This window comes from Doryrhamphus excisus, linkage group LG19 (genome assembly GCF_037039965.1).
Source record: "Doryrhamphus excisus strain RoL-2023G ecotype Guam linkage group LG19, RoL_Dexc_Guam_v1.1, whole genome shotgun sequence".
Classification (NCBI taxonomy): Eukaryota; Metazoa; Chordata; class Actinopteri; order Syngnathiformes; family Syngnathidae; genus Doryrhamphus; species Doryrhamphus excisus.
In genome coordinates, this window is record NC_136375.1 from 940,368 (window position 1) to 1,012,456 (window position 72,089).

At 39.6% G+C, this 72,089-nt stretch overlaps 4 protein-coding genes across 6 annotated transcripts; 3 read left to right on the forward strand and 1 right to left on the reverse strand.

The window, feature by feature from the left end:
- Window positions 1-1,416: 1,416 nt before the first annotated feature.
- slc2a2 (solute carrier family 2 member 2) lies at window positions 1,417-7,336 on the forward strand. Of its 2 annotated transcripts, XM_058056568.2 has the most exons (11): window positions 1,417-1,579; window positions 1,692-1,787; window positions 2,490-2,710; window positions 2,842-2,966; window positions 3,168-3,283; window positions 3,408-3,570; window positions 5,240-5,346; window positions 5,446-5,526; window positions 5,600-5,704; window positions 5,776-6,081; window positions 6,255-7,336. In XM_058056568.2, the coding sequence occupies exons 1-11, from the start codon at window positions 1,565-1,567 to the stop codon at window positions 6,459-6,461; spliced, it is 1,542 nt and encodes a 513-aa protein (XP_057912551.2). In that variant the 5' UTR covers window positions 1,417-1,564; the 3' UTR covers window positions 6,462-7,336. The 2 variants fall into 2 exon arrangements, with proteins under 2 accessions (XP_057912551.2, XP_057912553.2); XM_058056570.2 differs by lacking the exons at window positions 1,417-1,579; window positions 1,692-1,787 and adding an exon at window positions 2,319-2,355.
- Window positions 7,337-7,466: 130 nt separating this feature from the next.
- LOC131106974 (eukaryotic translation initiation factor 5A-1) lies at window positions 7,467-12,308 on the forward strand. 2 transcript variants are annotated; one of them, XM_058056572.2, is made up of 5 exons: window positions 7,467-7,611; window positions 8,767-8,944; window positions 9,018-9,122; window positions 9,400-9,531; window positions 10,134-12,308. In XM_058056572.2, exons 1-5 carry the CDS (start codon window positions 7,565-7,567, stop codon window positions 10,191-10,193), a joined length of 522 nt encoding a protein of 173 aa, XP_057912555.2. In that variant the 5' UTR covers window positions 7,467-7,564; the 3' UTR covers window positions 10,194-12,308. The 2 variants fall into 2 exon arrangements, with proteins under 2 accessions (XP_057912555.2, XP_057912556.2); XM_058056573.2 differs by having other exon boundaries at window positions 7,490-7,611; window positions 8,770-8,944.
- An 8,663-nt stretch (window positions 12,309-20,971) lies between these two features.
- slc7a14a (solute carrier family 7 member 14a) lies at window positions 20,972-36,842 on the forward strand. The gene is made up of 10 exons (XM_058056565.2): window positions 20,972-21,527; window positions 28,532-28,980; window positions 29,091-29,327; window positions 30,559-30,776; window positions 31,666-31,812; window positions 31,921-32,129; window positions 32,194-32,341; window positions 34,454-34,949; window positions 35,032-35,268; window positions 35,495-36,842. Exons 2-10 carry the CDS (start codon window positions 28,674-28,676, stop codon window positions 35,782-35,784), a joined length of 2,289 nt encoding a protein of 762 aa, XP_057912548.2. The 5' UTR covers window positions 20,972-21,527; window positions 28,532-28,673; the 3' UTR covers window positions 35,785-36,842.
- Window positions 36,843-43,655: 6,813 nt separating this feature from the next.
- cldn11a (claudin 11a) lies at window positions 43,656-45,792 on the reverse strand. The gene is made up of 3 exons (XM_058056571.2): window positions 45,470-45,792; window positions 44,183-44,347; window positions 43,656-43,934 (listed from the first exon to the last, which is right to left on the reverse strand). Exons 1-3 carry the CDS (start codon window positions 45,693-45,695, stop codon window positions 43,660-43,662), a joined length of 666 nt encoding a protein of 221 aa, XP_057912554.2. The 5' UTR covers window positions 45,696-45,792; the 3' UTR covers window positions 43,656-43,659.
- Between the last annotated feature and the right edge of the window lie 26,297 nt (window positions 45,793-72,089).

The following is a 72,089-nucleotide window of genomic DNA, read 5'->3' on the forward strand; positions in this document are numbered from 1 at the left end:
CAGCTAACTCCTGATGACAAACAAATGCCCCCCCCCCACCCCGCCACCCCCAACGAGTTAGTGTTTCCCATTTTTGTTCTGTCAGATTTTTCTTTGCTTCACATCAAATGTGACTATTTTAGCAAGCGAGTGCAGCTACGGCCTCAAAGCTCACAATGTAGTACCACACTTTGGTCACCAGATGGCAGCAAATGGTTTGTTCTAATACAAGCAAACGTTTGCAATTGGAAAAAATCCTGTGTGTGCACATTTTTAATAATCAGGATTTATTTGTCGGCGTATTGAAGAAAAAAAAATTGATTTTTTTCATAATCCTGCTAGATCTCTTTAACAAATGAATTTGCCAACTAGTTAATTTCTGCTGGTGGGATACTATGATGGAGTATTAGGGCCACATTGAAAAACAATCATCTGAGATTTTGAGAATAAGGTCATAAAGACATAAATTAAAAAGTTTACATTTATGACTTTTTTCTTGTAAGTTTACAACTTTTTTCATGTATTAATGACTTTAATCTCCTACATTCACAACTTTTTCTTGTGAATTTACGAAATTTTTGTAAATTTCAGTAAAAAGTCGTACATTTCTGGGGGATTTTTTTCTGGTGAATTTATGACTTTCTAGAAAAAGGTTGTAAATTTCAGAATTTTTTGTTGTGAATTTACGCCTTTCTCGAAATCTCAGTAAATGTACTACTTTTTTTCTCATGGATTTATGGTTTTATTCCGGTACATTTTTGACTTTATTGTGAATTGTCAACTTTTTCTCAAAAAATGTATGACTCTAGCACCGTCAATTTAAAACTTCCTGATTTTTTTCTTTTCAACGTGGCCCTAATACTCCGTTTCGGGTACATGAGACCTTTATTTTTAACAGGATGCTAACACACGTATTTATTGTTGTGGAAGATGACGTAATAAAACCTCACAAAGTCGTGTACTGTACTAAAATGGGTAAAACCACTGTAGATGTGCCGGGTGTTTGGTTAGCGCATGGGCAAACAGGCTAACGTTTTAGCAATAAATAGCCTAGCGGTCTTCCTTGGTTGTGTGTGTGTGTGTGTGTGTGTGCGTGCGATGAAAGCGAGCCGTATTTGTCCATCGCGCTCCGGACTCTGAAAGACAAAACCACTGTAATCTGTTATTATTTTATTTCTTCTTCCTGCTTTATTTTGAAAGAGCGTTACTAATCATCCTGTTTGGGGGATTTCTTTTGTTTTGTAAAAGAGACCGAAATAAACGAAGAGCAGAGTCTTGGTGCCTGGTGTTTTTTTCGACTTTGAGTTTGGGTCGAGTGTATGATTAACCGCCAGTGATGTGTTTATTCTGTGTGGGACGTTCCTTTTTACATCATTTGAACTCATCATTCTTCATGTCACCACAAATGCATCATCACATTATTCCTGCACATCTTGTATGTTGTTATTCCTCCTTATTTATGTATTTATTGCACGGTTTGCACCATTGTGTGTGTGTGTGTGTGTGTGTGCGTGGCCGATCACGCCGTAGTCATTGATCATTAGCTATCTTCCTGGATCGGGTTGACCCTCTTGGACTGTCGACTATGGAGTCCGGGAAGGTAAGACCAAGCTTCTTTGCGTCTTTTACTTGCACGTCCCGTTTACAGGATAACCACATGTGATGCGTTCAAATGCGTTCCGGCGTAATGGTTGACGTTCCTCCCGCCGCAGGAGCTGACGGGCACGTTGGCGTTGGCCGTGTTTGCCGCCGCTTTGGGCTCGCTGCAGTATGGCTACAGCATGGGGGTCATCAACGCACCGCAGCGGGTGAGCTTTGTTTTTATTATAAATAATATTATTATAATAATATCATTCATGAATAATAATTGACTAATAATGAGTAATTGCTAATCATCAAATTCATTTATCACGGACGATTCGGCAACCAATTAACTGCAATAAATGAGGGATTAGTGTAATATATTTTAACTATATGAAATATAGTATATGTAATAATGAAAATGATCACAATTATTATTATTTATTATTTGAAATGCTAATTATTAGTGATAATTCATGACATTTTTTAATGAATAAAATAATATAAAAAATATAATAATAATCTAAAAATTAAAAAAAACTGGAGCCAAAATGGAGGCTTCTTCTCCAGGATCTGTGAAACATCCAAACAGGCCGAGACACTACCACCGCCATATTTGACCGGCGCTGCTTCAACGCCAGATGGAATTGGACACACTCCTTCCAAAAAGTCCAGCTTTTGTCCGGTCAGACCACAGAGTATTTCCCAAAAGGTCTTGGGGATCATCAAGATGTTCTCCAGCCAAATGGAGACCAGCCTTCATGTTCTTCTTGTTCTTCTTCTTCTTCTGAAACAGTAAAAGACCAGGAAGGGGATGGACACTTCCTAAAGCTAAATGCTAATTAGCATTAAAGCTGCAATACTGTGGTGTCTGATGTCAATAATAACTAATATTTCCTTCTCACCAAACGAGCGTGTCCATGTTCTAGATCATCGAGAGGCACTATGGACGGGCGTTGGCCGTGTCGTCCTCGGAGGCTGGCGTCCTGACCCCGAACGGCACCGCAGACACGTATGGGAGGAGTCAGGGGGAGGAGTCAGGACCGCACCCGTCCGTGGTCATGTACTGGTCTCTCTCTGTGGCCATCTTCTCCATCGGGGGCATGGTCTCCTCCTTCCTGGTGGGATTTGTGGGGGACCGGCGAGGCCGGTGAGAGAGGTTTTGGGTCTGGTTTCTCCAAGCGACGTTCTTGTCGTTCTTCTCGTTCTTCTCGTTCTTCTCGTTCTTCTCGTTCTTCTCGTTCTTCTCGTTCTTCTCGTTCTTGACATCTGGTCTCCCAGGGTGAAGGGCATGCTGATGGTCAACGTTTTGGCTGTGGCGGCTGGACTCCTGATGGGGCTGTGCAAGATGTGGAAGCCTCACGTCATGGTCATCACGGGCCGCGCCATCATGGGCTTTTACTGCGGTACGCCACACGTGCTGGGAAAGGAGGAAGTCGGGTGTCATCCAGGGTTTTAGTGAAGGCCAGATTTACCGCTAATGACCCACATTCACCTCCTGCTTTGGAGCCAAGATGGCCGCTGTCTACCGTTCCATGCAATAGGAATGTTTAATTAGCGTGGAGACCCTCCAGTTAGCGTGGTGTCCCAATACTTTTGTCTTGCAGGCCTGTCGTCGGGCCTGGTCCCCATGTACATTGGAGAGATCGCCCCCAAAGCTTACAGGGGGGCCTTGGGGACTCTGCACCAGCTGGCTATCGTCGTTGGTATCCTCATCAGCCAGGTGGGACACACACACACACACACACGCGCACACACACACACACACACACACACACTCTCACACGCACACACACAGGAAGGTAAATAGTAAAGTAGCTGTGTGTACTGACTACCGGTCTGTGTAGGTTCTGGGCTTGGACTTTATCCTGGGTAATGACGACATGTGGCCCCTGCTGCTGGGTCTCTCAGGGGCCCCGGCCGTCTTGCAGTCCCTCCTGCTGCCGCTGTGCCCCGAGAGCCCCCGCTACCTTTACATCCTGCTGGGCAGGGAACAAGAGGCTAAGGAAAGTACGTAAAAAAAACCTCCATGGTTTACCACAACACCTTCATACCATATTAGGGCATGGAAGTACACTGTTGCTATGCTATGCTATGCTATGCTATGCTATGCTATGCTATGCTATGCTATGCTATGCTAGGTTGCTATGCTATGCTATGCTATGCTAGGTTGCTATGCTATGCTATGCTATGCTATGCTATGCTATGCTATGCTATGCTATGCTAGGTTGCTATGCTATGCTATGCTATGCTAGGTTGCTATGCTATGCTATGCTATGCTATGCTATGCTATGCTATGCTATGCTATGCTATGCTATGCTATGCTATGCTATGCTATGCTATGCTAGGTTGCTATGCTATGCTATGCTAGGATGCTATGCTATGCTATGCTATGCTATGCTATGCTATGCTATGCTATGCTATGCTAGGATGCTATGCTATGCTATGCTAGGATGCTATGCTATGCTATGCTATGCTATGCTATGCTATGCTATGCTATGCTATGCTATGCTATGCTATGCTAGGTTGCTATGCTATGCTATGCTATGCTATGCTATGCTAGGTTGCTATGCTATGCTATGCTATGCTATGCTATGCTAGGATGCTATGCTATGCTATGCTATGCTAGGATGCTATGCTATGCTATGCTATGCTATGCTATGCTATGCTATGCTATGCTAGGTTGCTATGCTATGCTATGCTATGCTATGCTATGCTATGCTAGGTTGCTATGCTATGCTATGCTATGCTATGCTAGGTTGCTATGCTATGCTATGCTAGGATGCTATGCTATGCTATGCTATGCTATGCTATGCTATGCTATGCTATGCTATGCTATGCTAGGATGCTATGCTATGCTATGCTATGCTATGCTATGCTATGCTATGCTATGCTATGCTATGCTATGCTATGCTATGCTATGTTGCTATGCTATGCTATGCTAGGTTTCTATGCTATGCCATGCTAGGTTGCTATGCTATGCTATGCTATGTTGCTATGCTATGCTATGCTAGGTTTCTATGCTATGCCATGCTAGGTTGCTATGCTAGGTTTCTATGCTATGCTATGCTAGGTTGCTATGGTATGCTATGCTATGCTATGCTGTGCTATGCTATGCTATGCTAGGTTTCTGTGCTATGCTATGCTATGCTATGCTATGCTATGCTATGCTATGCTATGCTATGCTATGCTACTATGCTATGCTAGGTTTCTATGCTATACTATGCTAGGTTTCTATGCTATGCTATGCTATGCTAGGTTGCTATGCTATGCTATGCTATGTTGCTATGCTATGCTGTTATGCAATGCTATGCTAGATTTCTATGCTATGCTATGCTATGCTATGCTAGGTTTCTATGCTATGCTAGGTTGCTATGCTATGCTGTATTGCTATGCTGTATTGCTATGCTATATTGCTATGCTAGGTTTCTATGCTATGCTAGGTTGCTATGCTATGCTATATTGCTATGCTATATTGCTATGCTATATTGCTATGCTATATTGCTATGCTATATTGCTATGCTATATTGCTATGCTATATTGCTATGCTAGGTTTCTATGCTATGCTAGGTTGCTATGCTATGCTATATTGCTATGCTATATTGCTATGCTATATTGCTATGCTATATTGCTATGCTACCATATATGTTATTTGATATGTATACGTGTCCTTTTGCAGGTCTGTATCGCCTGAAGGGGGCGTACGACGCATCTGCTGATCTGGAGGAGATGAGGAGGGAGAAGGAGGATGCTGACAAGGAGCCTCGGGTCTCCATCCTGTCTTTGGTAGGTCTTGGCACGGGAATTGTAAACGTGGTGGTCTTGTTTGTGTTGAGGTTCAGCATGGATGATGAAGAAATGACGTAATGCGTTTTCTCTCCAAAGATCTGCTCCTCCGTGTACCGGCGCCAGCTGTTTGTGGCGCTGATGATGCATCTCTCCCAGCAGTTGTCGGGCATCAACGCGGTCGGTGGAGGCGGGATTAATTATTTTATTTCCTTCAAGCTGGGATTTGATGTGTACATCTTCTGTCTTCCAGATATTTTACTACTCCACAGCTATCTTCACGCAGGCCGGCATCGCTCAGCCCGTCTACGCCACCATCGGCGTCGGCATCATCAACACCATCTTCACCCTGGTGTCTGTGAGTACCGCTGGTCCTACAAACACGACGAAGCGACATCCAAATCGGTTTACCACCTGCTCTTCTTCCAGGTGGCCCTGGTGGACCGGGCCGGCAGGCGCACCCTGACCCTGGTGGGCTTGGGCGGGATGTGCTGCTGCGCCGTCGCCATGACGGTCGGCCTCAAATTCCAGGACGAGTACTCCTGGATGAGCTACTTCAGCATGGCGGCCATCTTCCTCTTCGTCAGCTTCTTTGAGGTCGGGCCGGGTCCCATCCCGTGGTTCATCGTGGCCGAGCTCTTCAGCCAGGGTCCTCGGCCGGCGGCCATTGCTCTGGCCGGCTGCTGCAATTGGACCAGCAACTTCCTCGTAGGCATGACCTTCTCTTACATACAGGTGGGTTGCTGGTTCACATCTCCTCAGGGGCACCTTTATTTTATTTTATTTTATTTTATTTTATTTTATTTTATTTTATTTTATTTTATTTTATTTTATTTTATTTTATTTTATTTTATTTTATTTTATAAAATTAGATATAAAAAAAGTATTTTATTTCATGTCTTCCTCAGGCCTGGCTGGGTCCGTACGTGTTCATCCTGTTTGCCGCGCTGCTGTTGGGCTTCACCTTGTTCACGTACCTGCGGATGCCCGAGACCAAGGGCAAGACCTTCGATGAGATTGCCGCCATATTCCAAAAGGGGCGGAAAAAGGTGGCACGTTATGCCAAAGACGGCCAAGAACTGCAGCAGCTCAAAGCGGCGACGACACAAGCTTGAGGACCGTAGGACTTTGCACGTTCCCGTTAGTGTTATCAGAATTAGTATTATCAGAATTAGTATTATCATAATTAAAGCATCAATGCAATGACGTTTAAAATCCAAGCCAACCAAATGCAAATCCTTACATGAAATTATTAGTATTATTAACAGCAATTCCACTAGCTCCGCCTCCAGGTGAACGTCTAAGGGTTTGAGGATGCTTTACCTCCAACATGTCAGTATTGCCTTTGCCAAATTGCAACATTTTGCGAATAAAGTCCAAATTTTACGCAAATAGTGAGTACAGTCAAGTTGTAATGGCATGTATAAATAAATAAAAAAAATATATACATATAATAAAAAATAAAAAATAAATAATAATAAAGTTTTCGTAATGCCACAAAAAGAATAAAGTTAATAATATAATAATATTTATTATTAATGATAATAAAGTTGAAAAATATTATATATTATTAGAATATCACAAAATTCTGACTTTATTCATTCAATATTTGGACTGGATTATCATATTTTTGAGTTGTTTATTGGCCCTAGTAGTCCTTTCTTCCATATTCCTTGTGTCATATATGGGATAATTACATTCCTTCCATTTGCTCTACGACAGTTATTGATATTTTTAGCTTTCCATTTTGAGCGGTACCAAGATGAATGCATTTCTGTATGTATAATTAACTGCTTTTAATTATTATGTGACTACCTCATTGTGATGCTGTTATTGAAACTTTGTTGTGATCTCATTGTTTCTGCTGTATTGTTCTGTTTAAGAGTTAAAGAAGATAGAATGGAGGCCAGCCCTTGGGTAATATTTTTGCATTTGATCCAAAATAATTGTAAAAGGGAACAAAGAATGTCAAGAGCCGACTATAATACTCGTAGTACATAGTACACCAATATTTTGATGTACAGTACTACTTGAACATCATTGTGCTGTGCCCTGTGGGCTGGTCCTTGTCGTTCGACCCCGCCTCTCGTCGCCATATATGGTAAGCGAGCACTCGAGAGGTGAGCCGTTTTTTTTGGCCCCGCCTCCCATTTTGCTGGTCACGTGATCTCATACCTGCCCGCCCGACTTTTTTGTCGTCGGATAAAACGCTTTGCGCATGCGGGTTGGCCTCCTTTTTTTCTGCGGGCTTCAGAAGAACACAAGGTAAGGTCACCTTGTTTGGAGCTGTGTTTTTTTTAAGTCAACAACGTCAGTCTTATCTATGAGAGATAAACGTGAAATTAGGTTACAGCCGAGTCGTGAATGAATAACTTGGCCGGAAGAGGGCTAGCTAGCTAGCTAGCTAACAAATGTAGCCGCCTTTGGGTGTGGGCCTAGCTCCACGCTATCCAGGTGGAACGTGGGGCTAGCTACTAGCTGTTAGCTCGTTTACTCGGTCTAAGTAGCCGCCTCGTAGACTCCAGCTTTTCATTGTATTACACTTATTGTTTGGCAAACATTTGAAATCAATACTCTTGATATTGTTTTACATTTATAAAAAGCTGTTTTAACGTACTAAAGTCGTAGGCATTTGTCTGAGCGATACAGCCGTCACCAACTTCATCGAGGCTCGCTCCTGAAATGTTACAATAAACGACCCTTAACTGTTTTATTAGATACAAATGAGCAATAAATCGTTTTATTTCCGAATTCGAGTTTACGACGTGCCAGTTGTTAAAGTTTAGAGTCGACCACGCTGGCCAAAAGCCCAGAGTGTGCCGTCATTCATCTTGGAGCAGCTGACGTCACAAAATGGATGACGTGGCCATTTTGGTTGCTAATGGGGACTGGAGATTTAGATCTCTGTAATGGTCAGAGGTAGGTATGATGAGCTGGGGCAGAAATATCACGCTTTCACTGTGTTATAATTACAGTACAGCTCTAAAATGTAGTTTCAAAAAAAATATATATATATATATCCATACCATAATATCCCTAATAAAAAGCTATAATGTAGTTGTACGGGCAAAACTGTTGTTTATGATTGAAAACATTTACAAGAAGAAAATTTAAAAATAACAGCTGTAATTATACAAGAATATTTGACATTATGGGTCACTTTGAGGTCATATCAAAACAAAAGTAAACACAATTGTTGGGACACCCTTGTCTTAGGGGCCAGACGTCATTGGTAACAAATGCTAGGTGGCTAATAGGTGCCAGACAACTTGCTTGGTTGACAGCTTTTGGAGGTTTTTCCTCAAACTGCTTTACCATAATATGCACACACCCCTTTTTAAAGATGTTTACATTGCTCAGTTCTTTAGCACAACCCAAATTGAAACTGCATCATTATTACACTTTCCTGTCCACAAAAAGCAGGTTGAACATGGCGGATATGACAGATTCTTTTGAGGGCGGAGATTCCGGGGCCTCGACAACGTACCCCATGCAATGCTCTGCCCTGAGGAAGAACGGCTATGTCATGCTGAAATCTCGTCCCTGTAAGATAGTGGAAATGTCTACCTCCAAGACTGGCAAGCACGGGCACGCCAAGGTAAGTCCGGATCAAATGTTGAAACCGGAGAATCAGCTTGACTGTCGCTGAAATATATTTGTTCGTGTTACAGGTGCACCTTGTTGGAATTGACATTTTTACCGGCAGGAAGTATGAAGACATATGCCCATCCACTCATAACATGGACGTTCCAAATGTGGTCAGGAAAGACTACCAGGTAAGATGGCACCCAAATAAACGATATGCTGACTTTGTTGCCGAAGGGCGTGTTGCATGTGCGATCCGACACGTACCCAAGGATGTAATGTACAGGTTAGAAACTGGCCAGACTGGTTCCCTCTCGGGTGGCAAGCTTGACTGACATCCTTTTGGGGGCAAATGAATCAAATCAAATTTAGCATGCCATTGATTGGCAGGTCCGGCCTTTCTTTGTTTGTCATATCAGTCAGCGTTTCAATGATGATGTGTGCATTCTCTGCCCCGTGACGTTTCAGGCCCTTGACGTGTCCGACGGCTTTCTGTCCATGATGGATGATGGCGGGGATACCAGAGAGGACCTTAGAATTCCAGACAACGACATAGGCAAAGAAATTGAGAAGAAGCTTGACGCTGGGGATCAGTTTATGGTAGGAGATTCCATTTGTTCCTTAGTGTTGTTTTTTTGGTCATACTTTTTTTTTACACAAATAGATTTCACAATATTTTAGTAAACCAAACTGTCATTTTAGTTGACTAATATGTTAAGTATAACAGATAACTCCTCTTAGGTTTCCTTGAAATAACCTTTTTGCTGAACAAAACCATCTCAATAATAAAGTTCACAAGACGTAGACCTCTCCATGAATATCATTCATTGTTTGTTTGGATTTTCAAGGAGGCATTCTCAGACGCAGAAATGATGCATGACCCCCTTTTTTGGGCCCCATATCAGGAGACCTTGGAAGTGTCCCATCTTTCCCCCTAATGCGGCCAATAGCACTCATAAATCATCAAGCGATCACTCATGGATGAGTAGAATTGTCATAAAAACCTGATGGGAGCATCCCTGGGTTTTACAAACATTGTCGACATACTTTACACCTTGTTTTGATTAGTTATCTTTTTATTTTCTAGGGCGTAAAGAGCTTGATGCAAATGATTGAACATGAGTACTAAATGTTTATTTGGTACAATGCCTCACTAAACGACGCCTCTCCTAATTGCATGCTCGGACTGTCTTGTGTTCCAGGTGACTGTGATGAAGGCTATAAGTGAAGAAGCGGTCGTCGGCATAAAGCCCCTTAATTAGGTCCAACAGTAAGCTGAAGATGCCACAGTCTTTGCCACACATCTCCACCATGGCTTGCTCGCCTAAAATCTGAAACCGTGGACTGGGTCAGATTCCTTTTTTTTTTTTTTTTTTTTTTAAACCATTCAATTTGGGGTCAGAACTGACAAGCACTCAATGAAGTTACCTACAGCCAACCGTAACGTTTTGTTTCAACTATGGCTTTTTTTTTCTTCCACAAACTCCACGATGAAGAGTTTATTGCAAAGGTTTGCCAGTAACTCATGTGGATGGAAAGTTCAATCTCCTGCAAAAGGATCACAGCCAATCAGTGTAATTTGTCTTATTTCTTAGTGGGTGTAGGGATGGTCTAGAACATTTTTGGCGGTGGTGCTTTTCTTTAGAATTCTTTTTTTCTCTTATTTTTGCATTTTGAACCTTATGCCTGGTTTCTACTCGCCTACCCCTCCAAACCCTGTGGCTGTGATTGGTCAGCTTCTAGTCCATTTCCTGTATATATGACCTGTTGATGCTTCCTAGCATGTTCTTGCCTCTAGTGTGGCTTACATGGAGGCTGTTAGACGTTTGGCCAACGTTGACACTGGCACACCAAAACCTACCAGGAAAACGTGTTCAAATGTTGCCTTCAGGGAAACTTGCTCCTTCTTCCAGCCCGGACTTTCTCACAAGTTTGCCTCCGCACCGCAAGACCTTTGATGACACAAATTCAATTGTGACATAATAGACTGGCGAGACAACGTGTCATTTTGCTAACGGTTTTCTAAACAGAACAGAAAGTCAACATGATGATGACATGGATTACCCAACCAATGTACATGAATGGTGGGCTAACTTTAAAGTATCCCCTGGACCGCAACACTACTTGTCTTTATTGCTAACCGATGAGCACCAACACTCGCTCAGCTAGGAGTACTTGGTGGTCGCCACGTGTTGACCAAGTTGGCGAATGGAGCCACAGCGTTCCTCTTCATGCTTGTTTGCTTCTCACCACCTTTCTCATTCCCAAAGACTTAACTGTCCCATTGGGGCTCGGACCAGAAGGACCAGTTTTATGCAAATCTCTGAACAGGTTTGCCCGCTGATTCCTCGCATTAGCTTTTCTTCAACTCTCCTTTATGGCTTCCTTTCTCCTCTGCAGGGCGCCGTGTCGCCACATGTTGCACTTCCACGGGTAGAAGGCAAACGGACAAGAACAAAAAGGCCACCACCTCCTATGTGGCCAATTAAGCTTTTTAAATAGTCTTTTGGGGGGGCGGGTGGAGTCTGTCTAAATGGTTTACATAAGTCTGGCGACATGGCGGTGTTCATCTTTCATATGCGTTGGCATCGTATTCTTTTCTCAGGGCTTGAAACGTTGCTGTTTTATAATTGCATTCATCAGACAAGCTAATTAGCATTTTAGCTCGTCCTGTCACAAGATGTTACTACTGCTTGGGTCAAATAGCCGTTTGCTGCTTGTTTGGGGTTTCCTGCTGAGGCATTATGGGATGTCAGAGCAGCTACTTGAGCCTAAATGTGTATGTATGTGTTGTCTGGTGTTTAGATCACATTTTAGTGGGTTGTTTTCCAAGCTGGTGTATTGTAGAGCCATGCACCCTCCACCATCATAACCTAATTATTCATTTTCATCCTTTAATAAAACATGCATATGCACTTAGTATTTTCTATCAAATCACCTTTCCTGGTTCAATATTGCCCATTCCTCATTTATCTCAACACATTTTACATATTCATGCATTTTCAGTCATGAAAATGTCTAACTAAAATACAAATATAAGGCATTCAAAGATGTGATTCTATGCAGTATTCTACACTGGTCACTTGGTGTCCCTCTTTGGACTGGAACCAATGACCCGTGCGGGATGGCTGTACTTCATAACCCTGTACTTCATAACCCTGTACTTCATATGCAGTGTAAGCCTTGTGTCAAATGAGAAGATGATTGTAGTCACAGGAATGATCTCTTCCAAAGCCATGAACATTTAAACTGGTGTCCTTGGGAAATGAGGGTGTGCGACTCCCAATATACCAGAAATGTGACTTTCAGTGTACAAAAATAAACTGGAAGGCGGGGGGAACTCCTATTAGGGGCAAATAAAGTTTTGACATTTAAAATGTTTAATTTTTTAAATCGGAAGCTTATTCTGTTTCAGAATACATGAAAAACTGGCAGGCCAACCTTTCCTGCAGCTGCCACTAGAGGGCAGCAAAAGGCCACTAAAAAAGCAACTGGAACTAAGAAAGGCATTTTAACAACTAACCTTTAAACAATTGGGTGGGGGGGCTAAAACCCATGGAAGACATCCATCGTTGGGGTTGCCCAGCTCTTGGCTGTCTAAGGGGGATTTGGATTTGGGAATATGGTTTGGTGGAGGATTACACAACCTGTTTATTCAGACCTGAGAGCGGGAAGAAGTAGTTTCTTGACAACGGTGACTCCCCCATGAAGATTTCAGACACGAGCTGTGAGCGAGCGTTATTGTGTAACTGAAGGCAGGAAGCAGCAGGCCTCTTCAGAAGGATGCTTACTAATCTAATGCTGGAAAAAACATTTTTGATGAACTCCCCGAGGGTGGATATATGGATTATTTACTATTATTGACCACCATTGCTTTTGTAAAAATCATCCTTTAATTGGATTTTTTAATACGACTCTCTGTGGCCCTTGGTCATAAACCCATTATAACGGGACTGGGACAGTACGTATTATATACTATGGTCAAATATCACAAAGACAACATTAAAAACTGGTAACCGTCTGGCCGCTTTAGGTTCCTCTGGCCTTTTTTGCCACCTGCCCCCGCCCCCCCCCCCCCCCCCCCCTCACCCCGGCAGTGCTTTGAACTTGTGTGTTTACGGGCTATGTTATTCTAGATGAGTAGTAGTCGTCTTTGGAATGTCCAAAGGTAGCCGGATCACATCTGGCCCGAAGGCAGGGAAGCAGAGGGGGGGGGGGGGGCTAGGGATGGGCGGGTCCTCATTGGAAACAGATGAGCCGGGTTCAAACATCAACACACTTAGACACGACGTTCCTCGCTTGAATTCCATGGTGGTACTGGAATAACATGGATATTTCAATAATTGGGAATTATAGTAATTAACATAATTATAGTATGTATGAATACATTTGATCGGTTTTATGAAATTGAAATTTCATATTTGTACCTTTTTAGAAAAGATCATTTACAGTACTACAGTAAGGATTGTACTACCAAGATGCAGTCATGTTCTACTATTGTGTCTTCCCAAGTGCTGGCCCAGCAGAAAGATGTTCCTACATTTCCAGGAAGGGTGGGGGGGGGGCGATGCCGTCACCCCCTCCCAAACAGGTGGCTTGTCAGGTCTCCTCCCACACTTCCCAGTTAGGATTCTGACTGCAGCACGTGACATCATGGGATCCTGGAAGCAAACACGCCGTCACACGTAAGGTCATTAGTAGTTGGGGGGGGGGGGGGTGTTCAAGTTTTCTTTTTAGTTGCATTTTATTTCCTCTCATGTCTACTATATTGGGTAATAGCAGTGGAAAGGTGACTATAGGGCTGTTACTTCATGTCTACAAGGCTCTAACCATATTTAGGTTGTTTTTCTAGCCTAATGATGATCATTTCATGTATGTTAGAGAATAGAGATTTTCCAAACTCAAACCCAATGTGTTGCGAGTGGACGTAAAGCTCAACTTTCTCAGAAATGTGCAGCATTATGTCATATTCATAAAACCAATTGAAAGCTAAAGTTATTATTATTAAGTATGGATGTTGGTGTCATTTTGTGCAGGCTTTTTACAAAATGAAAACATTTCCAAAAGTTCCAAAATACGGTCTATATGTATAAGTGGCATTGCATCGTTGCATTTTTTGACAGTTTGACCCCGGAACAGATGATTTGTGTACTTTCTATGCAGAGCAACGTAAAAAGCTGTGTTTTTGCGTGGCGTCTGTAGTGCGGTAATACGGTAATTCGGTGCATATGGCGTGTTTGTGGACCGGGACAGGGAGTGGCTGTGGAAACACGACGGGGTTGTGGGATAGGCCGGGATCACCGCAGGGAGCGGATGAACCTGACGCCCACTCCCCGAGCTGTGATGCGGCCTTGCGGGGTCGTAGTGACGTCATCGGCGAGGACTACTATTGGTGGAAAGGAGCGCATTGTTTTGATTGGCAGCTGTGTAGCTATGACTATTATGTCCGGCAGGTGGCGACATTGGAAGCTCATTAAACCTGTTACCTGCACATTCTATTTATAGATATTTATAGATATTTACTCGCTGGAGGATATTACAGTACCCCCCCCCCCCCACTTCATAATCCAACTCCCGAGTTTTCACATCTGGAAAGCAGCTGTCATGCTGAGTTCTCTGCTTTTCCCTTCTTTGTCAACTTCCAACCACCCGCTACCTTTTCTGGAGTCTAAATATTGACCCCCCCCCCCCTCAGGAAAAAAGGACAACAAATGTTAGCCAATAATATTTGACATTTGTGGTGCGGAACGATACCATAGTTTTACAAGACAATATCTAATGTGCGTTTTAAAAATATATATATACTTTTAGAGAATTTTTTTTGGAATACAATTAATTTTAGAAGGAAAAACCACAAGTCATTTTTTTATTTGTACGTTTTGGGATATAAAAATAAGGAAAATAAAAATAATGAACAATACAATTATTCTAAAAATCAAGTCAAATGTAGGTTTTAAATTAAATATGATCATTTTTATTAATTAATTTAGAAGTGTACACTTTTTAAATAAATCATACCAATAAAATTAAAATAGTTTAAAAGTTACTAATCCACATTTTTAAATAATTTTATGTTAGAAGAAAAAGGTCAAATGCACATTTTTAAAAGAAAAAAATACCATTGGAATTTTAAAATTATACATTTCAGGTTTTTAAATAATTTTTAAATGATAAATAATGAATTTATTATTTTTGAATAGAAAATTGTGTAAAAATGTTTAAAGATAATAAATGATTTAAAGTATTTTATAAAGAAAAAGCTATATATTTGGGATTGTAAAAAATGTAAAAAAAAAAAAAAGATTAGCATTACTGCGTGTAAGTCATACATGTCCAGTTATTTATTAATCATTAAATAAGAATCTACAAGAAAGTCAAATTGATGTTTAAATTATGCTGTTAGAGAAATAAAAAATAATAATTAAATAAATCTATTTTTGTATGTTTTTTTTCAAATTTGACATTTAATGAATTCTAATTTTAAACAAAAGTTTTCAATGATAAATGTATACTATGTTTTTGACCTTCTAAAACCATCATAAGGAAATGTGTCATAAAAACATGTGTGTGTGTTTGTGTTTCTATCAGGAAGTAGCGTGTTATCTCCACCACAAGCTCCCCATGAAGACAACATTGACGTTGAAAAACATGTTTTCATTCCCGTGCGTAGGAGAACCGCACACTCAACACAACAGTGGTCTTGCTTATCTTGGCCCGGTGTCTTTATTATCCCGTTCCTAGTCCAAATGTCCGTCCTCCGCCCCGACGCCTCTTCCGTTGGCTTCCTCTTGGCACGTGCAGGGTAGCGCTACGTCTTAGCGTTAGCATCACAAGCATCACAAACATTTGCTTCGACGTGACTTCAATGCTTTTTGGTAGCAGTCATAAATGATGTGTTACTTGAATTCCATTTTTCGAAGAACTGCCCGCACACTCGGCTGTGAACCGCAGGTCACATGACCATACACGGAAAACCATCCGCCTCATCTGGCTCCGGTTTGGACCCACTGATTTGATCTCAGCCCAGGTCCCATGTTCCGACATGTTGATCATTTCCTGCCACATAACCCAATCAAACGCTTCAATGCTGGCCTTATTACAGCCGTCCAAACAAAAGAGCATCTGCTCTCAATTGTAGAGGTGATCCCCCACATTTTAGACCCTTTTTTGGAGGGGGGGGTTGCAAAAACACCGGCTTCAGTTTTCTCCCAAGTTCTGCCCCTGGGCAGAGTTCTGCATTCTACTAAGTGCACAACTGGCCCACTCATCTTTGCAGGATTGTTGTCATTCAGCCGCCTTTTTATGGTCATGCCACAGCATCTCAGTAGGCTTCAGGACTGGACTTTCTGTGTTTTGGATCATTGTCCTGCTGAAGAACCCAGCCGGAGGTCACCAACAGATCCTTCAGCAGGATTCATGCTTCCATTTATCACAGCAAGTCTTCCAGGTCCTGAAGCAGCAAACCAGCCCCAGACCATCACACTACCACCACCATATTCTACTGTCGCTGTGATGTTATTTTTCTGAACTGCGGCGTTTCTACCATCCAAAAAGTCCAACTTTTGTCTGGTCGGACCAGACTATTTTCCTGAAGGTCTTAGAACTTTTTCACACTGATGGGTTCTTCACACTTTACAAACACTTTAAAATGAATGGGATGGAGAAATTTTTATTTTTTTTAATTTAAAAGCATTTTAAAAATTGTCAGCAATATTTTTTAAACATTTATTTTAACAGTATTTAATGATAAAATAAATGAAGTGGTCATACAGTAATATTTTCCCTTAAAGTGACTTTTATAGGTACACCCCCCCCCCCCTGTCCTGAGGGAGGTCTTCTTCCTGTCTCGACCATCAGGACCTGACTGGTGTCCATGATTCCATCCTGCTATCGGTGAGCCATACTTGCCTTCTTCTTATATTATTTCTTATTTAGACTTTGAAGAATGAAATCTACCTTTAATGATGCCTTCATGTCCATGGCATGAGTCAGACATGACAGCGCTTTTACTGAATTGAGTAACTTAGTGGGGATTTTTGATGAAGATGCATTCACTGTCACTGACCAAGTCCCCTTGTGGTCCTATTTAGGAGACTATTATAATATTAGTAATATTAATAAGTAATAATAATAGCCAACACTAACCCAGGAGTCGTTCTGATTGGCCACGCCCTGATTAAACACAGCAGAGCTGCCATTGGTTGTTGTTTGTTTGCATCCACGAGCAGCTGTCCGTCATCTGCCACTTGTCAAAAGCTTTGGAACAACCTCTTTTATTCCCTCGTGTGTCGCCATGCCAGCCTTGTTTACCTCCTTTTTCCTCCTCCTTCCTCCTTCTCCCTCCTCCTTCCTCCTTCACGCTGCCGCCCTGCTTGTCAAACGTCAGTCAGCCTCCAGGAAGTCCCACTTTGGTGCAGATTGGCGCTCCACTTGGTACAAGATGTCATCCTGGATGATTTCAGCCTTTCTTTCTTATTTCAGCTCTCCTAAGAGATTAGTCTGCATTTTTATAAGCACGTGTCATCACGCTAAACTAACTTCCCCTTTCATAACACAGGATGCCCACTTGGGAAGTCATGGACATACGTATCATTCATCTGTTCCAGTGTCAAACCTCAGAGGTACTCTGTTTAAAGATTCGTTTCAACAAAAAAAAACATGTCCTAGTGTAAAATTGACAAACACTTAAATCCATGGAAGTTTTCTAACACTGCATAAAGTAAATAAAACTAAAATCAAGTAAAAGTTATCATCCATTGGGGGCACGGCAGAGGCATGCTCTTTAAGGATGTTGAGCTTTTTAAAAAATCATCTTCTAGTGGAAAACACTAAAATGTAATTACATGAACATTTGTAAAATGTGTAAAACATTGTAAAATTAGAGTTAATAAAACTAAAATCAAGTAAAAGTTATCATCCATCGGGGCACAGCAGAAGCATGCTGTTTAATGATGTTGCAATTTAAAAAAAAAAGCATCTTCTAGTGAAAAACACAAAAATGTAATTACATGAACATTTTGTTACATTGTATAATTAAAGTCAATAAAACTAAAATTAAGTAAAAATTTTTATCCTTTGGGGCACAGCAGAGGCATGCTGTTTAAGGATGTTGAGCTTTTTAAAAAAGCATGCACTGGTGGAAAACACAAAAATGTAATTACATGAACATTTTGTAACATTGTATAATTAAAGTCAATAAAACTAAAATCAAGTAAAACTTTTTATCCTTTGGGACACGGCAGAGGCACTCTGTTTAAGGATGTTGAGCTTTTTAAAAAAGCATGCACTGGTGGAAAACACAAAAATTTAATTACATGAACATTTTGTAACATTGTATAATTAAAGTCAATAAAACTAAAATCAAGTAAAACTTTTTATCCTTTGGGACACGGCAGAGGCACTCTGTTTAAGGATGTTGAGCTTTTTAAAAAAGCATGCACTGGTGGAAAACACAAAAATTTAATTACATGAACATTTTGTAACATTGTATAATTAGAGTCAATAAAATTAAAATCAAGTAAAAGTTATCATTCATTGAGTAACGGCAGAGGCATGCTGTTTAAGGACGTTGGAATTTTTGAAAAAGCATCTTCTAGTGAAAAACACAAAAATGTAATTACATGAACATTTTGTAACATTGTATAATTAAAGTCAATAAAACTAAAATCAAGTAAAACTTTTTATCCTTTGGGTCACGGCAGAGGCATGCTGTTTAAGGATGTTGCAATTTTTGAAAAAGAATCTTCTAGTGGAAAACACTAAAATGTAATTACATGAACATTTTGTAACATTGTATAATTAGAGTCAATAAAACTAAAATCAAGTAAAAGTTATCATCCATTGGGGCACGGCAGAAGCATGCTGTTTAAGGATGTTGCAATTTTTGAAAAAGCATCTTCTAGTGGAAAACACTAAAATGTAATGACATGAACATTCGGTCTCTAATGTGATTCCCCGAGTTGGAGGTGCAAATGTCAGCCTCATCTATTATAAGTGAGCCTTTAATTGCTTTCCCTAAAGGGCCTCTCGGGCTTTAACACATCACATGACCGACTATGACCGACTATGACCAACTATCAACTTATGGATTTATGTTTTTAACGCGTCAGAAGACATTGAAAGCGTGAAGCTCGGAGGAAATAATAGAATGAGTCTCTTCCAAGGTCAGACTGTGGCCATCTTGACTTCCTGTTTGCACTCACATTTACTACATTATTAATTTATTAATTATTAACATTATTAACAGTCAAGTCTTATTTGGTAAAAAAAGGACCCCCCCTCCCCCAACATACTGTAAGTACAAGGCTTTATGTTCTATATTGTTCTACCGTTTTCTCTTAACTTATTAAGCCTATTTGCTCTATTGTTCCCATATTTTATATTTTCTATATCACTATACACTATAGCTGAACTCATGACAATTTATTTTGGATTGATTAAGTTTATATTTTTTATCAATATTATTATTTTGAAAAATCACATTTGTAATGTTTTTAATGCTTTGATCTTAATTTTTATTTAGTTTTCTTTCTTTCTTTTTTAATAAAAAATATTTTTTAATAATTTTGATTTTAAAATTCTTTAATTTTATGATGTTGTAAATATTTGTAAAATGGTAATATTTAAATGTTTTTAGTTATATAGTTCAGTTTTTAGTTCTATATACACTATATATATATATATATATATAATTTTAATATGTTTAAAATAGTTTAGTATTGTTTTTTGTTTTTCCGTTGTGTTTCAACCTTTTTATATTTTTCATACATTTAAAAATTAAGTATTTGATTTTGATTTACTTTTTATTTTTTTAATAATTTTTTTTAAATAAATGCATTAAAAAATATTTCAGTCGTTAAAAAATAGATTTTTAAAAATAATGAAAAAAATTCACATTGTTTTAAATGTTTAGTTATTTTTTATTATATTAAAAATATTTCTGTATCAGAATTTGAAGGTATTTTTAAAAGCATTTTGTGGCTGTGGATCAGCTTAAGGCGAGTGTGGAGGCCGGCGACGAGGATGGACTTGGATGCAAATATTTCCTCTCCTTTAAGCTTCCTTTGCCGAATCTGCGTTGAATCCAAGATGGCTGCCTTAGTGAGCGTGTGAAAATGTTTAGTGGGCTGAGAAACCATGGCTCACTGTGGAAATACGCCAGGGAGTCCATGAAGCCAATAAATCCATTTGGATCTTTCCTACGTGAGAAACAGGCCGCCTTTCATGTGGGAGAATAAAACACACACACACACACACACACACACACACACTGCTTGTCTGGGGTCAGTCGTGCCCCCTGGCCCGGTGACCTCATCACACAGCAGTGCATTATGGGTAGTGGCACTCAGGTCGCACAGCTGTCTCTCCGCCTTGGGGCCCATCGGCCCCGGTGAGTCAGGGTGCTCAAAGTGTGGCACGGCAGCTCGCCTGGCATTTATCATGGCGTGAGACCTGACACGTTGACACGCGGCTAACACGCTACGTGCTAGTTAGCGGGCTCACAGAGTCAGAGCGGTTAGCCCGATTCGGCCCTGCACACAACAAAAGGCCCTCCTGCACTAAAAGTGCTTTTTGTATTGTTTCATTTTCAAAATGGCTGCATGATGAATGTTATGCAAGAAAATGGGATTTCCTGGAAAACCGCCATATTTCATTAAAAAAAAATAAAAAGTGCAAAGCTCAGACTTAATGGCGGACAATGCCGCTCGCCACACGATGAATATTTGATGACCGAGCAGCAGCGCTTCGCTTCGCAATCGAACGTCGGGGGCCTTCTTCTTCTCCTCCTGTTTTCCCGCCTCATTTGATGACATTAAACATCAATCACGTCTCACCGCAGGCGAAATGTCAGCGGCCACGCCCCCGTGACCTTTTATTAGGATCCACTTGGTGGCTTATTTGTTGCTGAGCCTGCTGGGGTTGGCTTATTGATGGCTCATCATAGCCATGGTAGCTATTTGGTCTTTATTTGTCATTGAAGTCCTGCTAAAGGAGTTTGTAGGCCAGCAGCCATGAAGATTATTATTATTATTATGATTAGGGAAGATTATTTTGCTGGTTGGAGCCACGGTTTGGAGACCTTTGCTAAGTCGACCTTCCAAAGTGTGGCTAAAATAAGATTTATGTATGCGGAAAGTGCGCATTGCGTGCATTTGCTGATTTGGAACGAGAAGGCGCCACCTCGCTCCGGATCCGCACCGCATTTTATCAATTTCTGTCTTTGCCCACGCCCCACCCCGTGTGAAGTTTCCCGGAAATGGATTAAGCGCTTTCTTTGCGTGTTTCACCTCCGCGACAATCAAACGGCGACGCAAAAAAAGCTGGACGTCGAAGAGGAATACCTTTATGGGGGATAGTTTGACGGTAGAGCAGCCGTCTATCGTTTTCTGCTTCTCCGGTTGCGTGGAGGGGCTTGTGAATGATTTAAAGCTTTTTGCACCATCCTCCCCTCCCTCCCGAGCTCTTCCTCCCTCCCTCCCTTCCCCCCACTGCCTCCTGCTCCTCCTCCTCCTCCTCTCAGCCTGGAGATGCTGCTGCTGATGCAGGCGACGACTGCAGCATCGGACTCGGACATGCGTTCATTCATCCGTGCCGCAGTGAGTTTTCCCTTTTCTTTTCTCCTTTCACTTTCTTTAGAATCTCACCTCAGCACCTCCTCCCTCCCTCCCTCCCTTCCACTACCCCTCCTTCCTTCCTTCCACGCTGAAAGGCGATGCTGGCCCACCCGTGTGTGAGCGCCTCACCTTGACGGCGTGCGTGCGGGAAGAGTGACCGGGCTGGAGGTGCAGGGAGGCGGCCTTGGAGCGCAGGGAGTGTCGGTGGAACCATCTTTTTTTTTTTTACAGGTAAGTTCAAAGCATCTGTCCATCCGTGGGAGATGACGGCCATCGTGGAAGTGGGCTAATCCCTCATGACATGGCCACATCGCTCTCTCTTTTGCCCCCCTCCCCTTAACCCCCTTACCCCTCCTCCTCCTTTTATTTCTATCCATGCCTCATTGTTGTGATGTGCTGCTGCTGTCCATGGTGCTGAAAAGCAGACGTCTGCAGCCTCTTCCCTGTTCAACAGGTGCTGTCTTCACTACAAACAGCATTGTGCTTCTTTTTCTCACAGCCTGACAATGCAAATATTGGAAAATAGGTGTCAAAGTGGCCGTTTTTCTGCGTAAACGTGTCTAAAATTTAAAAAAAGTGGACACAAGTGCTTCTGTCTACAGAATCACATTATTCAGCAAAATATTATCATATTTTCCCCCATGGTGGTTGCGCCCAAGGCATGCATATTACAGCCTTTTCTGTTGTTTGTGCGCGCGTGGAGGTGGAGACCCGCAGTTTGCTCATCAAGTCACTCCCTAATTTGACAGAAATGACACCAAGGAAGTTTAGTTTTTAAACGGAAATGCACATGTGAATTTTGAAAACATAAATAACACGTCATGGCGTGTGGAAAGTGGGTTTTAGACACATTATTATTACACATTATTATTAAGGGGCGGAGATAGGCATCTTTGCATGTCCTGAAAAGCATTGTCTGGGGGACAATTTTTATTTTATTTTATTTTATTTTATTTTATTTTATTTTATTTTATTTTATTAATTCAATATTGAATGAATATTTTGAAATTATTTTAAACAATTATAATAATTATTATTATTATTTAATTATTATTTTTTTTACATAATATACCAATTATACAACTATTATTTATAATTATATATATATATATTGTATTTATATTTAAAAATGTAACAGGAGCTGTATTGTGCTGCACGTGTCAATCAGGCTTGATGTTTGATGACAAGTTGGAAAAAAAAGAGTAGAAGTGGAGTCAGAGGATTACGTAACTGGCAAATTTAGCAACTGCAGATTGTCTGTCTGCATTCCCTTCACACACACACACACACACACACACACGCACACACGCACGCACCCGAAGGCATCGTCAGATCCGAATCCACATGGCTCCCACCGCTGCGTTATCCATGCTCCTACCTTGTGTTAAAAAAAACTCTTATTCTGAAAAATGCTGTTTGCTACCTGATGGATGTTTCTATTCTGTGTACAGTATGTGAATGGACAGACAGATGTTTACATGATGTGTGGACGCAAACAGACAAATGTAGATCACGTTAAATATTTAAGTGAAGTGAAGTGAAGACGCACAGCATGCGTTATGTGAATGGACAAACATATATTTGCGTGTATGAACTGACCGACATGTGTTTACTGATATGCGAATGGACAGACAGATGTTTACATTAGAAATGCACGCCAATGGGCAGAAATGCGTGTATATGATATGCAAATGGACAGACGGATGTTTACATTACGTGTGCATGCCAATGGGCAGACATGTGTTTACTGATATGCGAATGGACAGACAGATGTTTACATTAGGCATGCACGCCAATGGGAAGACATGTGTGTTTATATGTGAATGGACAGACAGATGTTTACATTTGATGTGCATGCCAATGGGCAGACATGCGTTTACATGATATGTGAATGGACAGACAGATGTTTACATTAGACGTCCATGCCAATGGGCAGACATGCGTTTATATGATATGCGAATGGACAGACAGATATTTACGTTACAGTGCATGCCAATGGGCAGTTGGCTTATATAGGATGTATACTATGGGACGTATACTATGGGACGTATACTATGGGACGTATACTATGGGACGTATACTATGGGACGTATACTATGGGACGTATACTATGGGACGTATACTATGGGACGTATACCATGGGACGTATACTATGGGATGTATACTATGGTACGTATACTATAGGATGTATACTATGGGATGTAGCCGTGACTCACACACACGAATCCAATGCTTTTCCGTAATTGGTGAATGGTTGCCGTGTTCCCTTCCTTGTGTGACGTCAGTCAGTGACGTCAGCCAGGCTGCACGCGGTAATGGCCGCCACATTAGTCCTCCTGCACTACTAAATAGTTTTTGAGGCGAAAATGACTCATGTTACCTTTAATAGCGGATATGTAGACGTACGCCTCGGAGATTTGTTCCCTCGGCCATCGATCAATACCGCATTCGTTTCACCCCCACTGCCCGCGTCCCCAGCAGCTTCTATCAGCTGATCTCCGTGCGGCCATGTTTGAAGGCTCTTCCCGTGGAGATTGAAGGCGAAGGTCGGTTAGTCACGGAGCCACGGAGGGCGTGACGCCGTTCTTGTTTGTTTGTTTGTTTATTTGTGTTGGCGCCCTGACGCCCTTCCGGTCGGGGTGGTTGCGTTAGCGGCAGATGGATGAAGACAAGCGGGGGAGACGCTCCATCAATGTGGAGGACGCCGACACGCCTGCCTCTTTCACCCGCGTGGAAATAAAACTAATACTCATAATACTCATTCAATACCTTCAATCCCTGCTGTATGGCGATATTACTACTGTCTTCCTTCCCCTTTACACTCCTCGCTATTACTCACAGTATACTCAGCTAGCTGCACCATATGCTCCATTGCTTTATATGGTGTGTATAATACTATAAAATATGAGTCTTATGTAAGCGTCTTATCTACTGTATGTGTATTAAATAGCATGTCTGACATAAACACACGCTATACAGTACATGGATGAAATGGAGATGAGTACATACATGTACTAATATGCCCCAACATGGCCCCCATTTAAACACATTTACATACATGCATCATGTAAACATGTATGCTAATACATTGTCTGCTGTAAACATGTAGGTCCATTCACATATATACATAATAGGTCCATTCATGTACACACATACATAATGTAAACATGTAGGTCCATTCACATATATACATAATAGGTCCATTCATGTACACACATACATAATGTAAACATGTAGGTCCATTCATGTACACACACACATCATGTAAACATGTACGTCCATTCACATATATACATAATGTAAACATGTAGGTCCATTCATGTACACACATACAAAATGTAAACATGTTTGTCAATTCACATATATGCATAATGTAAATGTGTAGGTCCATTCATGTACACACATACATCATGTAAACATGTAGGTCCATTCATCTACACACATACATAATGTAAACATGTAGGTCCATTCACATACATATATGCATAATGTAAACATGTAGGTCCATTCACATATATGCATAATGTAAACATGTAGGTCCATTCATGTACGAACATACATAATGTAAACATGTATGTCAATTCACATATATGCATAATGTAAACGTGTAGGTCCATTCATGTACACACATACATAATGTAAACATGTAGGTCCATTCATGTACACACATACATAATGTAAACATGTACGTCCATTCACATATATACATCATGTAAACATGTAGGTCCATTCATGTACACACATACAAAATGTAAACATGTATGTCAATTCACATATATGCATAATGTAAACGTGTAGGTCCATTCATCTACACACATACATAATGTAAACATGTACGTAGGTCCATTCACATATATGCATAATGTAAACATGTAGGTCCATTCACATATATGCATAATGTAAACGTGTAGGTCCATTCATGTATGAACATACATAATGTAAACATGTAGGTCCATTCACATATATACATAATGTAAACATGTAGGTCCATTCACATATATACATAATGTAAACATGTAGGTCCATTCATGTACACACATACTACATAATGTAAACATGTATGTCATTCACATATATACATAATGTAAACGTGTAGGTCCATTCACGTACATATACATAATGTAAACATATGTCAATCACATACACACATGTATCCTGTAAACATGTATCTGTATGTCCATTCATATACATACATGCATATTGTAAACATGTATGTCCATTTACATATCTACAGTACATAATGTAAACATGCATGTCTATCCATTCACTCGCAATATCGTTGACCCTATAAAGTTGGCGCCACAAACCGGAAGTGTTTCTATGCACTCGGCGGTGTGACCAACCACAGCGGAGTGGGCGTGCCTGGAGGCGGGCCGTGGGTGGAATACATTAAAACAGACCATGAAATCCAAAGAAATGCAGCTGAATAGGTGCAGATTCTGGAAGATCTAGAAAGCTCGCTGTGCTGGTTATTGTGTGGAGCTGCTCTGCAGGAGTCCACAAGTCAATACAAACGGCCCAATATAAGCAGAATACGATAGATGCCCTTTAAGTCTGCCCGTCGCCTTGTGATGATCACGAAAAAAAACCTCCGCCATAACAACCATCTGACTAATAGACACGGACCTCTTTTAGACGGCTTTTATTTTTGTAGCTTTACTAGCCTTGGCCGGCCGCGGAAGGCGGGCGGGTTGCCAGGTTGGTTCCAAGTGCAGCGACAAGAGCTCTCAGCCTCAACTAGCGGAGCTCTTAGCGTGGCGGCGGCGCGGGCCCTAATTGGGTTATTCAGCCTGTAATTCAGAGCAAGCAGGAGGCGATGGGGAGGCGATGGGGAGGCGATGGGGAGGCGATGGGGAGGCGATGGGGAGGCGGAGGGGGAGGCGGAGGGGGAGGCGGGCACGCAGACGCTCTTAGTCACGGCCGATTAGATGTAAGCATGGATGTTGTGATGGAGGAAACACTGATTATAGTGCGGTGATAAGGATCGGCTATTGATCCGTGGACGGCGGCGTGTCTCCTAACAGCAGGCAATGATTGGGTGTACAGTACAGGCCTTCCTGCATGGATATTAGAACACAAAAGCACACTTCTTATCTCATTTCATTGACACTCAGCACGGCTGCACCCGCCGCTCGCTGCCTAAAGGAGAGCCATCAGGACCAAATTGCTCATCTCTTCACTCATCGTTGCTAAACTAACACTCGGTGAATGTTAGCAAGCAAACACGCCCACGTTGCCTCTCAGCTACAATATCGCACACTCCAGTCGGGACCGGTTCAGCACTGAGGACCACTCCTTCATCATGTGGTCCGGTGCTTGAACGTGCTTGAGTTTGAGTTTGCATCAGAGTAGGAGACAACTTGACCTTTAACACGGAACCAAGAGAAGGTGCGATATTGTCTGGTCTGGCGTGACCCTTAAAAGGTCGTATTAACCCGAATATAAGACGACTCATAATACGGAATACATTTGTGATTTATGTATTGGTACCTAGTCAGAATTTTATTTTATTTTATTTTATTTTATTTTATTTTATTTTATTTTATTTTATTTTATTTTATTTTATTTTATTTTATTTTATTTTATTTTATTTTATTTTATTTACATAACACAAAAATCCATTAAAAATATATTTGATGTTTTACAGAGAACAGAATATTCTTGTAAAATGACAACTGAAACATAAAAATGATCCACGTTTATCCTTGTTTTTTTGTAATATGACCTATCCTTCCAGTATTGTTTTTATATATACAAACATTTTATTACATTCATTTATTATATTTATATTTTTATGATACAAAAAAAAGTGTTTTTTTTGTCACACTTAAATGTGACAATGAAACAAATTAAATGTTAGTCAATGACAACATAGCTGAACACAAAATACAGTTTTTAAATGAAAAAAACAATCCAAACATAGCAACAGTAAAATATGGTGGTGGTAGTGTGATGGTCTGCGGCTTTTTTTGTTGCTTCCGGAACTGAAAGTGATAAATGGAAGCATGAATTCTGCTGAAGGAGAACATCCGTCCATCTGTTGGTGACCTCCAGCTGAAAGCAACTTGGGTTCTTCAGCAGGACAAGGATCCAAAACACAGCAGCAACCTCAGCAAGACTCCACAGACGAACGAACTTCATCCATCCGTATCACAAATCTCATCAGCTCATTTTTTTTTTTGAGGAACCAGTTTAGTTACGACCCCCCCCCATCATCAAGCAAACAGAACACAGGCACACAAAGCGACGTGGACCAGCAGCAGGTGTTCCATCTGTTCCAGCCGCCGCTGACTGTTTGCCAAGAGTGGCGGGGGTGAAGGCTTGTGTTCCATGGCGTCAGCTACCAGCTGCTTTTACTGTGTACTACTGTGTACAGTACTACTGTGTACAGTACTACTTACTGTGCCAACAACCAGAACACTAATCCTTTTCATATGATTTGAATGTTTATAAGTTCAAGGGCGTATTTTATTATTAAATTAAATTAAATTAAATTAAATTAAATTAAATTAAATTAAATTAAATTAAATTAAATTAAATTAAATTAAATTAAATTAAATTATTTTTACCGACTGTATTGACCCGAATGTGACATTTCATTTTTTGCAAGATCCATTTTGTCCATTTACATACATCTCCAATGTGTACCTGTCCATTCATGTACACATATTGCCAACATCTGTCTATCCATTCACACACACACGTATTACAAACGTGTTGCTTCATTCACTGTCTGTCCTTCTACATAACATAATCGGTGAATATATATGTTCATTCACATACACAAACATGTGTAGGTCCATTCACGTACTGTACACCCTGTACACACAATATCAACATTTGTTTGTCCATTCACGTATCTGTGCATAATCAGTGAATATATATGTTCATTCACATACATGTGTAGGTCCATTCACGTACTGTACACATCTGCCTATTTTAATGGCAAAATTAGCCAAATAAGTGGGTTGTCTTTTATTTTGTAGGAGTCTTCTGGTCATGTGGGGTCCAAACATCCAGTGAAGGTGATCTTACCTGTCGAGTAACCGTCCTTCTAAGCGCTCCACGTCCTTGAGAAGATACATCAGAGGAAGTTTTTTCGTGAAAGCGGACCTCCAAGGTCTCAGCATGAGCGGCCTGGCAGGCAAGCTGGACCCCCGTCGGGTCCAGTGGGGCTCGGCGTGGAACACCTTCACGTCCCGCGTCCTGAGGACCAAACCCGTGGAGTCCATGTTGGATTCGGCCATGACTGGCACGGGTCCTCACGGCACCAAGCTGGCCCGCGTGCTGTCCACCATGGACCTGGTGTCGCTGGGCGTGGGCAGCTGCGTGGGCACGGGGATGTACGTGGTGTCCGGCCTGGTGGCCAAAGAGATGGCCGGCCCCGGGGTCATCGTGTCCTTCATCATCGCCGCCGTGGCCTCCATTTTGTCAGGTGAGGCATGAAGCCATCTGCTCTTAAGTGCTTCTCGTCATCATCCGTGTGATTCATCGCCGCTTTCAGCCGCAAACGCGCTCACGGGAATAACTTTTCCGTCCCGTCAGGAGTCTGTTACGCTGAGTTCGGAGTGCGCGTGCCCAAGACCACGGGCTCGGCCTACACGTACAGCTACGTGACGGTGGGCGAGTGCGTGGCCTTCTTCATCGGATGGAACCTCATCCTGGAGTACTTGATCGGCACGGCGGCGGGGGCGTCGGCGCTCAGCAGCATGGCCGACTCGCTGGCCAATCACAGCATCAGCAACTTTATGACCACGCACATCGGAACGCTAAACGGCTTTGGTAAGTCACTTCGACTTCCTGACGGTTAAGGTTTTTTAATTGGTCTTATTATTTTTATTTTATTTTATTTTATTTTATTTTATTTTATTTTATTTTATTTTATTTTATTTTATTTTATTTTATTTTATTTTATTTTATTTTATTTTATTTTATTAAGTCATGCATTTTATTGTTTTTGTTTCTATTGACTATATATACATATGTCATCCATACATTGTGCGACTGCTGTTTTGTGGTCAACTATGAAGTATTATTAGTAGAAATATTGAAAAACAAGTTATATATATAAAAAAAATATATATATATATAAAATATATATATTTTTTATATATTAAAAAAAAGAAAAACAAGTTATATTATAGTATTCTGCTCACTTGGCGTCAGGAGTTTAGATGACCTTCATACTCATACTTCATACCATGGCATACCCGACACCACATGGTTCTCCTCCCATTCTGTGTGGAAGTGGTAAATGTTCGGCTTCTTACTTTGGTGTTATTTCCTGTCTATGGGGCTCTAATAATCGCATAAATCCTATTTTGGAAGTCATAAAAAGGTTTTCCATGCTCTAAATATGAAAATATTCAATATTGAATCCTATCAGGTGTGGAACCAATTAACCGTGATAATTTTTTTTTTTTAAATATATAATTATCTTTACATTTTTATCAGTAATTATTACCATAGCTACCCATATAGTTTAGCTTCTAGTTATTTAGCATAACAATAATTTAGCATATGTAGCACTCGTGCAGCCTGGGATCATGACGCTTGGCGGTGGTATGCTCGCTAGTCACTTACGGAAAGAAGGCTGATAAATCACAGCAGCCTTTTATCCGTGTCGCTGTTGCAGTCCCTGAACGCAACCATGTCATAATTACACAGTCTGGCATTGTGTAATGCTCTGTTGATATACTGGGGGGGGGGGGGGGGGGGGTACGCAGTGCTGATACAACAGCAAACAAGGGCGCTGAGTCGGTGATACGCGTGTTGCCGGGCAACCCCAGCACCACGGCTAGCACCGCATGACAGCATCTTTCCATTTCTAATTAAAAAACATCCCTGGTCCTCCACCCATGTGGGAAATATTCCCGTCTGTCATGTCCGCCATTCTTTTCAATGAATATTTGATTGACATCCACAGCGCCTCTCCTCACATGACACGCCTCCCAATCCCAATCCCAGTCCATCCTGTGCTGTTAGATGACAACCGTCAGTGTCTTTCTTCCAGGGAAAGGCGAGCAGTCCTACCCGGACCTGCTGGCGCTGCTCATCGCTCTGCTGGTGACGGTGATCGTGGCGTTGGGCGTCAAGAACTCCGTGGGCTTCAACAACGTCCTCAACGTCATCAACCTGGTGGTGTGGGTGTTCTTGATGATCGCCGGCCTCTTCTTCGTCAACGGGGAGAACTGGGACGAGGGGAGGTTCCTGCCCTTTGGGTGGTCGGGGGTACGCGTACACGTTTGGTTTTTGTGTTTTAGTTTTAGGGACTGAAGGTCTTTGGCTCTTTGACTCAGATGCTGCAATTAGCATGTTGTCGGTCTTTTTTCTCTTGTTATATATATTACAATATATAATATAATTTTTGAAAATTTATTAATTTATAATTTTATGAATTTAAAATTAAAAAAATCATTCTATTTAATTGAATTTAACTAATATTATTTTTTATTTTTAATATTTAGATTCATGTTATATTCTTCTTTTTGTCTTATTTTATGAAAAGACAAAATAATGAACCAGTTATGGCATGGACTAATTATTTATTTATATATTCATTAATTTAATTTAATTTAATTTAATTTAATTTAATTTAATTTAATTTAATTTAATTTAATTTAATGTTTTATTTTATTTTATTTTATTTTATTTTATTTTATTTTATTTTATTTTATTTTATTTTATTTTATTTTATTTTATTTTATTTTATTTTATTTTATTTTATTTTATTTTATTTTAATGATATAAAGACTTTTCTGTGTTGGGATCCAGTTTAATGCAAACAGCTACTGCTTCTTTTTATTTTAATTTTTTTAAATTTTTTTAGTACATTTTAATTTATTTTTTAATTTACGTTAATTTTTTAAATTTACTTTTTAATATTTAAAATTCTTCTAATTATTATTTATTTGACTAAAAACATTTGTGTTAATGCAAGCAGCTGCCACCTTTTTCTCTTAAATCCGTCTCATCTTTCTATTTTTTTAATAGGATTTATTAGTTATGATTTGTATAAATGTATTTGATGAAATAATGAATGCTATCTATTGTATAATCATATCATTTATTTTCGTCCAAATGGATTGATAAAAATGGATGGAAACGTGTGGTCACCCAGGTGATGCAAGGGGCCGCCACCTGCTTCTACGCTTTCATCGGCTTCGACATCATCGCCACGACGGGGGAAGAAGCCAAAAGTCCCAACACGTCCATCCCGTACGCCATCACCGCCTCGCTCATCACGTGTCTCACGGCGTACGTCTCGGTGGGTTACCATGGAGACTCCAACAAACCGTTGTGATGGATGACGGTCGCCGGGGGCGACGGCTGCCCCCGTATCCCGTTAAGCGCGTCTCCTCCGCCTTCCGTGCAGGTGTCGGTCATCCTGACGCTGATGGTGCCCTACGACGAGATCGACGCGGACGCCCCCCTCATGGAGATGTTCGCCGTGCACGGCTGCATGTTCGCCAAGTACATCGTGGCGGTGGGCTCCATCGCCGGGCTCACCGTGTCCCTGCTGGGGTCCCTGTTCCCCATGCCCAGGGTCATCTACGCCATGGCGGGGGACGGCCTCCTCTTCAAGTGAGTCTTTTCGTTGCCCGCCGGAACGCCATGGAATCCTCATCTCCTCTCCTGTCACGTGCAGGTTCTTGGCCAACGTGTCCTCCTACACCGAGACCCCCGCCGTGGCCTGCGTGGTGTCCGGCTTCTTGGCCGCCCTTTTGTCCCTCCTGGTCAGTCTCAGGGACCTGATAGAGATGATGTCCATCGGGACCCTCTTGGCCTACACTTTAGTGAGTCCTCCTCAAAGTGCCGCCGCCGCCGCTTGGCGCCGCGTGTGAGAATAGAACCTTGTACCCGGACCCCCCCCCCCCCCGACACTGAACAGACTGGGACCTGTCAGCGGTCCCGATATACGAGTCTGGGTCACATCACGTCAGGTCACCACGGGGCAGGGCTTTCTATTCTTATGATGTGAAACCAAGCATCTGCTAGCTTCCACTCGGGCTTCAAACTAGCATCCACACGCAACACTCACCCGCCCTGTTGCTGCCCGACGCCCATGTTTCCGTTTTGGGTGCTAGCATCGTCACACGGGAATTATTAGCTGACCTTTTTTCCTCACTCCACCTTTTCTTTTTTTTTTTACCAGTAGTCCTTCATGTTGGTTTTAATGACAAATGAATGTACTGCTTAATCATTAATAATAATAATAATATAATAATCATAACACTTCATTGTGCAATAAGGTGGAAATATTCCTCTGTGTTCTACATGACGAGCATGGAATAGTACAACTTTTCATATTTTTTCATATTGGCAATTACAACTTATATATATTTATTGATGATATAATTATTTTATAAGCTCTTACTACTACTACTACTACTGCTACTACTACTACTATAAACTCTTTTTAATCTTTTTAAAGTATTTTAATCATGTTGTGCTTTTTTTAAAAGATATTTTACTTCTATGAAGTATGCTGGAACATGCTAATTTCCCTACGTACCTACCTACCTACCCGCCCAACCACCCACCCACCCAACCTACCTACCTACCTACCTACCCTTCCACCTACCTACCTACCTACCTACCTACCTACCTACCAACTAGCTAGCTACCTACCTACCTACCGACTAGCTACCTACCTACCTACCTACCTACCTACCTACCTACCTACCTACCCTTCCACCTACCCACCCACCTACCTACCTACCTACCTACCAACTAGCTAGCTACCTACCTACCTACCTACCTACCGACTAGCTACCTACCTACCTACCTACCGACTACCAACCTACCGACCTACCTACCTACCAACTACCTACCTACCTACCTACCAACTACCTACCTACCTACCTACCAACTACCTACCTACCTACCAATTTACCTACCTACCTACCAACTAGCTACCTACCGACTAGCTACCTACCTACCTACCAACTTACCTACCAACTTACCTACCAACTTACCTACCTACCTACCTACCTACCTACCTACCGACTAGCTACCTACCTACCTACCAACTTACCTACCTACCTACCTACCTACCGACTAGCTACCAACCTACCTCCCGACTACCTACCGGCTACCTACCTACCTACCGACTAGCTACCAACCTACCTACCTAGCTACCTACCTACCAACCTACCTAGCTACCTACCTACCTACCTACCGACTACCGACCTACCTACCTACCAACTACCTACCTACCAACTACCTACCTACCTACCTAGCTACCTACCTACCAACCTACCTAGCTACCTACCTAGCTACCTACCTACCTACCTACCTACCTACCTACCTACCTACCTACCTACCTACCTACCGACTACCGACCAACCTACCTACCAACTACCTACCTACCAACTACCTACCTACCTACCAACCTACCTAGCTACCTACCTAGCTACCTACCTACCTACCTACCTACCTACCTACCTACCTACCTAGTACCTACCTACAGACTACCTACCTACAGACTACCTACCTACAGACTACCGACCTACCTACCTACCTACCTACCTACCTACCTACCTACCTACCTACCTACCTACCTACCAACCAACCAACCTACCTACCTACCAACCTCCCTACCTACCTACCTACCTACCTACCTACCTACCTACCTACCAACCTCCCTACCTACCTACCTACCTACCTACCTACCTACCAACCTACCTACCTACCTACCTACCTACCAACCTCCCTACCTACCTACCTACCAACCTCCCTACCTACCTACCTACCAACCTCCCTACCTACCTACCTACCTATCGACTTCTACCAATAGAAAAATGAGTAATATTCCGATTTGAATCTCGTCCATATTTTATTCTCGTATGGAATTGAGTCCCCCCACGCTGCTGCTGTGGTGGCTAACCGCTAACACCCCCCCGCAGGTGAGCCTGTGCGTCCTGCTGCTGCGTTACCAGCCCGAGGGCGACATCCACGGCTTCGTCAACTTCCTGTCGGAGGAGCAGAAAACGAAGAAGAAAGAAGGCGTCCTGGCCGAGTGCGAGAAGGACGCCTGCTCGCCGACCACCGAGGCCGACGAGTACGGCGGACTCCCCACCAACACCTGCGGCGCCAAGAACCTGCCCTCGCTGGGCGACAACGAGATGCTGATCGGGAAGCCCGACAAGAACGCCTACGCCGCCAGCCACCCCAACTACGGCACGGTGGACATGGCGAGCGGCATCGAGGCCGAGGAGGCCGAGGACGGGATGACGCGCCGCTTGAAGAAACTCATCGGGCCGCGCTACTACACCTTGAGGATCAGACTGGGACTGCCGGGGAAGATGGACCGCCCCACGCCGCTCACGGGGAAGACCGTTACCGTGTGTGTGCTGCTCCTCTTCATCGTCATCTTCGCTTTCTGCTCCTTCATCATCTTCGGTGAGAGCCCGCTGGCGGCTTTAAGTTCTTTAAGTGATTAATCCAACCAAATCAGACCCGTTTATTCGGCTTTCTTTCCCAGGAGCGAACAGCATCGCTGAAGGTCGCTGGTGGGCTCTGCTCCTGCTGATCTTCTTCATCGTCTTCATCGCCCTGCTCATCGTCATCATTCTGCAGCAGCCCGAGAACCCCAAGCGGCTGCCCTACATGGCGCCCTGCGTGCCCTTCGTGCCCGCGTCCGCCATGTTGGTCAACATCTACCTCATGCTCAAACTGTCCGCCATCACCTGGATACGCTTCTCCGTCTGGTGTCTCGTGGGTGAGTCCTTCCCGTCTTTTGGCACGCCGCGTTTCCGCGAGAACCAGTAGGGGGCTCCACGACTCCGGACTGGAATCAAAGGGAATTTCGTTAGCATCATTCCCTTAGACCGTTCATTCATTTCCTAGCGCTTATCCTCACCGGGGCACATATAGACCACATATTTTATGACAACATATTTAGGATGGCTGAGGGTGGGCTGAGCGCCATGTTGGTTTTGCTGCAGGGGTGCTGATCTACTTTGGCTACGGGATGTGGAACAGCACCTTGGAGATCACGGCCAGGGAGAACGAGGTCCACGCCTCCACCTACCAGCGCTACGACCAAGGCGTGGACGAGGGCTTCTGCGGATTTGACGATGACTTCTACCCACCTGCCGGCGACGCCTGGGACACGCCGGACGCGGGGTCAGGCCCGGGACGCGCCCCTGAGGCGGTACCGGAGAGCACCGGGACCCCAGTAAAAAGGGCCGTCGTACCTAACCAGGCCGATGACGAAGCCGCCGTGGACTTCTGAAGGGGAGGGGCTCATCACCAATGTACTGCATTGTCTGCGCCCTGGGGGGGCGGGGTTGGCGCGGGTGACGGGATGACGCGTGCATGCCAGCATGTCGGTGTGCCCCCCCCCCACCCCATCACACTCCCTTCTTTCTTCACTGCTTGCTTTCAACAACCTAAAATGGAAGCTCATACCGGTCCGTGACACAGCCCCCCCTCCCCGACCCCCCCATGAAAACCGCAGATAGGAAAGTGCAGACATATCAAAAGATAAGCGCCTGACTGGGAATGAAGCGACGCTCCACAACGTCCCAAAAAGACGTCTTATCAACGTCTTAGCGTTGGTCACACGTCCCAAACATCTCGCCCGGAAGGACTGAGGACAAGATAGGAATGTTCTCACAATTTCTTCTCGTGCTTGCGATTAGTGCCTTCATGTTCTTATCGTGTTTCTCCGTTTGTGCACAACTTGACCGTTTTCATGTCCGTCCTCCTCCTCGCTTTTCTTCTCCAAGTTCTGCTTTGTTTGGTCCTTCCTGTCTGCACGTTGGCTCCTTTTTCCGCATGCATGCCTTTCTTGCTGCTTCCTGGTTGCAGTTTGGTCTTCTTAACTGGATGCCCCCCCCAACCCCCCCAAACTTTAAGTCATAATACCAGCATTAGCATTAGCATTAGCATTAGCCAGCGTTCTAAACATTCATCCATTCCATTTAGAACTCGTGTGCCGTCCAATCTAAGCCAAACGATCGAACTTATTGGAAGTCTTTGTTCCAAGTCTTTTGTCCACATGGAGTTTTGGACCAAGCCCCCGACAAGGGGGGGCACAAGTGCCCACGATTCTAAGGGCCCACGGCTGATAGAACCATAGAAAATCAGAACATAGAATCCAAAAAAATATTTACATATTACTTGTCGGCATGTTGTTTCTACTATGGTGGTCCGTAAGGCTATGTGGGGGGTGGGGGGTGGGGGGGTGCTCATCCAGGGACATAAATTTGGGGCCACATTTTCAAAGTCAATAGTAGCAGAATCATTATTTGTTGGTTGTTGGTAGAATTGAAATGAACGTGGGGACGTGGGGACGTGGGGACGCGGGGATGCGGGGACGCGGGGACGCAGGGACTGGGGGACGCTCACCATATTTTGAAGGGTGCAAGTTTAAAAAAAAAATGTATATGCAGATTAGTCTGTATTTTTTAATCATGAACTTCGGTGGTCCGTAAGGCTAAATACTTAACTATTTCAATACGGGGGCCAAATTTGGGGGCCACATTATAAGAAATGAAATCATAGCAGAATATTTAATTGTCAGGCGTTAGTAGAATTTCAACAAAATCCTCAGCCACGTGGGCCCCCCTAAATTTCCTAACTTGGGACTGCGGGAGTGGTCACCCTTGGGGGCAGATTTTTGGGGGGCACAAGATTTAAAACAAAAAAAAGGATACTTAGACATGTGGGGGTACGTATCCGTGGGCAACACTTTGGAAGAAGGGGAAATAGCAGCAGGAACATTTGTTGTCTTTTTTTTTTTTGGTGCATGGCCCCCCCGGGGGTCAGTCACCCTGGGGGAAATTTATGTTGGGAAGCAAAATTTATAAGGAAAAAAAAACATCAGACATGCAACAGACACCTTAGAGTTGGCTTCCTGTGGTGGCCTGCGAGGCCCAAGACTAGACCATGTGGACCACAGGAACCCGTAGGGGGCGCAAATATCAAATATGGGTGGGTGTCACGGGTGCTCACTTTTGCCAGGCTTCTGATTAATATTTTTTTCTTTTTACTTTCCAAAAAATATATGTGGACATCTCCGTGAGTCAGGTAGTCTGCCTGGACGGCCCCCTTTTTTGTAGTAGCCACGCCCACTTCCTTGCATGTCATGCGTCATGACAACGTCCGCAACTATAAAACATAAGCTAAGGCTGCCAGGGTCGATTCCGAGGTTATACCATTCAAGTGGAGTGGGCGTGTTGATCTTGGATGTGGGGGCTTGGGGGTCCGGGGTCGGGGGTCGGGGGTGCTTGTCCTTTTTGTGCCCCTCTTTGCTGCAACTGTCCCTTTAAGGGAAGCCTTATTTGTCAAATGCACTAAATCTAAGGATGCCACGCGACATACAAGAACCCCCACCCTACCTCTGATGACATCACACAGCGCCACCTCATGGCCATTTCACCCCCCCCCCCCCCCATCATAGCACATAAACAGTGAAAACACACACTTCCACACACACTTCCACACACACTTCCACACACTTCCACACTTCACCCATGGACCTTAATCCTTAATCACCTCCCAACTCAGCCAAAAGACCAAAACGCAGCCAAAAATAACCACAAAAGACTTTGGATTGTAAAACTTCACCATATTTCTTCTTCTTCTGTGTGTGTGGTTGCATTGTGTATATGTGTGTATGTGTGTGTTTGTGTGTGTGTGTGTCAAGCATGCTCTTCATGCATGACGACTTGCATGTGCTGATGATGATGCAACAGAAACGCAACATGGAACCAAGCCAAACGCGCCACTCACAACAGTACCCCCCCCTTGACTTCCAAGACGCTTTGAGGCTCTCCAAGAATTTAGTAGGGAATCATCCCAAAGGTTACCAAACTGTTTTGGTTCATTTGGTTAATTGACACCAAACTTCATTGGGACGTCATGTAAAGAGTGTACTAAGTGTACTAAGTGTACTCAGTGTACTATAAGTACCAGAGTGGAAAATTGTACCAAAAAAGTATGTGAAGATAATCACTAAAAAATCACAAAACATTTCGGAAAATCAGCAAAAACATTTTCTTTCACCAACAAGTACTCATAAGTATTTTGCGCTACATTTTATTTTTTTTAAATGTATAAAACATCTGTCACCAAAATCAGCAATTTGCTAAATAAATTAATAACCCTCTTTAAATGATAGAATATTCATAAAACAAGAATTTATAATGACATTTGACAAAAATGAGTTTGCAAATTATATGAAAAGCTCAGTGCTAAATAAGTAAATGATGAAAAATGTAGTTTTCAGAGTTTTCCAAAAATGTTAGCAACATGTCGCAAATCACATGAAAAGCAAACAAAATTAAGAATCCCAACAATGTTAAGCTCAAAATAATTTTTGATAATAATAATATAATAATATTTGTCAATTTAGCAGTGCATTTTATGAAAAAAGGGAGCCACTTCTAAAAAACTTGAATCATCAGATTAGGAAAGTTCTAAATAATTTTGACAAATGTATTTCAACAATAAATTATAAGGACAGGGTATGAAAAATATGTTTGCAATTTGCACCAAATTAGTAAATTCGGACAAATTGTAGTTTTTCAAGTCTCTAAAAAAATTTGACCAACATGTCAACAATCCCACGAAAGTTCAACCACAAAATTAAGCAGCCACAAAAATGCTACGCTTCAAATACTTTTGTCCAATATTTTTTAACAAGAATATATAAGGACATAGTACAAAAAAATACCAGGCAAAAATGTAGGCACTAAATAGTAAATTTCTCAGAAACGCCAAAAAATTGTCACCAGCGTGCTCGCTCAAGAATAATAACATGAAAAGTAAACCACAAAATTGAGAAACAATTAAGCAAAAAAAAAGCTTGCAATTTGTACAAAAAGCTCAGCGCTAAATTAGTAAATTACCAAAAAATGTAGCCATGCTAACCAAAGGTTAACCACCAAATAAAGTCGTAAATAAAATTGTAGGTACAGCGCACATGCTCAGAATGACTGTGAAGTAAATTTCAAGTAAAAAAAAAAAAAAATAATAATAATAATAAAAAATTAGTAAAAAAATGCAGCTTGGAAGGTAATTTTTTTTATATTTGTCCTGCAATATTATTATACCAAACTATTTATTTTAAGGCTATATTTTGCCAGGAAACGAGTAAAAATGGAAATTCATCTGTTTTTTTATGAATTCCACAGCCTCCTTTGGTAAGAAATCCTACAAAATTTTGGTTGAGTCGATTCTCATTTGATGTAAGACAAACTTTGTCGGAGGGCACACTAGCACAGGAAACATACTGTACATTTCCGAAATTAGCACTTTTGGAAAAATGTGCATCCTCTTCCCATTCGCCTTTCCAAGCCAAAGTCAGCCATCTTTGTTTACTTTCTTCAAAATTAGATGATTTTTTTTTTTTTTTTTTTTTTTAAATGTTTGAAATCCAAGTGTTCCATTTCGGCGAGTACAAGTAGCTTATCGACGCCAAGCTGCGGATGTTGCGTGCACAAGATACAATTTTGAAAACTAGAAATAGCGAGTATTTTTCTACAGCTACTTCCTGTCTGCAGGTTGACCCACGACGTGCTTAGCAGGCCTGACTAGAAGCTATAAAAGTATATTTTTAACAACAGTAGTCCCTCTAGAATGCTAAATCTCCTTTCTAGAAAGATTCTAGACGCTAGTAGGAAGAAGTATTTTATTATAAATTCTACTACAAACACAAAGAAGCTGTTTTATTCCCCGGAGAAGGCGGCCATGTTCTTCCTGTGCTTGTTGTCTTGTTGTTTCACCGTGTTCTTTGGCAGCGACTGACAAATATATATATATATATATATCGCCATAAAATATACAAACAGTACTTCTTTTGTCTGCTGTATAGTTTTGGCACAAAACTGTAAAAAAAAAAAAAGTTGCGTTGATTTTTTCCTATACTTTTGTTTCTTCTTAATGTGTGTGTGTGTGTGTGTGTGTGTGTAAGTTGTTATAACTCGGCTCTTGAGTGCACTTTTTTCTGCTCAGTTGTGATGATGAAAGTTATTTATTGAAAATACAAAGTCAAATAAACTAAAAAAAAAATACAAGAATACTTGTTTTTATGACTATTTCCCTTATTTGCGGGATGAAAAGGTTAAAGACACAAAATTAATACATGCAATTTAATAATAAAAAATATTAATACATTTTTTTTAACCAACATGTCCTCATAAGAACCTTGAAGTATATTTTATGACAAAATATGAGAAATGTGCATGAACGGGCTTCAGAAAATGTAACCAACATGTTGCAAGAATTGTGCAGTACAATTAATGTTACATCAACACATCAATGGTAAGTAGCTTTAGCATTAGGTTAGCATTAGCATTAGTGTTTTGCGAAACTACCAGTGTTGGGTAGTTAAAAACTTGGGTAGAGACATTAATTGTGGTTGGAAAAGGCTGTTAGCAACACCGCTACCTGTATGCACACTCTATAATGCTTCACAGACAAGCGTTTTTTCTCTGTAACTAAACATAAAATCAAGTCTAAACAAAAATACAACAATTTTTTAATTTATTTTTTAATGTATTTTTATTTTTATTTTTATTTTTATTTTTATTTTTATTTTTATTTTTATTTTTATTTTTATTTTTATTTTTATTTTTATTTTTATTTTTATTTTTATTTTTATTTTTATTTTTATTTTTTTTGTCCCATCCAGTAGATAGTATTTATTATTATTTATTAATTTTATTAATTTAATTAATTATTCATTTTTAATTTTATATTAAATAAATATTATTAGACGTTTTGAACTCAAAATGAAAAAAAAAACACATTTAATTATGAATTAAAACATTTAAAACAGTGGAACGGTGGTTAGCATCCGCCCCGGTTAGCATGTTTGTCAGTTAATATTGAAAATTTGCGTCGAAATTTTGCTGCAATTTAGTACATTTTCTATTTAATTTTCTATTTAATATTTTCTATTTGTGTCTTGTTGTGTTATTAATACACCGCATGATTCCAAATGTCTTTTTTTAGTTTTTTGTTTAATGGCAAAACATCATTAGCGTCTGCCAAAAAGCCAAAGAAAAAGCAGTTGCTGTTGATTCCTTCGATGCTAGTTGAATAAGGTCCGCTTTTGAGGGAAAGTATTAGTAGCATTAGTGCTTTTATGTAATCCTGCGTTTCCTCCCTCTCATTAAGGACCGTTAAGGACTACACTCTTTAATACTGACTCAGCAAATCAGGTGACCAAGCACATTTCAGGACATTTTGTCTCCAGCAACTCCTCAACAGGACAGGATATTCATAAGGACTAAATATAATGAGTGTGTACACGTCACTCGTGTGTGTGTGTGTGTGTGTGTGTGTGTGTTTCTCGACAACTCTCCCGTTTGTCCAGTCAAGGTCTCTGACTAACGTTACCAACGAGATATGAGATATGACAACGCTTGATAACAACGTGACGCTTTATGGAACTCAAAGTGGGAAAAAAAATCCTAAAACCAGAGCAGATGAAAAAATAACATGGTGGTAAAAATCACATTTAAGGAAGTTAGTATTATCACAATTACACAGATATTTACATTTACACTCACATTTTTACCACACGTCATTTTTAGCGTGGAACAGATTGGAAAATAAAATCCGTTTTTTTTCAGGATGCTAGCTAGCAAGGAAATTTGACTCAAATTGTTTGGGATGGTTAGCTTACTGGTTTAAACGCTTACATATTACACAATGTTGGTACTGTATGACCTTAACGGAGGGGGTGTCCAAAGGGCGGCCCGAGGGCCATTTGCGGCATACTGCTGTTTTTTTTATTGTAAAAATTTATTGTAAATATTACATTGTAAAAATATCATTTAATATCAAGAAAGCTACAATGCTAAAGATGGAAACATAGCAGTCATTTTACAAAATGTAGTCAAAATATTAAAACTTGTGATATTACGGGGTAAAAAAAAACATCATCATAGTGTTGAAATATTAAAGAAAAAAAAATACATTATTTTTTTAATTATGTTTTAACATGAGAAATAAGTAATTTTTAGAAAATTAGGTTGGCGAAAAGTCCAAAACAAAATAGGCTAGCTCCCTTTTTTTAACCCTTGCTTGTCATCCACGCCAAAAACAATATTCTTCCGTTTGAAATGATTATTATTTTGGGGGACATTTTCGGTAACACAAAAGTGAGATTATAAATCGGAAAAAACAAAAATATCCAATCAGATTCCGTCTTTACAAATCGGCATAGTCAACACCAAAATAGGCTACCTTACTTTGATTTTTTAAAAAAAGATAATATGTCATAAAAAAAATAAAACATGTCATGGCATCGCCGTTGAATGATAGCGTTTACGAAACGTCCGCGTCCAATCACACACATCCACTAGGGGGTGTACTAGCGTTTTAACGCTTTAACTAAGCGTTTAAAATTTTTATTGTAATTGTATATACAACTCCCAGCCACTAGAGGGTATACTAGCGTCTTAACAACGTTTTATTGTAATTGTATATACAACTCCCAGCCACTAGGGGGTATACTAGCGTCTTAACAACGTTTTATTGTAATTGTATATACAACTCCCAGCCACTAGGGGGTATACTAGCGTCTTAACAACGTTTTATTGTAATTGTATATACAACTCATAGCCACTAGGGGGTATACTAGCGTCTTAACAACGTTTTATTGTAATTGTATATACAACTCCCAGCCACTAGAGGGTATACTAGCGTCTTAACAACGTTTTATTGTAATTGTATATACAACTCCCAGCCACTAGGGGGTATACTAGCGTCTTAACAACGTTTTATTGTAATTGTATATACAACTCCCAGCCACTAGGGGGTATACTAGCGTCTTAACAACGTTTTATTGTAATTGTATATACAACTCCCAGCCACTAGAGGGTATACTAGCGTCTTAACAACGTTTTATTGTAATTGTATATACAACTCTCAGCCACTAGGGGGCGATCAGCATCCACACAATTTCTAGTTAGAAACACCAACAATAAGAATTCCACGAGATTAATCAAATGAAAACGCGTAACGTGATGAGAGTCCGCTGAGCAAGAGAGGAAGTCCACAGGCCACGCCCCCAAAAGATCCAACCAACATGGCTGACAGTGGAGGGCGATTCCCACCTCTCGGGTTTCTGTCGAAGTCTCGGACGTCGTCGTCAAACGTGGGCGCTCTTGGCGTGGTTGGCAGACGAGGCGGCGGCCGCAGGGGCGCCCGGCGCGTTGCCCGACTTGGAATAGTAGTAGTGGCTGTTGTCCTGGTACGGGCGGGAGGAGGCGGAGTCTGAGGAGCAGCAGGTGAGCAGGCAGCCGCCCAGGAAGGAACAGATGACGCCCGCCCAGCCGGCGTAGAGCGAGAAGCCGAAGGACATCAGGTTCTCCTCCCAGTGTACCCCGATGGGGAACCACACGGTGGACACCGCCCCACATAGCGCTAGCGGGCACAAAAACAGGAATCAGTGAAAAGCAACAAAAGTGCTTATGCTAGCGTGGGGGTTGCTATGATATGCTGTGATGCTAACTCATATACCGTAGCTCTTGTAGCTATTATTGCTGTGTGCGTTTAGGACTTTATTGTGGAAAACGGCTGGTGGAAATGTACGGGGGGGGGGTCATGGGAGGTCATGGGAGGTCATGGGAGGTCATGGGAGGTCATGGGAGGTCACAGCCCAAAAGTCTTACCAACGACGAGCGTGAGGACGCCGCCCACGACGGCTCGCTTGTTCTTGGAACTCTGAGGCTCGTTGCCGATGCGGATGCACGGCATGGACATGAGGAGCAGCCCCATGGCGGGCAGACCCAGGATCGAACCCGTGATCATTAGTGCACGTGTCGTCTGGATGTAGGCTGCAAAGACACAAAATTAGACACATTTTAAAATCATGCTGGATGCATGGATTCCATTGGAAAATACACGGGAACAAAAATTTATACATTCATAAAAATAAGAAAATGACACATAATCTATAAAAATCTGTACTTGAAAAAAATACAAGATAATATTAAAAATACAAATAAAATATAATTTTAATATTCTAAATATATTTATTAAATTATTAATATATAATGACAATTAGGAAAATACAATGGATATAATATAAAACACAAAATAATTAAATAAAATAAATAACTTTAATTTCCAAAGGATTTTATTTTTACAAAAACAACTTAAAAAAAAGGAAACACAAAAAACTAGAAATCATCAATATAAAAAGGTTCTGATTATTAAATTACAGAAACTATACATCTTGTCAAAGGGATTAAATAAAATATAAAAAAATATGTAACTTAAAATATAATTTTAAAATAAGAAACTTATAAGGAGGAAAAAAAATCTAATCTATAAAAATATAAAACTGAAATGATACAAAAGTAGACAAAAATATACAGGTAAGATGATATTAAAAAATAAGTCTACAAAATGAAATATAATTTTTAAAAAATCCAAAATTAGGTTATTATATATGGAGGCAAAATTACACATTTTGTGAAAGATGAAGTAAAATGTAAAATTAAATTTATTTATAAATGAGATAATATAAAATAAATGGGATAAAAAACAAATTATTATTTACAACATTTTAAATATGGTTATTAAAATCAGAATCTATCTCTAACAATATATAAAAAAATAAATAAATATATAAAAAATAAATATAAAAAATATGGAGACAAAATTACACATTTTGTGAAAGATGAAGTAAAATGTAAAATTAAATTTAATTTATAAATGAGATAATATAAAATAAATGGGATAAAAACAAATGATTATTCACAAAATTTAAAATGTGGTTATTAAAATCAGAATCTATCTCTAACAATATATAAAAAAAGAAATGAATATATAAAAAATAAATATATAAAAAATAAATATATAAAAAATAAAAATATGTATCAAAAAAGAAATAAAAATAAAATAAAAACGAAGCCAATCAAATGGAATAAAACTATGTCATGTGTTCTCTTTACCAGGCAGCTCCAGTATCTGCGTGAAGGTGGAGCAGTGGTAGAGTCCAGTGGAGATGATGCACTCGGCCCACGGCCCCTTGGCCCCCAGGTTGTCCATCTTCTTGCAGGTGTTCAGGCCGTACTTGCAGAGGACCACCCAGTCGTTGGTGGCGGTAGCTACAACCATGCCCAACCAGCCCAGGCAGCTGCACAGGAAGCCAAAGAGCTGCAGACAGGAGTTTGCCATGACTAAAAAAAATAATCAAATCTTGGATAATCCACTGGACAATTCCACTTATTATTCCGGTGCAGGACTATGAGCTCAGGAAGAGTTCAACTCCGGTGTTCCCTTCCAGAGAATGGAACCTCTCATGGCGCCATCGGTTTTTATAGCGGGAAAAAGTCAGCAGGGGAAAAAAATACTACAAACTTTTCAACCAATCAGAAGGCCATCCGCGTGAATCTGGCAACTTCCGTGTCTTTAAGCACTGCCCACTTTTTTTTTAAGCATCAACTCCAAAACATTTTTTTCCAAAGATCTGCCGCCACCTGGTGGTCATTAAATATATATTTTTATGACGGTAATATCATGAATGACAGCTAGTTGAATTCAATCAGCTTCTTTTAGGATTCCGCCTGATTGACAGTTATGAAATATGTCTTATTGACGGGTTTGCACAATCATGCAGACTATTTTCATCTCCTTAATAATTGCACTGTAGTAGTCAGCATCACCAGCAGAGGGCGGTGCAGGTCAGCGGGTCTTGAATCCTGCTTCGATTGACAGGCCTGCTATTAATTATTATCACTAATTATTTATTCATATCCCCGGAGGTTCTTGCTTTTAAACACATGCTTTTAAACATTATTATCAATATCAATATATATGTAAAAGCTGAATTGGAAAAATAATTGAATATATTAATACAAGGCTCCAGAATATCCTACATCAGTGATTCCCAAAGTGTGAGCCGCTGCCCTCTGGTGGGTTATGGTGGTACTGCACGCAAAGTTTATGAAGGATTCTATCGAATCATTGAAGACATTATTTTTATTTTTCAATGTTTGCAGCAAGATCAAAGTTACATTTCTCTGAGACTGACCAGCCTGAAATATTAAAGGAAGCACAAACTTTAAACTTGTTTGAAATCTGAAAATGTTTTTTTTACAAAAACACTTCAAATCACTGACAAAAATGGGACATTTCAAAATCTTGTGAAAGGGATAAAATAAAGTAGAAAAAAAGAAAAATAATTAGAAATGTCAAGTCAAATTTAGATGAGACAAACATGAGAAAAAATAAATAAAAATACTTTTCATAGCCCTCATTAAGGGAATAATAAATTTTCGTTGCAATTAACAAGTTATTTTTCTAAATTAAACACGGGAGATCAGGTGGGAAAAATCTAAACCGGAAGTGGAATCAGCTTTGAGCGCACCTGGGCGTCTGCATTAGGGCACTTCCTTTTTTAGCAGGTAAGGCTGCAGGTGACTGGTGGGATCGAAAAGGTAGTCAGAACCCCAAACCTTGCGCGAACTGGAGCTACAAAACTGAAGAGGCAGCCGGTAAGAAATTCCCCTTTAATATTAGCACGTGGTTTGACCCGCCCGTGCCACGGAAGGCACGGCTCTTTTTTTTTTTTTTTGGATGGGACGGCCGCCGGTGACGCGCGCCTCACTTTAGTTATTGTTGCTGTTGCTCATTTCTTTGCAGTGTGCTTATATTATTTGAAGCCTTTATAATAATTTTAGTTACTTGGCAAGATAGGCGCAATGCTAATGGTTTATTAAACAGATCAAATAGAATAACGGGATAATGAAGAAAGAAATTAAGTAAAGAATAAGTTAATAAATGCAGGTAAAGGGGACAAAAATATTTCCAACCGTTGTCAAAAAATGTATAATGGTCAATGTACTGCTGAACAACATGATTTATACCTTATATAAATACTTATATATGTATATTATATATATTTATAAATAGTATGTATATTGTGTATACTTATACTTTCCCCTTTTTATTTGAAGGTTTTGTGCTGTGCTGTGCTGTACTGTACTGTACTGTGCGTACCTTGCCACACTAAAGCTACGTTCACACCGACGCCGAATGTCACGCTTTGAATCGGCGACGAATTCGGCGTCATTTTTCAAAAAAATCTCACGATCTCCTCAGATATGTTTAAGCTCTGATAAGCTCTGATACGCTCTGATACGAAATTCGTTCCCGCTTTAGGCGACAAATTATTTCCCGAATCGCTACGGCAACTCACGCTTTGATGCCGATTGATCAGGATTTGTTACGCTTTAAATCACGCTTTGATACGCTTTGATACGCTTTAATACTTATTGATAATCTTTGGTGCGCTTATCACGCTTTAAATAACGCTCTGATACGATTATCAAGCTCTCTTGTGCATTGATAGGCTCTGTTAAGCTCTGTTACGCAATGGAAAATTTCGAGATCCCGACTGCATATTGTATATTGCATACATATGCAATATATATTGACTGCATATCCAGAGCATATTGTAGCGACCCTGACGTATTCATGTTGACGTTGTGCTTTTGGGTGTCTGTGAATGCACCAGGGGGTGGGGGCGTGTCTGGTGGAGGAAGTACTGTTGTGTTGCTGGCGGTGGTTGCAACGGCTTGGTTACGGCCGACAGGAGCCAGTATTATTAGTATTATTGTCTGGCAGTCGTGTAATTTCCATAGCGTCGGCAACGACACTACAATATATAAGATATAAGATAGGGAAAAAATTAAAAATCTTGTCAAAAGGATGAAATATAAAATAAAAAAATATAACAAATATATAACAAAAAACATAACATAAAGCTTACATACTGAAAATACTGAAAATGGATGGATTAAAAAAATCTGAAAAAACGTAAAATTAATTCAAGCTGGGTTTACTGAAGATTTACAAAGACCGATGTTAGGTTTATTGAACACTCCGTTGGCCGATATTTTAGAAAAAAGTGAGTTACGCTCACTGGACACAAAATAGTTTTTGATGTTTATGAAAATAATTAGCTTTACTGAAGGCAAAGTTTTCGAAATTGGCCGTTGATGTTTACAAAAATACGTACGCTGTCATTTCCATCCAAATCACCAAAGTCTGCAATGACGTTTATTTGCTTCAAACTGATGAACACGTGAACATGCACGTACATTATTTGCATCAAAGACAAAATATTCCGTGTTTACCATAACACGCGTGTTGTGTTCATTGACGACTTTTAGCTAGCGTATCATGGCTGAACACGCGTCCCGGCAGGACTAAAAGACGATATAGATGTTATTGATCAGTGAGGGCGGCGGGCCGTGTAAACACACACAATCTTAGACTTGACCTCATCGGCTTGTAGCGCACATTACTTACATATTTACACACACACACACACACACACACACACACACACACACCAGAAATATGTTGGGCGGACTTGCGCGAGTCATATCCCGCTATGATTCCCACTGCAGTTTGTCTGATACAGCAGGGATAAGACGGCAAGGGAATGGGAATATTATGCAAATGAGGCGCGGATTGTAACCGTGGTGATGACATAAAATGAAATGATGGGATTTAAAGCCCCCTGCAGGCGCAAAGAAGTCCAGGAAATGTCCCAACATGAGGCAGTTGTGGACGTTTTTTGACCATGTACTTAAAAAAAAAAAAAAAATATTTGAATGTTGCTATGGGGCAACTGTGATTGTGCCCCACAAAGTCTGTCTAGCAACAAGCGGTCGCATAAACCAGGAACAAATAATGCAGGTTATGCTGGGTTTTGAAATATGGTTGACAGGGTGTGGAGAGCATATGAATATTTTTTTGAATATGAATATAGAATACAAAAAAGCTAAGCTTTAGCTTTTACCATACGGGACGGCTAGCATGCTAAGAATATAGCGTACCTACCACACATTAGTTTTCCATAGAACACTAACCACACAGATTCGGACACGACTTGTCAATCAAGTCCAAACATGAAAGTGGCAACTTCAAAAATTAGTAGGAAAACAATAACTAGCATATGCCTATTTTTGTCATGGGGCAACTACGATTGTGCCCGACAAATTGTCCCTAGCAGCAAGTGACTACACGGTCATGTCTAATCCACGTTATGCTGTGGATCTGTTTATGTGCCTGCTGGCTAGCTTCTTTGGGCGATTGGGCAGCTATGATTGTGCCCCATGAGCATTGTATAGCACCGAGTGGTTGACATAACCAGGCAAAACAATCGAGCAGCTGTTGGTGTGTTCATGCTTTTTCTGGCAAGCTAACTTTCATACACATACGTACATATGTCATGTCTATTGTTGTCGTTAGCGAATGGGGCAGCTATGATTGTGCCCCATGAGCATTGTATAGCACAGAGTGGTTGACAAAACCAGGAAAAACAATTGAGCAGCTGTTGGTGTGTTCATGCTTTTTCTGGCAAGCTAACATTATATACATATACATATGTCATGTTTATTGTTGTCATTAGCGAATGGGGCAGATATGATTGTGCCCCATGAGCATTGTATAGCACCAGTGGTTGATATAACCAGGCCAAACAATCGAGCAGCTGTTGGTGTGTTCATGCTTTTTCTGGCAAGCTAACATTATATACATATACATATGTTATTTTTATTGTTGTCATTAGCGAATGGGGCAGATATGATTGTGCCCCATGAGCATTGTATAGCACCGTTCATGCTTTTTCTGGCAAGCTAACATTATATACAAATACATATGTCATTTTTATTGTTGTCATTAGCGAATGGGGCAGACATGATTGTGCCCCATGAGCATTGTATAGCACCGAGTGGTTGACATAGCCAGGCAAAACAATCGAGCAGCTTTTGGTGTGTTCATGCTTTTCTGGCAAGCTAACATTATATACAAATACATATGTCATTTTTATTGTTGTCATTAGCGAATGGGGCAGATATGATTGTGCCCCATGAGCATTGTATAGCACCGTTCATGCTTTTTCTGGCAAGCTAACCTTATATACAAATACATATGTCATTTTTATTGTGGTCATTAGCGAATGGGGCAGATATGATTGTGCCCCATGAGCATTGTATAGCACCGTTCATGCTTTTTCTGGCAAGCTAACCTTATATACAAATACATATGTCATTTTTATTGTTGTCATTAGCAAATGGGGCAGATATGATTGTGCCCCATGAGCATTGTATAGCACCGTTCATGCTTTTTCTGGCAAGCTAACCTTATATACAAATACATATGTCATTTTTATTGTTGTCATTAGCGAATGGGGCAGATATGATTGTGCCCCATGAGCATTGTATAGCACCGTTCATGCTTTTTCTGGCAACCTAACATTATATACATATACATATGTCATGTTTATTGTCATTAGAGAATGGGGCAGATATGATTGTGCCCCATGAGCATTGTATAGCACCGAGTGGTTGACATAGCCAGGCAAAACAATCGAGCAACTTTTGGTGTGTTCATGCTTTTTCTGGCAAGCTAACATTATATACAAATACATATGTCATTTTTATTGTTGTCATTAGCGAATGGGGCAGATATGATTGTGCCCCATGGGCATTGTATAGCACCGTTCATGCTTTTTCTGGCAAGCTAACATTATATACAAATACATATGTCATGTTCATTGTTGTCATTAGCGAATGGGGCAGATATGATTGTGCCCCATGAGCATTGTATAGCACCGTTCATGCTTTTTCTGGCAAGCTAACCATATATACAAATACATATGTCATTTTTATTGCTGTCATTAGCGAATGGGGCAGATATGATTGTGCCCCATGAGCATTGTATAGCACCGTTCATGCTTTTTCTGGCAAGCTAACATTATATACAAATACATATGTCATTTTTATTGTTGTTATTAGTGAATGGGGCAGATATGATTGTGCCCCATGAGCATTGTATAGCACCGTTCATGCTTTTTCTGGCAAGCTAACCTTATATACAAATACATATGTCATTTTTATTGTTGTCATTAGCGAATGGGGCAGATATGATTGTGCCCCATGAGCATTGTATAGCACCGTTCATGCTTTTTCTGGCAAGCTAACCTTATATACAAATACATATGTCATGTTTATTGTTGTCATTAGCAAATGGGGCAGATATGATTGTGCCCCATGAGCATTGTATAACACTGTTCATGCTTTTTCTGGCAAGCTAACATTATATACATATACATATGTCATGTTTATTGTTGTCATTAGCGAATGGGGCAGATATGATTGTGCCCCATGAGCATTGTGTAGCACCGTTCATGCTTTTTCTGGCAAGCTAACATTATATACAAATACATATGTCATTTTTATTGTCATTAGAGAATGGGGCAGATATGATTGTGCCCCATGAGCATTGTATAGCACCGAGTGGTTGACATAGCCAGGCAAAACAATCGAGCAGCTTTGGGTGTGTTCATGCTTTTTCTGGCAAGCTAACATTATATACAAATACATATGTCCTTTTTATTGTTGTCATTAGCGAATGGGGCAGATATGATTGTGCCCCATGAGCATTGTATAGCACCTTTGATGCTTTTTCTGGCAAGCTAACATTATATACAAATACATATGTCCTTTTTATTGTTGTCATTAGCGAATGGGGCAGATATGATTGTGCCCCATGAGCATTGTATAGCACCTTTGATGCTTTTTCTGGCAAGCTAACATTATATACAAATACATATGTCCTTTTTATTGTTGTCATTAGCGAATGGGGCAGATATGATTGTGCCCCATGAGCATTGTATAGCACCTTTGATGCTTTTTCTGGCAAGCTAACATTATATACAAATACATATGTCCTTTTTATTGTTGTCATTAGCGAATGGGGCAGATATGATTGTGCCCCATGAGCATTGTATAGCACCTTTGATGCTTTTTCTGGCAAGCTAACATTATATACAAATACATATGTCATTTTTATTGTTGTCATTAGCGAATGGGGCAGATATGATTGTGCCCCATGAGCATTGTATAGCACCGTTCATGCTTTTTCTGGCAAGCTAACATTATATACATATACATATGTCATGTTTATTGTTGTCATTAGCGAATGGGGCAGATATGATTGTGCCCCATGAGCATTGTATAGCACCGTTCATGCTTTTTCTGGCAAGCTAACGTTATATACATATACATATGTCATGTTTATTGTTGTCATTAGCGAATGGGGCAGATATGATTGTGCCCCATGAGCATTGTATAGCACCGTTCATGCTATTCCTGGCAAGCTAACCTTATATACAAATACATATGACATTTTTATTGTTGTCATTAGCGAATGGGGCAGATGTGATTGTGCCCCATGAGCATTGTATAGCACCGTTCATGCTTTTTCTGGCAAGCTAACATTATATACATATACATATGTCATGTTTATTGTTGTCATTAGCGAATGGGGCAGATATGATTGTGCCCCATGAGCATTGTTTAGCACCGTTCCTGCTTTTTCTGGCAAGCTAACATTATATACATATACATATGTCATGTTTATTGTCATTAGAGAATGGGGCAGGTATGATTGTGCCCCATGAGCATTGTATAGCACCGAGTGGTTGACATAGCCAGGCAAAATAATCGAGCAGCTTTTGGTGTGTTCATGCTTTTTCTGGCAAGCTAACATTATATACAAATACATGTCATTTTTATTGTTGTCATTAGCGAATGGGGCAGATTTGATTGTGCCCCATGAGCATTGTTTAGCACCGTTCATGCTTTTTCTGGCAAGCTAACATTATATACATATACATATGTCATGTTTATTGTCATTAGAGAATGGGGCAGATATGATTGTGCCCCATGAGCATTGTATAGCACCGAGTGGTTGACATAGCCAGGCAAAACAATCGAGCAGCTTTTGGTGTGTTCATGCTTTTTCTGGCAAGCTAACATTATATACAAATACATATGTCATTTTTATTGTTGTCATTAGCGAATGGGGCAGATATGATTGTGCCCCATGAGCATTGTATAGCACTTTTGATGCTTTTTCTGGCAAGCTAACATTATATACAAATACATATGTCATTTTTATTGTTGTCATTAGCGAATGGGGCAGATATGATTGTGCCCCATGAGCATTGTATAGCACCGTTCATGCTTTTTCTGGCAAGCTAACATTATATACAAATACATATGTCATGTTTATTGTTGTCATTAGCGAATGGGGCAGATATGATTGTGCCCCATGAGCATTGTATAGCACCGTTCATGCTTTTTCTGGCAAGCTAACATTATATACAAATACATATGTCATGTTTATTGTTGTCATTAGCGAATGGGGCAGATATGATTGTGCCCCATGAGCATTGTATAGCACCGTTCATGCTTTTTCTGGCAAGCTAACGTTATTTACAAAAACATATGTCATTTTTATTGTGTTAATTAGCAAATGGGGCAGATATGATTGTGCCCCATGAGCACTGTATAGCACCGAGTGGTTGACATAACCAGGCAAAACAATCGAGCAGCTGTTGGTGTGTTCATGCTTTTTCTGGCAAGCTAACATTATATACAAATACATATGTCATTTTTATTGTTGTCATTAGCGAATGGGGCAGATATGATTGTGCCCCATGAGCATTGTATAGCACCTTTGATGCTTTTTCTGGCAAGCTAACATTATATACAAATACATATGTCATTTTTATTGTTGTCATTAGCAAATGGGGCAGATATGATTGTGCCCCATGAGCATTGTATAGCACCGTTCATGCTTTTTCTGGCAAGCTAACATTATATACATATACATATGTCATGTTTATTGTTGTCATTAGCGAATGGGGCAGATATGATTGTGCCCCATGAGCATTGTATAGCACCGTTCATGCTTTTTCTGGCAAGCTAACATTATATACAAATACATGTCATTTTTATTGTTGTCATTAGAAAATGGGGCAGATATGATTGTGCCCCATGAGCATTGTATAGCACCGTTCATGCTTTTTCTGGCAAGCTAACCTTATATACAAATACATATGTCATTTTTATTGTTGTCACTAGCGAATGGGGCAGATATGATTGTGCCCCATGAGCATTGTATAGCACCGTTCATGCTTTTTCTGACAAGCTAACATTATATACAAATACATGTCATTTTTATTGTTGTCATTAGCAAATGGGGCAGATATGATTGTGCCCCATGAGCATTGTATAGCACCGTTCATGCTTTTTCTGGCAAGCTAACCTTATATACAAATACATATGTCATGTTTATTGTCATTAGCGAATGGGGCAGATATGATTGTGCCCCATGAGCATTGTATAGCACCGTTCATGCTTTTTCTGGCAAGCTAACCTTATATACAAATACATATGTCATTTTTATTGTTGTCATTAGCGAATGGGGCAGATATGATTGTGCCCCATGAGCATTGTATAGCACCGTTCATGCTTTTTCTGGCAAGCTAACATTATATACAAATACATGTCATTTTTATTGTTGTCATTAGAAAATGGGGCAGATATGATTGTGCCCCATGAGCATTGTATAGCACCGTTCATGCTTTTTCTGGCAAGCTAACCTTATATACATATACATATGTCATTTTTATTGTTGTCATTAGCGAATGGGGCAGATATGATTGTGCCCCATGAGCATTGTATAGCACCGTTCATGCTTTTTCTGGCAAGCTAACCTTATATACAAATACATATGTCATGTTCATTGTTGTCATTAGCGAATGGGGCAGATATGATTGTGCCCCATGAGCATTGTATAGCACCGTTCATGCTTTTTCTGGCAAGCTAACCTTATATACATATACATATGTCATTTTTATTGTTGTCACTAGCGAATGGGGCAGATATGATTGTGCCCCATGAGCATTGTATAGCACCGTTCATGCTTTTTCTGGCAAGCTAACCTTATATACATATACATATGTCATTTTTATTGTTGTCACTAGCGAATGGGGCAGATATGATTGTGCCCCATGAGCATTGTATAGCACCGTTCATGCTTTTTCTGGCAAGCTAACCTTATATACATATACATATGTCATTTTTATTGTTGTCACTAGCAAATGGGGCAGATATGATTGTGCCCCATGAGCATTGTATAGCACCGTTCATGCTTTTTCTGGCAAGCTAACATTATATACAAATACATATGTCATTTTTATTGTTGTCACTAGCGAATGGGGCAGATATGATTGTGCCCCATGAGCATTGTATAGCACCGTTCATGCTTTTTCTGGCAAGCTAACCTTATATACAAATACATATGTCATGTTTATTGTTGTCATTAGCGAATGGGGCAGATATGATTGTGCCGCATGAGCATTGTATAGCACCGTTCATGCTTTTTCTGGCAAGCTAACATTATATACAAATACATATGTCATTTTTATTGTTGTCACTAGCGAATGGGGCAGATATGATTGTGCCCCATGAGCATTGTATAGCACCGTTCATGCTTTTTCTGGCAAGCTAACCTTATATACAAATACATATGTCATTTTTATTGTTATTAGCAAATGGGGCAGATATGATTGTGCCCCATGAGCATTGTATAGCACCGAGTGGTTGACATAACCAGGCAAAACAATCGAGCAGCTGTTGGTGTGTTCATGCTTTTTCTGGCAAGCTAACATTATTCACATATACATATGTCATGTTTATTGTTGTCATTAGCGAATGGGGCAGATATGATTGTGCCGCATGAGCATTGTATAGCACCGTTCATGCTTTTTCTGGCAAGCTAACATTATATACAAATACATATGTCATTTTTATTGTTATTAGCAAATGGGGCAGATATGATTGTGCCCCATGAGCATTGTATAGCACCGTTCATGCTTTTTCTGGCAAGCTAACATTATGTACAAATACATATGTCATTTTTATTGTTGTCATTAGCGAATGGGGCAGATATGATTGTGCCCCATGAGCATTGTATAGCACCGTTCATGCTTTTTCTGGCAAGCTAACATTATATACAAATACATATGTCATTTTTATTGTTGTCATTAGCGAATGGGGCAGATATGATTGTGCCCCATGAGCATTGTATAGCACCGTTCATGCTTTTTCTGGCAAGCTAACCTTATATACAAATACATATGTCATTTTTATTGTTATTAGCAAATGGGGCAGATATGATTGTGCCCCATGAGCATTGTATAGCACCGTTCATGCTTTTTCTGGCAAGCTAACCTTATATACAAATACATATGTCATGTTTATTGTTGTCATTAGCGAATGGGGCAGATATGATTGTGCCCCATGAGCATTGTATAGCACCGAGTGGTTGACATAACCAGGCAAAACAATCGAGCAGCTGTTGGTGTGTTCATGCTTTTTCTGGCAAGCTAACGTTATATACATATACATATGTCATTTTTATTGTTGTCATTAGCGAATGGGGCAGATATGATTGTGCCCCATGAGCATTGTATAGCACCGTTCATGCTTTTTCTGGCAAGCTAACATTATATACAAATACATATGTCATTTTTATTGTTGTCATTAGAAAATGGGGCAGATATGATTGTGCCCCATGAGCATTGTATAGCACCGTTCATGCTTTTTCTGGCAAGCTAACATTATATACAAATACATATGTCATGTTTATCGTTGTCGTTAGCGAATGGGGCAGATATGATTGTGCCCCGCAAGCTCCGCCTAGCAACAGGTAGCTGCAGAGACGTGTGATAAACCAGGGGAACTCATCCAAGTTACAGTATGTTGTTGATGTGTTTATGTGCCAACTAGCTAGCTTCTTTGGCCGACTGGGCAGCTATGATTGTGCCCCATGAGCATTGTATAGCACCAAGTGGTTGACATAACCAGGAAAAACAATCGAGCAGCTGTTGGTGTGTTCATGCTTTTTTCTGGCAAGCTAACATTTTATACATATACATATGTCATGTCTATTGTTGTCGTTAGCGAATGGGGCAGCTAGAATTGTGCCCTGCAAGCTCCGCCTAGCAACAGGTAGCTGCAGAGACGTGTGATAAACCAGAGGAACTCATCCAAGTTACAGCATGTTGTTGATGTGTTTATGTGCCAGCTTGCTAGCCTAGCTAGCTAGCCTCATTGGCCTGAAGGGCAGCTCCAACTGTGCCCAACAAACTCTGCCTAGTAACAAGTAGCAGCAGGTAAAATAACAAAATGCTTGTTAAAAATAAACCCAGAAGACCCCAGACCAGAAAGGGAGATGTTTTTAAAGGTGCTCACATGAAAGTTTGATATAAAAGTGCTACAATTCGTTTGTGAACCTTGAGGCCTGTCACTCAGACGTTTGGGTTCGCTGCCAGGCTCGTACTTGTCGCCGAGGATGACTTATCTCCGAGCAGTGAGGTGAAGAGGAGCAGAGGAGCCATGATAGAGCGACGGGAAGAAGAAGCAGTTTTTTTTATGGACCGTCCTACTGTGATTGATTGGCAGCCATATTGGATGACTCACCCATGTGTGTGTATGTACGCGTAGCCGGGAGATGATGATGGCGATAGCTACTTTTTCAAGTAGTCGTTCAGTCACACCCGCTGATTAACAAAGAAGGAGAGAATGTGCGGATCTCGTCCGGGAAGAAAAACAACACATTTGTCAATTAGCGCCGGAATATGAAATCAATTTTCCTCTATTGCTGTCTGGTTCAGATTCAAACCGACGTCTCCCCTCGGTCACCTAAGATAAGATAAGATAAGGAAATTGGAGCAATTGAGTGAACAGCATGCAGTCGTTTGCCCTTAAAATAGCTCCTGGTGGACCAGCCAGGACACCTGTGGCATTGTGTTAGCATGATTAGCACCTATATCACCTATATGACAAATAATAATAATAATAATAATAATAATAAATAGGTGAAAAAGCCTTTCTTCAGTGTTTTTTTTTCAAATATTGCAACTTTCTTCTTGTAAATTTTAACTTCTTGTAAATTTTCGTAATTTTTTGTAACATTTTTCTGCAGTTTTATTATTATTATTATTATTATTTGTTGTTTTGTTTCGCAAAATATTTCAATTTTTTTCAATATGTTAACTTTATGCTTTATATATTTTTTTAATATTACAACGTTGTTCTTGTGTAAAATTACTACTTTTTCTTATTGGAATACAATTTTTTGCTTAATATTTTGGCTTTATTCACATAAAAAATGTCAGATGTGTAACAACTATATTAACTATTTTCTTCTCGTAATTATATTCTCGCAATATTTTCACTTTATGATTATTTACGCAATTTTAAAATGACTTTGTTTTGTTTGTTTCTCATATCACAACTTTAAAAATGTTGTTAATAATCTTTAATATTTCAACTTTATGCTACTAAAATGACATTATTTTTCCTTTTAATATCACAGTGTTGGTCGTGTGTAAAATTATTACTTTTTCTTGTTGGAATAAAATTTTTCCTTAATATTTTGGCTTTATTCACATATAGAGATGTCCGCTGTTTTACAAGTATAACAAATATTTTCTTCTCATAATTAATATTTCACTTTATGATTATTTACGCATTTTTAAAATGACTTTACTTGATTTGTTTGTTTCTGATATCATGATTTAAAAAATGTCTTTAATAATCGTTAAAATTTTTACTTTATGCTAGTAAAATGACATTATTTTTCCTTTTAATATCACAGTGTTGTTGTATAAAATTACAACTTTTTCTTATTGAATACATTTTTTTCCTTAATATTTTGGCTTTATTCACATAAAAAATGTCAGCTGTTTTACAACTATATCAACTATTTTCTTCTCGTAATTAATATTCTCGCAATATTTTCACTTTATGATTATTTATGTAATTTTAAAATGACTTTACTTGCTTTGTTTGTTTCTCATATCCCAATTTAAAAAATTCTTTAATAATCTTTAATTATTATTAATTAATAATTGTTAATATTTTAACTTTATGCTACTAAAATAACATTATTTTTATGATTTTTTTTTTATTAAAAAATTCCTGCTTTTTTGTTTATTATTTTTTAATTCTATTTTTGAGAAGATCAGGTACTATTTCAAGCCTTTGGTCAGACATTTGCATTTGTTGTTGTCACTGTCACATTTGACCATAATAATAGTAATGACAAAAAATAAAATAAACAATAAAAATAAAATAAACAAAAAAAAAGTAAAAGTTAGCTTAGCCTGTTGCTGTGCTCCACAGTCTCCACTCTGCTGCAGGATAAACCCGGTCTCCTTCTTGGATAGACCGGTTTTGATTTGGAAACTTGATCTTTTCCAAACCGAGGCAAGTACAGCAGAGCCGAAGTGAGTATAAGTACAGTGTACAGTGTAGTGAAAAAAAGGTAGTACTGTGTAAATTCCCAAATGGGTTTTTCCACTCCAACTTCTCCATCAACGCCTGGACAGCCTGAAATCTGCCTCTAATATATGTGTCATGTGACAGCGACGGTTGGCACAAATTATTTACGACGCCGAGATTGAATGAGCTCCCGTTCGGGGCGCCGCTGTAAGCGCCCCGTCGCCTTATTGCAAATGCTGGCAAAAGAGCTTCCCGCCGCCGCCGCCGCCGCCGCTTCCAGCCAAAAATATGAAGCAGCACTCTTCCAAATGACTTTTTATTCTGTCTGGGCGTCCAGCGATTAGACACGCTCCTTTCCAAGATTTGGATGAGCAGATGTCTGGAAGCGGAAAAAACACATCGGCGAACTTATTTTATCGTTATTTGCCGTGTCTTTTTGCTGACGCTTGGAGAAAAGGTTCCACTGGAAGAGAACGTAGTAACTAGCATCCCGAGCGGGACTTTGCACACTTTTTGTCACATCCGGCGTGCCCAGCCGCCTCGTGATTGGTGTACGGTCGTGGCTCGTTTGTGCCGCCATCACTCACCTCTAACTGTGTTGGCCGTTAGTATCAATTAATGGCATCAAACACGGCTGGCCGTTGGGGTCCATACATCACCGCATCCTTGCTGGAGAACCTTCTAGAACACAACAAGGACGTAAAAAGCGGTGATGTTAGCACCATTTGTTGTTAGATTTCGTTAATAATAGAAGAGATTCAATGCTAATTAAAGAAATACTCATTTAGAGATCCTTTTAAATCGGGTTCTCATCATGTGACCCTCATTTTTTCACGGTCATTAAGTCCTGACCCACTTAGAGGTAAACGCATGCAAATTTATCTTAATTACGGATGGCAAAATTCATTATGTTAAATTTTGTTCTGCACAGTGGAGGAGTGGTTAGCACATACGCCTCACAGCTAGGATACCCGAGTTCGATTCCACCCTCGGACATCTCTGTATGGAGTTTGCATGTTCTCCCCATGCATGCGTATTTTTTCCGGGTACTCCGGTTTCCTCCCCCATTCCAAAAACATGCTAGCCGCTTGTATGTTGCTAACAGCTGACTCATTGTGTCGTCTTACTAAGAACACTAAACTCATCACGCAAATATACACCTGACAAATATACAAAAATGTACCAATACGAGTTTTGAATGGAAAAAAAACAACTCATGTTTTCCTATTATGCATTATGTCTGATTGAGGGGCACTGCAATGACATCAGCCTCCCTCTGGTATATGCTGCTTGTCTGCCGAATATATATTTTTCTCAAATGAAATATATTATGGGGAACAGTTTAAAATGCTGTTTTTTATTTATTTAATTTCATATTGGTACATGTTTGCATATTCATTAGGTATACATATCTTAAGTGTTAAGTTGCTGTGTGATGATGAAAATATGATTTATTATTATTTTTTTAAAGTCGGTCTTTTAAACCTTTCAATCCTCCAAAGGCCATCATATTTATGTCCAAGGTCCCCACCCCCCCCAAAAGTGGCACCATCTAGTGGACAAATGCAAAAATAAAAAAAATGAAAACCAGCAGCGTAAATGAAACTCATAACATGAAGAATGGGATTCATTCATAATGGGGAACAGTTTAAAATGCTGCTTTTTTATTTATTTATTTTCATATTGGTACATGTTTGTATATTCATTAGGTATACATATCTTAAGTGTTAAGTTGCTGTGTGATGATGAAAATATGATTTATTATTATTTTTTAAAGTCGGTCTTTTAAACCTTTCAATCCTCCAAAGGCCATCATATTTATGTCCAAGGTCCCCACCCCCCCAAAAGTGTCACCATCTAGTGGACAAATGCAAAAATAAAAAAAATGAAAGCCAGCAGCGTAAATGAAATTCATAACATAAAGAATGGGATTAATTCATAATGGGGAACAGATTAAAATGCTGTTTTTTTTATTTATTTAATTTCATATTGGTACATGTTTGTATATTCATTAGGTATACATATCTTAAGTGTTAAGTTGCTGTGTGATGATGAAAATATGATTTATTATTATTTTTTTAAAGTCAGTCTTTTAAACCTTTCAATCCTCCAAAGGCCATCATATTTATGTCCAAGGTCCCCACCCCCCCAAAAGTGTCACCATCTAGTGGACAAATGTAAAAATAAAAAAAAATGAAAACCAGCAGCGTAAATGAAATTTATAACATAAAGAATGGGATTAATTCATAATGGGGAACAGTTTAAAATGCTGTTTATTTATTTATTTATTTTCATATTGGTACATGTTTGTATATTCATTAGGTATACATATCTTAAGTGTTAAGTTGCTGTGTGATGATGAAAATATGATTTATTATTATTTTTTTAAAGTCAGTCTTTTAAACCTTTCAATCCTCCAAAGGCCATCATATTTAATGTCCAAGGTCCCCACCCTGCCCAAAAGTGTCACCATCTAGTGGACAAATGCAAAAATAAAAAAAATGAAAACCAGCAGCGTAAATGAAATTCATAACATAAAGAATGGGATTCATTCATAATGGGGAACAATGTAAAATGCTGTTTTTTATTTATTTATTTAATTTCATATTGGTACATGTTTGTATATTCATTAGGTATACATATCTTAAGTGTTAAGTTGCTGTGTGATGATGAAAATATGATTTATTAGTATTTTTTTAAGTCAGTTTTTTAAACCTTTCAATCCTCCAAAGGCCATCATATTTATGTCCAAGGTCCCCCCCCCCAAAAGTGTCACCATCTAGTGGACAAATGTAAAAATAAAAAAAATGAAAGCCAGCAGCGTAAATGAAATTCATAACATAAAGAATGGCATTCATTCATAAACGATAAATGTTGGGTGTCTAGAAATGGTTTTCAACGGGACAAGAAGCGTGTGGCTCGGAGGCCCCATTTCCTGCGTAATTCCACAGCTCTATAATTATTCCAAACGTGTTTCTAAAGACCTCATTTGCAAAATATAGAACATAAGTAGACGTTATTTGGAAGCCAACGGCTAATGACAAGCGGAGAAAAAATAGCAAACAGATGTTTTCACTCGTTGTTTCCGAGCCCCAAATTGCCCCAACAAGCGTGCGCGGTACGCTGCGATATGTTTGGTAAATATGCGGCGGATTTATGCAATTTAATGATTGCAAAATGAAGGCAGAGGCAAAGTGTGCTTTTAATTGCATTTGTCATGCATTATGCACTTCAACAAGTCAACTCATTAAAGCTTTATTAATCGCACACTTTGACTTGTTTTTAAAAATTAGCATGGCAATCAATGACACGTGTGTGTGTGTGTGTGTCGTCACCATGGTAACAGATGTCTAAAAGATAGCACGGAACTTTCTCTGAGAAGTTAGCCATTAGCTGGGGACCATCGAGGTTGACCTCCTTTGCATCTCGTAGCATTGTCATGCCGACACAAACGCTTAGCTAACTTAGTATCGTTTCTGTAATTAGAGCCTATTTATCAATAGGGACTTATGTGTGTGTATAATGAAATATTTACTATTCATTATAATAATAATTAATTTTACAAGAATTATTTCACTCTGACTGACTGATTTTTCAAGGCACACAGATTATTGTGTTCTTGAGCTATACACACATGCCTATCCCAGATAGGCTCCAGCATAGAAAATGGATGGCTGGAGTAATCAGCAATAGAACATCAGTAAGTTTCAGGGAAATATCAGTTCCCAACTAAAAAGGGAGACCCTAATTTAGCCATATATATTTTTTTATATATAGATATAGATATATAAAACGTTTAAACAACAGCCTACAACATGAACAACACAAAAAAAATTGTCTTACATATAAATACATTTTTTTTCCACAAATTTCACACCATGAATTATTTACAATTTTCACATTTTCAACTCAAATGTGTTAAAATTTCCCGTCAATGCCAAAGCTCCTTAGCGTAACACTTTTCATGTAACCTTTTCACTTCCTGGTTGGCTGTGCAGCCTATTTCAATGGGAGGGATGCAGGCCGAGATCTTATAAAACGCACTACTGCCACCTTGTGGTCATTTTTTGGGGCTAAAAACTGCATCAAATATGATATCGCCTATTGTGGAGTTGCATCATCACTTTGCACCTCACAATTTTGCAAAAATAAACTTGTGATATTTTGAGGAAAAAAATGTCATTTTTCTACCAAAGAATTGAAATAAATATAATTTTTTTTAACATCTTAGTGTATTCCAAAATAATAAACTTGTGATATTTTGAGGAAAAATAATGTCATTTTTCTATAGAAAAATTTAAATAAATATAAATTATATAACATCTTAGCGTATTTAATAAACTTGTGATATTTTGAGGAAAAATAATGTCATTTTTCTGTAATTTTTTAAAAAAAATAAATATAAACTATATAACATCTTAGCCTATTCCAAAATAATAAACTTGTGATATTTGGAGGAAAAATTTCATTTTTCTATAGAAGAATTGAAATATTTATAAACTTTATAACGTCTTAGCGTATTCCAAAATAATAAACTTGTGATATTTTGAGGAAAAATTGTCATTTTTCCATCGAAAAATAATGTCATTTTTCTATAAATGTTTTTAAAAATAAATATAAACTATATAACATCTTAGCCTATTCCAAAATAATAAACTTGTGATATTTGGAGGAAAAATAATGTCATTTTTCTATAGAAAAATTTAGATAAATATAAACTATATAACGTCTTAGCGTATTCCAAAATAATAAACTTGTGATATTTTGAGGAAAAATTGTCATTTTTCTATAGAAGAATTGAAATATTTATAAACTATATAACATCTTATCTTATTCCAAAAATAATAAACTTGTGATATTTTGAGGAAAAATAATGTCATTTTTCTATAGAAAAATAATGTCATTTTTGTATAAATTTTTTTAAAATAAATATAAACTATATAACATCTTAGCCTATTCCAAAATAATAAACTTGTGATATTTTGAGTGAAAATAATGTCATTTTTCTATAGAAAAATTTAAATAAATATAAACTATATAACATCTTAGCGTATTCCAAAATAATAAACTTGTGATATTTTGAGTGAAAATAATGTCATTTTTCTATAGAAAAATTTAAATAAATATAAACTATATAACATCTTAGCGTATTCCAAAATAAGAAACTTGTGATATTTTGAGGAAAAATAATGTCTTTTTTTTTTATCAAAGCATTGAAATAGATATAAACTATATAACATCTTAGCGTATTCCAAAATAATAAACTTGTGATATTTTGAGGAAAAATATGTCATTTTTCTATGGAAGGATTGAAATAAATATAAATGATATAACATCTTATTCATATTCCAAAATATCAAAGCGGTAAATGCTCATTTTTCTTTCCGTGGCCCTGACTGGAAATCGTTTCGACGTCCCTGCTTTGTTATTAAAATCAATGTGGGATAAAACAAAAAGGGAGCGGTCTAAATCCTGGAAATGAAAACTTGAATGTTTGAACTCGTGAGCGCTTGAGGCTTCGTACGTGTGCGTTAGCAAGCATTTGTTAGCTTCCCTGGTATGGATCGGTGAGATGATACAATATCAATATTGTTTCCAGTCGCACACAAACGTATGGATCTTTACGCTCCCTCCACTCGTGGAATAAACAACACTTTGCTGCTTTTTAAAGAAGGAAATCGACTTTTCTTTTAATACCCGTGCTGACGTCCAGGCTGAGAGTGCTGATCCGTAGCAGGATCTCCTCGTGCAATAGCTGATTTTTTTTCCCCGAGCTAGTTCTAATGGACCGGTGATGGGCGGTGGGTAGTGGGGGCGGGGTGGCGTGGGGTGGGGTGCCGGGTTAGTCAATGACCCAAGACCATCATCGCTCATCCGCCGACTCAAACGGTGGCCCTCGCCTTACTCTTTCTCAATTATGACTCTGACAGACACGCGTGTGGAACAGGGTCAAGACCGAGCCTCGGCGGCTGCCTTGTACGTCCCGCCCCGAGTCACCACCCCTCCTTGCCCCCTTCCCAGACATCCCCCGGGCGTCTCCAGGGATCGCGAGGAGGAGATTGAGTGCCCCGTTGTTTCTGCTAATGTCGTTTCAGCTGCCCGTCAATAAGCCTTCAGGTCCCACCGCCGGGCCCGGACGTACTTTAGTACACGTGCGTCCCGATGCTTGTACACCAGGGGTGTCCAAAGTGCAGCCTGGGGGCCATTTGCGGCCCCGCTGTTTTTTTTAATGGCCGGCGGCATGTTCTAAAAATATATTAACAAGAAAACGACAACATGAGCAGAAAAAATGGAAAAAATCTGCAGTAAATTTAGAAGAATAAATTTTCTATCCATCCAAGGTTGGAGTGCTAAGAATAAAGTCCAAATATTACAAGAAATTGTTTAATCTAATGAGAAAATAGTCACAATATTATGAGGAAAATTTGTTTTGGTACTAGTTGAAATAAAAAAAAAATTCTAATACGTGAAACAAAGAATGAAAATGTCATTTTGGAAAATTAGGCTGGGGAAATAAAGTCAAAATATGATAGATTTGTACAAATTTGTACAAATAATTTAAATAATTGGAATAAAAAAAAAAATTAAAATTAAAATTAAAATTAAAATTAAAATTAAAATTAAAATTAAAATTAAAATTAAAATTAAAATTAAAATTAAAATTAAAATTAAAATTAAAATTAAAATTTACAAATTTACAAAAATTTACAAATTTACAAATTTACAAATTTACAAATTTACAAATTTACAAATTTACAAAAAATTACAAAAAATTACAAAAAATTACAAAAAATTACAAAAATTTACAAAAATTTACAAAAATTTACAAAAATTTTAAAAATTTTAAAAAATTAAAAAAATTAAAAAAATTAAAAATAAAAAAATTAATGGAATTAAAGTCAAAATATACAAGAATAATATTTACAAGAAGAACACTTTGACACAACTATACAGGTAAATGTACATTCATACACAAACTATGCCGCATCATAAACAACACAAAATAGCATTCAAATAATTTAGCTAAAAAAATCAAACGGAACTAGAACTGAACTGTGTGTGTTTTGTGCACACGTGTGCATGCGTTGAAATTTCCCTTTCATGTGTAACCTTGTACACGCTACACGGCTCCATCCTGTTTGACATCCTGCTTGCTGTGGCGTTCTCTTTTACCTGGGAAAAGTGCAGGACGAGCTCTTATAAAAAGCACTCCTGCCACCTCGTGGCCGTTTTTACGGCTTAAAACTGCACCCAACATGATCTCTTCTATTGTGCAGTTGTGTCATCACCTTTTATTGCTTGGGAAAAGGCAACAAATACATCTTTGGGAGCGAGCATTGGGTTGGAAAAACGTAGTGATTTATTTCAAGAGAGAAGGAGAAGGTTTTGGTCATTTTTATTGCAAATGTTGATCCAAAAATCAGGTTGGTAGCGTGGAGGTTCCATGGAATTTTTATACTTTTTTTTTTTACATTTAAAAATGTGCTTTTTTTACACTGAGTTGCATGAGATGCTTTCATAATGTGAATCACTCATGCAGTTGCCTTCATTTCTTTTTACGCTTTATAGTGTATAGTGTATAATGTATATTATGTATATAATGTATATGTTGTATTGGCCACAGTTTGACCCTGCAGCACACGGAACCTTATCACTCAATGTAAATGTACCGCTCATCTGCATTGCCGCTGTACTTTGCCGCTGTGACAATGTGTGTGTGTGTGTGTGTGTTTTGTGTGTGTGTGTGTGCAAATAGTGTATTCTCCTTTTACGCCTTTCAGCGCTAGTTGGCATCCAAAATCCGTGTGACCTTGCCAGTCAGCAAGCCAGTCAGCCACGGCAGGGCGGTGTTGTGACACAGCTTTTGTGTGTACGTGTTGTGTGCGTATTGTATGTGTGTGTGTGTGTGTGTGTATTTGAATGCAATATGTCGACAATATTATTTCCTCTCCTCCGTCTTTTATGTACTGTCGCTTCCACTGCAAACGTTTAATCCTCTGGAGATCACATGATGAGCATTTGATTGAGGTTTTAGTACAAATGAGTTTACACAAACACAGACCCCCCCCCACCCCCCCACAAAGCTGAGCTAATACAAAATCTGCTGATTGCATGAGATGACTTTCTTCACTTCACTCACATCTTTGATGAAATCTTGGGAAATCAAGAGTTTTTAATCCTAAAGTGAGCTTTTAGTTCCCAAGTGGAACAACTTAAAAGGACAATAATCACCCCCCCCCCCCATCATTTTAAGATGTCCTCCAGCAAGTTGTCTGTGCGGTTCCATCTCTAGCAATTAGGCAGGTGACACTTTGATTGTTAGGAATTTGAACGTTTAAGTGCTCGTCCCCTGGAGAATGTTTAGTGCTGAGCAAACAATCCCGGGATAAAGATTAGACGCGCGTTCCCGAGCTGCAGGCAAATGCCAAACAATCCAGCCAGGAGTCGCTTTTCATTTTCTGTCACTTCAGCCCCCCCTCCTCCGGTACACCTGGGACAGGAAGTGGCGCTCTTGCATCTCATCGTTCATTTTACGTGATTCTTTGGCGATATCTTCACATCTGCAAGCGTCTTGTTTTTGGCAGGTTTTGTTGGTCCCCGGAGGAGATCCTGGTGTCGTGTTGCTAGCAAGGAATACAAAAATCTAAATCATCCAAAATCCACAGGCTTCCGTTTCTGGCGATAACTCGTTTCTGTCTTCCTTCCACACCATGTTAGCATGAACGAAAGATCGGGGTTAGCTTCTTTTTACACTTGTACCGCAATGAAGAACATTCCAATTTTAGACCACGTGGAACACAAATCTACGGAGCCCTGAAGGGGACATGGTGGCCAAAAATAAAAATGCAGAGAAACTGTTGCAAACTTTGAACCTTGATCTTTTACAAGATCAAAAGAAATCACAAGGTTTGCAAGATCTTGAGAAAGTTTTGCAAAATCCTAGATAAATTCTGATAAACTCAGATCCCGATGAAGTTTTGCAAGAGCCTGAGAAACTAGAAGGAACGCTCAAGAAACTATTCTAAGATCCAGAGAAACTATTGCAAGATCCTAAGAAAGTTTTGCAAGATCACGAAAAGTCACAAGGTTTGCAAGATCTTGAGAAGGTTTTGCAAGATCCTAATAAACTCTGATAAACTCAGATCCTGATAAAGTTTTGCAGGTGCCTGAGAAACTATTGGGAACTCCCGAAAAACTATTACAAGATCCTAAGAAAGTTTTGCAAGATCACGAGAAGTCACAAGGTTTGCAAGATCTTGAGAAAGTTTTGCAAAATCCTAGATAAATTCTGATAAACTCAGATCCTGATAAAGTTTTGCAGGAGCCTGAGAAACTAGAAGGAGCTCTCAAACTATTCTATGATCCAGAGAAATTATTGCAAGATCCTAAGAAAGTTTTGCAAGATCACGAAAAGTCACAAGGTTTGCAAGATCTTGAGAAAGTTTAGCAAAATCCTAGATAAATTCTGATAAACTCAGATCCCGATGAAGTTTTGCAAGAGCCTGAGAAACTATTGGGAGCTCTCAAGAAACTATTCTAAGATCCAGAGAAACTATTGCAAGATCCTAAGAAAATTTTGCAAGATCACGAAAAGTCACAAGGTTTGCAAGATCTTGAGAAAGTTTAGCAAAATCCTAGATAAGTTCTGATAAACTCAGATCCCGATAAAGTTTTGCAGGAGCCTGAGAAACTATTGAGAGCTCTCGCGAAACTATTCTAAGATCCAGAGAAACTATTACAAGATCCTAAGAAAATTTTGCAAGATCACAAAAAGTCACAAGGTTTGCAAGATCTTGAGAAAGTTTTGCAAGATCCTAATAAACTCTGATAAACTCAGATCCTGATAGACTTTTGCAGGAGCCCAAGAAACTAGAAGGAGCTCTCAAACTATTCTATGATCCAGAGAAATTATTGCAAGATCCTAAGAAAGTTTTGCAAGATCACGAAAAGTCACAAGGTTTGCAAGATCTTGAGAAAGTTTCGCAAGATCCTGAATAAATTCTGATAAACTCAGATTAGCAGGAGCCTGAGAAACTATTGGGAGCTCTCGAGAAACTATTACAAGATCCTAAGAAAGTTTTGCAAGATCTCATGAAACTATTTCAAGATCTCGAGAAGTCACGAGTTTTGCATGATCTTGAGAAAGTTTTGCAAGATCCTGATGAACTTCTGACAGATCCTGATAAAGTTTTGCAGGAGCCTGAGAAACTGTCAAGAACTCTTGAGTTCTACTACTGCAACATCAAGAGAAGTCATGAGTTTTGCAAGATATTAAAAAAGTTTTGCAAGATCCTGATAAAGCTATCCCAAGAAACTATTGCAAGATCCTGAGAAGGGATTCCAAGATCCTGATAAACTGAGGATTTTTGCATACAATGGAATTGTTACGTCATGAAAGTTATTATTATTGTTGTCGCTGAGTTCATTGGGAACTAACTGCCGTACTTAGGACCGATTCACCTTTAAGGATCTGTAGTGACCTTAGGAACCGCAGAAGGTCCATGGTCATAACTGTTCATGTAACGAATCGCAATCAATGTTTGGTTCTGTAATATTTTTTTTTGAGATCTTGCAGATGTTTTTCCGTAGTTTTGTACTTTTTTCAGTTTTCATTGTCGAGTCCGACAGCAGTAGGAAGGAAAGACCTTCTAGATCTGTTCTTCACACACTTTGGACGTGTCGTTTTCTACTCATCCTCATGTACGAATGTTCACACTGCTAGCGTTTAATGCTAAAACCGCAAATGGAATTGTTACGTCATGAAAGTTATTCCGAACTGGTGGCCATCGTTGAGTTCATTGGGAACTAACTTCCGTACTCAGGACCGATTCACCTTTAAGGATCTGTAGTGACCTTAGGAACCGCAGAAGGTCCACGGTCATAACTGTTCATGTAACGAATCGCAATCAATGTTTGGTTCTGTAATTTTTTTTTTTGAGATCTTGCAGATGTTTTTCAGTAGTTTTGTACTTTTTTGCTTCATACGGTTGCTTGTATTCAATACAAGCAACGTATAGAACCATAGAACCATAGAACCGTATAGAACCATAACATGTCAATTTCCCCCCATAGGAGATAATAGGATTATGCTATCTTATGTAAATGCTAATGGAGTTTTTGCATTGTATGATCGTGATGGCGCCTGGTTCCATTTCCTCACCTCCAACCGTTGATGGTGTAACTTCCTGTTTGCGGCGTGTGCATGGAAGCATGTTTTTATTCCTGTCCCCTCCGGCATCCCGAGGTAGACTTTGGAAGTGAGGGAAGTACGAGATGGGCCGACGCCGCAGAGCTGACACGCGAGGAAGCGCCCGAGTGGGGGCTCTTTCTCAAGGACTTTTGTGATTCGGTGCTTGATCTGGGCCTGGGGGACTTTTTGGGGGGGGCAAACGTGGGCACAGGCTGAAAGGCAGGTGGGGCTGCTGGCCTGAGATGAACTATCGATAAAACAGAAATATGGGGATTTTTTTGGGTGGTGGGGGAGATTGGGATTTTTTTTTTACTTATCTGCAGAAGAACCACTCTCGTTTATATCCCAGCTTTCTTGGATTGCATTCAGTGGCAACGTTTAATACTCATTTAATACTCATACGGCCAAAAGTATTGGGACACTGCTACCCCTTTTAGGGAGTGAAAATGGAAGAAAATATTCTTTTCTTTTTGGGCTTTTAACATGTAATGTCCCTCTAATTTGCTCCTTCCTGATCCTATCCATCCTGGTCACTCCCAATGAGAACCTCAGCATCCTCATCTCTGCTACCTCCAGTTCTGCTTCAGTGAAAATGGAAGAAAATAGCAATCTTATAAATAGTTTGTGATGCAGCATTTGCACCCCCACAAGTATTAAATTTTTGGATTTAGGGATTTTTGGGGGATTTTTTAGGGATTTTTTTTAGGGATTTTTGTGATTTTAATTGGAGAACAAAATGGATCCAAGAACATTTAACATCATTTTTTACTTTGTTGAAGACTCTTGTCGGTGGAGAGAGTGAAGTTTGTCAGCTTCCTTTGTCATGAGAGAACAATGGCAATTAACGAGAAATGAAGAGAATGTACAAGTCACTTTTATTGCAAATGTGATGCTAAAATTGGAGATTTTCAACATTAAGCTAGCAGGGGGACCTGGAAGGGGATGAATGAGCATAATCCAGCATTTAATCCAGTGTCAAAAATATTATGGCTACTATAATAAACTATAGTTGGAAGCATATAGTTGTCCTGAACATCTTTCTAAAATAAAGAATTATTATAAAATAAAATAAAATAAAATTATTATTTTTTTTAAATTAAATTAAAATAAATTAAAATAAAATTAAATTAAATTAAATTAAATTAAATTAAATTAAATTAAATTAAATTAAATTAAATTAAATTAAATTAAATTAAATTAAATTAAATTAAATTAAATTAAATT

Bases quoted from the DNA above. Each gene is read 5' to 3' on its own strand.
- slc2a2 (XM_058056568.2), top strand. The intron at 3,284-3,407 runs GTGGGACACACA...CGGTCTGTGTAG, and splicing joins TTGGTATCCTCATCAGCCAG to GTTCTGGGCTTGGACTTTAT. The intron at 5,347-5,445 runs GTAGGTCTTGGC...TTCTCTCCAAAG, and splicing joins GGGTCTCCATCCTGTCTTTG to ATCTGCTCCTCCGTGTACCG.
- LOC131106974 (XM_058056572.2), top strand. From the start codon at position 7,565: ATGCGGGTTGGCCTCCTTTTTTTCTGCGGGCTTCAGAAGAACACAAG. The intron at 7,612-8,766 runs GTAAGGTCACCT...GTCCACAAAAAG, and splicing joins GGGCTTCAGAAGAACACAAG to CAGGTTGAACATGGCGGATA. The intron at 9,532-10,133 runs GTAGGAGATTCC...CTTGTGTTCCAG, and splicing joins ACGCTGGGGATCAGTTTATG to GTGACTGTGATGAAGGCTAT.
- slc7a14a (XM_058056565.2), top strand. From the start codon at position 28,674: ATGAGCGGCCTGGCAGGCAAGCTGGACCCCCGTCGGGTCCAGTGGGGC. The intron at 32,130-32,193 runs GTGAGTCTTTTC...TGTCACGTGCAG, and splicing joins GGGGACGGCCTCCTCTTCAA to GTTCTTGGCCAACGTGTCCT. The intron at 32,342-34,453 runs GTGAGTCCTCCT...ACCCCCCCGCAG, and splicing joins CCCTCTTGGCCTACACTTTA to GTGAGCCTGTGCGTCCTGCT.
- cldn11a (XM_058056571.2), bottom strand. From the start codon at position 45,695: ATGGCAAACTCCTGTCTGCAGCTCTTTGGCTTCCTGTGCAGCTGCCTG. The intron at 44,348-45,469 runs GTAAAGAGAACA...GTGTCTTTGCAG, and splicing joins GCAGATACTGGAGCTGCCTG to CCTACATCCAGACGACACGT. The intron at 43,935-44,182 runs GTAAGACTTTTG...TGTGCCCGCTAG, and splicing joins CGTCCTCACGCTCGTCGTTG to CGCTATGTGGGGCGGTGTCC.